Below are 72,089 nucleotides of genomic sequence, written 5' to 3'. Positions count from 1 at the left end.
CCTGTGAAAGACTTGATAGCCATAATCTGCAAATGTGTCATATGGTTACAGCGCAACAGAACAGTAACAGAATAAACCCAAATAAACCATAATTTACATAAATACTACTAGTTCAAACAAAGACATAACAACTAGTAAATTGTTTTAAAATACAAAACAAACCGAGGGTGTAGGAAATAGTACGCAAAAAGAACACCCGAAATAACAACTACTAATAATAACCATAAAAACCACCAACGAAAATCACCACCAACGCCTACTCGTCATCATCGTCATCGTGTCTCGTAAAGGACGGGCCTGCACCACCGTAACCAGGAGGGTTCCACGGTGGGAACTCTGGAGGGTTCTGGAAGTAGTTGGGATATGCATGGCGCATTTCCCCAAATAGGTATGAAAACCCGGCACTCACTCCCTGATACAAGCTCTCCTGGCTTTGCCTCAGCTGATCCTGACTGGTCCGCAGCTGATCCTGACTGGCCCGGATATGGTCCTGGCTGGTCCTGATCTGATCGATATACGTACCATGTTGTTCCTGCGTGACCCGCATTTGCTGGAACTGCTGATAAAAGTCCGGCCAATCCTGATGCTGGTAGAACTCGTGGTGCTGCGGCTGGTGTGGCGGTGTGTGTGGCTGATGCTGCTCGTGCATCTCTACATCTTCTTCCTCTTCCTCTGATGGGAGCGGAGGTAACGGGTCCCATACCTCGTTATTCAGCCCCCTCAACCTATCCCCGTGATCAGTCTCAATAATAACCCCCATCGCCTTCAGCGATCTGATGTCGACATGCACCCCCTCAGTAATCAGGGTGAGACTCTGAAGTACCTCATCAGTCATAAGATGCTCATTGTAAGCAATTTCGGTCACATACTGACCGCCATGTATTTTGACTGCTAGGAGTCCTCCCTGAACACTTCATAAAGTATTCAGCCATACGCGCCGCTAAGTTAATTGGCGCCTTCTCCACCAATGCGTAAAGAAAAATCAGATCTGGTGTTGGACAGTTACCAAGACTGTCCATGCGCCCGCATATAGTGTGGCTGAATACATGGTGCATCACTCGCACCAGAGGGTCTTTAAGTCGCGAAGCTTTTGACATTCTGGGGTTGTATGGATCCCCAACAGCATTTTCGGCCCAAAACTCATCCCTTGCTGCATCAGACGGGAAAGTGAACTGCTCTGTGAAGACACTGGCATCATCCATGTCTTCCCTAGTGTAAATACCGAGTCTCCTTCCCAGACGACCAACCGACCACCGGTGCCATCTACCACACAATCGGAAAGCTATCCGCTCCTTGTGGCGGAATTTGGGTCGTCGAGCAGCAACTGGCTTCTCGTAAGCATACGATGCAAAGAACTCGATGGTAAGCTCCAAGTAAACGGGTCGGTTGCAACCGACCAAATTTATTAATGGACGACTCATCATATTTTCCAAACGATCATATTGATTCAGTTCTTGCATCACTTCCCAATCAAGCCATCTTGGGACTCCGAATTGCCCCCTCCGGGACCATAATTCATCTCTTTTTGGGATGCACAAAGCTTCACGCTCGTTGTTAGGATCGAACTGTAGGAAGGGATGATCCATCTGTAATGGGGAACATTGTTAGAAAGACAGAAACAGGAAAAACTGGAATTGAAAACAGCCGAGCAGCAAATTATGAAGCTTCTGTCCAACTGATCTGGGCAACCGGCACGAGCGTGCTTCGATATGCACGGTCGTGCATATCCGCGAATTAACAGTCAAGCCCAGTGAATGTCGGACACGCACGACCGTTCCTTAAGTGGAACGACCGTGCAACATCGGACATAAGCTGATATCGTTGAACCACCCGGAGTCGCACGACCGTTCCCTACAAGGAACGAACGTGCCACAACAGACCTGCAGTTTTTCGGACCCCTGATCTAGTAACAGCCTGATTTTTCGCAAATTTCAACAAGTATTTGGGCTAACAGGGGTCGGAATCACAATTGGGTGTTCACGATACTTCGATTTAACAAAGGTTAGGGTTTCGATTTGTTTATGAAGAGAACCCTAATAAATCCCTTGTTGAATCGGAAGAAATCTACCTAGAAAGCAAGAAAACATGAAATCTAAAACTAGAGACGTACCGTGCGAAGTTGGGTGCGAGATCGTGCGATTTGGCGTAAAAACCGCTCTGGAACGGCTGCAGCTGCTAGGGTTCGCGAATGAGAGACTTGGCTGCAGTTGAGGGTTTATATATTGTGCAAAATGACAAAACTGCCCCCAGCCTGCCGCACGGTCGTTCGCTGATTGGCACGGTCGTGCGGAACCGGCGACTCTCATGTTCCTCGGTGATGCACCGAGGGTGCGACTCGCCGTGCCAGATCCTCGAAAACGCACGGTCGTGCGGATCCTGGCACGGGCGTGCATCAGCTGCAGATCAGAATTTTCTGCAGAATGCATTTTCAGCAACTGTTTTGGCCGTTTTTCGCCATTTTTTCGACACGCCAACTGTTCTAACAATATTGCAACATAGAACCTTCGCTCGGCACGAATAGAAACTGTACAAACTATCGGAAACTACCTAACTAACTTAAACTACGCTAAAACTAGAAAATAAATCCTAAATGACTAAACTACCCCTAAAGCGTAAAATACGCTCTTGCTGCATTTTTGATCCACGAGTCAGCAGCGTAGACTCTCTCCTCCCCACACTTATGATGTGTGCGAGGTTTGGAGTTCAATAACCTCCATCACCGACTCTGTCGGCCCGACAACGTATAACTTCAAGCGATGCCCATTTACTTTGAAAATAACGCCGTCCGCGTTCTCTATTGCAACAGTCCCATACGGAAATATCTCTTTAACCGTGTATGGGCCTGTCCAACGTGAATGGAGCTTTCCGGGAAATAAGCGCAACCGCGAGTTGTAAAGAAGGACAAGATCGCCCGCTTGGAATTCTTTGTGGTCCTTCAAGCGTTTATCATGCAATCTCTTCGTGCGCTCCTTGTATAACACGGAGTTCTCATAAGCGCATTGTCGCAACTCTTCCAACTCGTGAATCTGGAGGAACCGGGCTTCACCTCCGGCTTTTAAGTCCAGATTTGCGGTCTTTAGCGCCCACATCGCTTTGTGTTCCAGCTCAACCGGTAGATGGCATGCCTTTCCGTAAACAAGCCTAAAGGGAGTAGTCCCAATAGGCGTCTTGTAAGCCGTACGGAAGGCCCACAACGCTTCATCAAGCTTATCTGACCAATCCTTGCGGTTTGCACCTACTGACCGCTCAAGGATTCTTTTTAGCCCCCGGTTCGTGACTTCCACCTGCCCGCTTGTCTGTGGATGATAGGGCATGGATAGACGGTGATGCACACCGTAACGGGACAAAGCTCTCTCGAGCTGAGTATTGCAAAAATGCGTCCCTCTGTCACTGATAAGCGCTTTCGGAGCGCCGAACCGGGCAAATAAGCTTTTCAAAAATCTCACGACCACCCTGGCATCATTGGTGGGTAAGGCCTGTGCCTCCGCCCACTTCGATACATAGTCTACCGCGACCAGGATGTACTTATTACCTCGTGAGGGGGGAAAAGGTCCCATGAAGTCTATCCCCCAGATATCAAAGACTTCACAAACCTGAATCCAGGTCTGAGGCATTTCATCACGTGCCGATATATTTGTCGCTCTCTGGCAAGCATCGCACGCTCTAACCCAACTCTGCGCATCACGAAATATAGTCGGCCAATAAAACCCGGAGTCCAACACTTTCTTGGCGGTAAAGTTAGCTCCATGGTGGCCTCCGGTAGGTCCCTCGTGACAGTGGCGCAGAATATCGGTCGCCTCCTTCCCTGAAACACATCTCCTAATCACCTGATCAGCACCAACCCGAAACAAGTAAGGGTCATCCCAAATGTAGTGCTTGACATCCGAAAAGAATTTCCTCCTTTGCTGGTGAGTCAACCCTTTAATCAGAATCCCGCAAGCAAGGTAGTTCGCAATGTCAGCGAACCATGGCGACTCATCGCATATCTCGACACTCATCAAAGACTCGTGTGGGAAGTTGTCATTTATGGAATCCCAACGCGCGTCCACGATGTCTCCATGCTCTAACCGAGATAGATGGTCAGCCGCTACATTCAACGCACCCTTTTTATCTTGAATCTCAATATCAAACTCCTGCAGCAACAAGATCCACCTGATCAGACGTGGCTTAGCGTCCTGCTTGCTGAATAGATATCGGATGGCAGCGTGATCAGTATACACAACGGTTTTCGAAAGCACCAAGTACGATCTAAATTTGTCAAAAGCGAAGACGACCGCCAAGAGCTCTTTTTCAGTCGTTGTATAATGCTCTTGAGCGTCGTGAAGAGTTTTGCTCGCATAATAGATCGGGTGAAAGTGCTTTTCTCTCTTTTGACCGAGAACGGCCCCTATGGCGTAATCACTCGCGTCGCACATAATCTCAAACGGTAAACTCCAGTCCGGTGCAACTAAAATAGGGGCCTCAATCAACTTTTGCTTGAGAAGGTCAAAGGCTCTCAAGCAATCATCTCCGAATATGAACGGAGCGTCTTTCTCCAACAGACGGGTCATGGGTCTGGCGATTTTTGAAAAATCTTTAATGAATCGCCGATAGAACCCGGCATGACCGAGAAAGCTCCGTATCGCTCTAACAGAGGTGGGAGGCGGAAGTCGGGAAATGATATCCACTTTGGCTGGATCGACCTCCATACCAGCATGCGAAATCTTGTGCCCCAAAACTATGCCCTCCTTCACCATGAAGTGGCATTTCTCCCAGTTCAGGACCAGATTCGTCTCTTCGCACCTCTTCAACATTTTCCTCAAATTTTCCAAACAGTGATCGAAGGAATCCCCAAATACCGAAAAATCATCCATGAAAACCTCCATGGAATCCTCGATCATGTCATGGAAAATTGCAACCATGCATCTCTGGAAGGTCGCTGGTGCATTACATAACCCAAAAGGCATCCGTCGGTAGGCGAATGTGCCGAAGGGGCATGTAAAGGTAGTCTTCTCCTGATCCTCAGGAGCGATAGGAATCTGAAAGTACCCAGAGAATCCGTCAAGGAAACAGTAATACAACTTCCCCGACAGACGTTCCAACATCTGGTCGATGAATGGAAGCGGGAAGTGATCCTTGCGAGTAGCATCATTGAGCTTGCGGTAGTCAATGCAAACTCGCCACCCAGTGACGGTACGGGTAGGAATTAGCTCATTCCTATCATTCGAGACTACAGTCATACCACCTTTCTTAGGTACAACCTGCACCGGACTTACCCATACAGAGTCAGAAATAGGATAAATCATGCCGGCATCCAACAATTTAATCACCTCCTTCTTCACCACGTCCTGCATATTTGGATTTAAACGCCTCTGATGCTGTGCACATGGTTTGTACTCGTCTTCCATCAGAATCTTGTGAGTACAAAAAGAAGGATTGATGCCCTTGATATCCATGATTTTCCATGCAATGGCTCTCTTATGAAGTCTCAGAACCTCGAGAAGCCGAATTTTCTCATCCTTTTCCAACGATGCCGAAATTATGACCGGTAGGCGACGCTCCTCGTCTAGAAATGCGTACTCGAGATGTGGCGGGAGTTCCTTTAACTCCAAAGGCGTCGGATCATCAACCGAAGGCTCTGTTTCCACCTTTTTCACATGGTCAATTTCAAGAAATCTCTCCGGACTCTGGGAACCATCGTCACCAATCTGATAGACTGGCTGCTCGAAATCGTGGCCCTCCTGCGTAATGCCAATCAGGTCCCCACACGACAGACGTGTGTCCGAATCAATCTCATCAATAGTACCTTGAAAATGAGAGCAAACACATGCATCGACAATGTCGACGTAATAAAGCTTGTCATCGTGACATTGCGGATGCTGCATCGATCTTTTGATATCGAATGTCACGTGCTCATCATTCACTCGGAGCGTGATTTGGCCAGCTGCCACATCAACAATCGTCCTCGCTGTATTGAGGAAAGGACGTCCAAGTATCAAAGGTACCCTTGAATCTTCATCCATGTCAAGGATAACAAAGTCCACGGGGAAAACAAATTTATCGATTTTTACAAGCATGTTTTCCACAAATCCGCGCGGATACTTTATTGAGCGATCTGCCAACCGAATGCTCATCCTAGTGGGTGACGGCTCACCCAGATCCAGTTTAGTAAAAACCTTATATGGCATAAGGTTAATACTCGCTCCCAAGTCAGCCAACGCATGGCTAACAGACATGTTTCCAATCAAACACGGGAGCGTGAAACTACCAGGATCTCCCATCTTCGTGGGCAGACGGTTTTGCAGAACGGCGGAACAAGTCTCATTCATCACCACACACGATATATCCTCGAGCTTCTGTTTATTTGAGAGGATATCCTTAAGGAATTTCGCATACTTTGGCATCTGGGCCAAGGCTTCAACAAACGGTATATTGATGTGTAGTTGCTTAAACAACTCAAGGAACTTACCGTATTGTTCTTCATTCTTCTGCTTCTTCAGCCTGCCTGGATAAGGTACCGGAGGAGTGTAATCTTTGACCGGCTCCTGGACTTGTGCTGTACTTGCTGGGCGTAGCCTGGCTTGCACCTCGTCCGGTGTGTCAGTCGGGACCGCTTCAGTGATCGGTACTGAGTCCGATATGACGGGTCCGGTAGTTTTTCCACTCCTGGTCATCACAGCATTTACATCCCTCTGTCCGCCCGGGTTTGGTTCTGTATTACCCGGAAGACCGCCTGGGGGCCTTTTGGACATCATCTGTGCCAGCTGACCAACCTGATTCTCGATATTCTGAATCGAGGCCTTCTGACTCCTCATTTCTCCCTCGTTAGCCAGAAAACGATCCTCGCTTTGTTGGTATCGTTTTTCAGAGCTAGAGAGAAGCTGAGCCATCATATCCTCCAGCTTGGAACTAGACTGAGGGGCCTGCTGCTGGGAGCTACTCCCAGTGCCCTGATTCTGGTACGAATATGGACGCTGCTGGTAGGGTTGATTGTACTGCTGGTACTGCTGACCCTGCTGAGGCGCTGGAGCACGCTGAGTGAACCCCAATGGGTTCTGATTTCCTGCATTCGCTCGCCACCCAAAATTTGGGTGATTTCTCCATCCGGGATTATAGGTGTTGCTGTACGGGTTGTTCTGCGGCCTTACTTGATTACTCACAAAATCTACCTCTTCCTGGCCCTCATATACGACTCCCTGAAAACATGCCCCAGGCTCGTGTGACACTCCGCACTGGTCACATCCCGAGCCAGCATGCGCAATCATCTGGGACCTGTCGAATCTCGATGCAAGAGCCGAGATTTGTGCAGTAATGGCCGTGTAATCGTCTACAGCATGAACTCCTGAGCGAGATGATGATGATGATGCCCGACCTCTATCTCCATCCCGACGCGAGCTGGATTTCAACGCCGCTTTCTCGATAATATCATACGCTTCAGTCGGCGTCTTAGTTCCAAGATCGCCGCCCGCGTTCACGTCTAATCGCTCCTGCGTGTTATAGTTGAGCCCCTGATAGAACGTCAAAACCAGCTGTCGCTTGGAGAAGCCGTGATGTGGCACATCAATCAACAAATCCTTGAATCTCTCCCAAGCTGCATGCAACGACTCGCCCTCGTCTTGGCGAAAGGAAACAATCCGGTTCCGTAGTTTGTTCGTTTTCTCAGGTGGAAAATATTTCTGCATAAACTGCTCCGCCAACTGATTCCAGGTCCTGATGGACCCGGCAGGAAGTGACATAAGCCAAGCTCTAGCTTTGTCACGTAACAAAAACGGAAACAACCTCAACCGAATTGCATCCTCTGAAACACCAGTCATCCTAAATGTCGAACAAATAGCAAGAAAAGCAGCGATATGCCTCCCGGGATCCTCATGCTCACGTCCGTCGAACTGCACCGAATTCTGCAACATGTTAATAACACTAGATTTAATTTCAAAATTAGGTGCATCTATAGTGGGCTGAAGGATACTCGGCTCCAGGCCTGCCCTTCCGGGCTGATTTGTTTCATTCAATGGTCGGTCGTCGTCCGCCATGACGACTCTCTCCTCGTCCTCTAAGCTTTCGTCTTCAGAGATAATCACCGGCTCGTCAATTGCATTTGCAATGCGTTGTGCAACGACGAGTGACCTTTCGCGCAGCCTCCTACTTCTTCTAAGATTATGCGCTGGTTCGTCAGTCGGCTCAGCAATAGCGGGCGCGGGAGTTGAGGACATCAACCTGCAAACGAAAGACTGACACAATGAATATTTTATTAATAAAATAATGTTTTTTTTTTTTGTTTTGTTTTTTTTTTTTTTTTTTTTTTTTTTTTTTTGCTGAATAAAAGCAGAATATGTATAAATATAGGCTGTAAAATTTATAAAAATCCGAAAATGGGCCGAAATTTTTATAAAAATTAAAGCAATGGAAATAATCGAATCGGCTAGTTTAAAAACGATTTTAAGAGCCGAAAACTCAAAGAATAAATGAATCAATAAATCCGGATTTGAACAAATAAATAGAATAAAAATTTACAAATGTACAAAACAATCACAAAAATGAATAAATTCAATTAAAACAAGAAATATTAACAGATAAATCAACGAATAAATAATCACGAAAGTATACACAAATATTAACAAGTATATACACCGATAACACAATGACTCGGGTCGTTCCTAAAACTCGCCATTCCCCGGCAACGGCGCCAAAAACTTGGTACGTGCGTGACTATACATATTTTTACAATGAAATTACACACGAATTGGTTTTAAATTTATAAAAGTGATTATTACTTTTACATCAAAACACACACGAAAGAGGCAAGTGTACCCCGTCATATATGTAGTAAAGTATCGGTAAGAACCAAGTATCGATCCACGGAAATGGGCGGAGAAATAATACTAGACCTTTATCACTAAATTACCGGTAAAAACATAATTTGTTTTGGTTTTTTTAATTAAACTAAAGTAAGCATAAATAAATACTTATAAATCATAGTATATAAATAGCCTTGCTTAATACACAACCGCAGCATGTCAACTAAGTCAGTTTTGGCACTAGAAGCATTCGGTCAATTTTCCAATTTGAGACAATTAGTATCCCTTTCGGGAATCCTAACATGACAATCATTCGGAAAGTTAAAACGATAAACACACTTTAACCACCTAAAATTGTTCTTTAACGTGCGATTGATTAATGTCTACAAAAATCTCCTAAAAATAAGTTAGTCATCCGTTAGGAGTTTTCTAACCTCACTTAATCAAGGAAAGCAACACCGATAAACACAATGCAGCCACCGAGACAAGCATAAACTAGATTAAATCACAACCGAGTTCATTTTACAAATCTTACACATAAATTCACCAAGATAGCAATTTTGGCCGAAACTACTAACTAGGCTAACAAATCATGGCAAGAATCCGTAACAACACCATCTAACCCGTTAGAGTCCTTCCGTGAGGGCAAGCTCTCTTGATTAATAATAATTGCATTTTATTAAACCACTAACCCGTTAGAGTATCATGGTGCCTACATTTTAACCAAGTTAAACTAGTTAACCAAATTAAAAGTTTACTAATACATGATTAAATAAGCTTCATTTTGCAACTATTTTACCTAACCAAGCACCAATCATCCAACACAATTACTTATAATCAAGAAATCAATATCAATAACAAGGTTGCAAACTAATCATCAAAGATAGTCATAGAAAATACTTCAAAATGTCATTACAAACATAGATTAACATACTAATCAAGCAAGGGATTGTTGTGTTTTTGCCCAAAGGCTTACATTAATACATAATAATCAGTCTAAATGCTTGAAATATAACAAAATTATGGAAAGATTCGAGAAACCAAACCATAAACAAGCATAAGAATGAGAATCTGGATAGTAAATGAGCAAAACCGGGCAATGTGGCTTGAATCCGAGTGAAAGCAGCAGCCTTCGGAGCCTCAAAATCGCCTGCAGAGCTCCCAAAATGTCCAGAGTTACGTCTAAAATGGTGCTGTTCTGTTTAAATGCTTTTTCGAAGTCGCACGGCCGTTCTTCCGATCGCACGACCGTGCACTTTAAGCATTATTGGTGGTGGGCCACCATACTGCGTGACGTCACAGATCGTTGACTGGTCTTCGGTCACGCACGGTCGTTCTTGGCTTGGCACGACCGTTCTTTTCCGGCATTTGGCTTGCACGCCTTGACTTGTGGTCGTTCCACTCCGAGATGTTGTTTGATCTCGGATCCGCACGACCGTTCTCCATGAGGAACGACCGTGCATTTTCGGGTCTGCCTTCATTGCCTTGCACGGTGAGTTGCACGCCTGGTTCATCGCCGGGACTTTCTTGTTTGTCGGATATGCACGGTCGTGCATATGGCCGCATGACCGTGCCAAACGCCCAGGTCAGTCTTTTTCCACAGAATCTTCGCAGCTTCATCGTTTTGTCCGGAAAGTCCTCGTTTTTGGTATCATCTCGTCTGGTATGCTGTTTTAGGCCTGTAAACCAAAATGTAGATAATTAAGTATCCGAATGACGGTTTTACGGCCGAAAACGCATAAAATGGGGGTAAAACGGGGGACTAAAATATGTGTAAATTAGCGAATATCAATGAACGATTGTTAGCTGCACAGAAAGAAGCTGTGTTGGAAGCTAACTATCCAAGCGAAAAGCTAGGGGTAACTGAAGAGCAGTTATCTTATGGCAAGGACAGAATTCTAAGATTGAATGGGAGGATATGGGTTCCTGTTTATGGAGGTCTTCGTGACGTTATCTTCCAGGAAGCCCAAAGTTCCCGATATTCCGTTCATCCTGGTGCTGATAAGATGTACCAGGACTTGAAGGCAAATTTCTGGTGGATAGGCTTGAAGAAGTCTATAGCCACCTATGTAGCAAAGTGCTTGACTTGTGCACAAGTAAAGGCTGAACATCAAAAACCGTCAGGCTTGCTACAACAGCCTGAACTTCCTGAGTGGAAATGGGAAATGGTGACGATGGATTTCATCACCAAATTACCAAGGACAAAGAAGGGAAACGATACAATATGGGTGATAGTGGATAGACTGACTAAGTCAGCGCATTTCATACCCATAAAAGAGACTCATAGCTCCGATATATTAGCTCAATTGTTTGTAGACAAGATTGTAGCCCTTCATGGCGTGCCTGTGTCTATCATCTCTGATAGAGATACAAGATACAAGATACATGTCACACTTTTGGAAAAGCTTCCAGCAATCTTTGGGCACACGTTTGAATTTTAGTACGGCTTACCACCCTCAGACGGATGGACAGAGTGAGCGTACAATACAGACGTTGGAAAACATGCTCCGTGCATGTGCGATCGACTTAGGTGGTAGTTGGGATAACCACCTACCCTTGGTCGAATTCTCCTATAACAACAGCTACCATACAAGCATTAAGGCTGCACCTTTTGAAGCTTTATATGGTAGAAAATGTAGAACGCCCGTTTGTTGGGCAGAAGTTGGAGATGTCCAGATGACAGGACCTGATATAATATTCGAAACAACGGACAAGATTGTCCAAATTCGCGATCGATTGAAAGCTGCCCGAGATAGGCAGAAGAGCTACGCAGATTTGAAGCGTAAGCCTTTTAATTTCGAAGTAGGCGACAAAGTATTGCTAAAGGTATCACCCTGGAAAGGGGTGATGCGATTCGGTAAGAAAGGCAAACTAAGCCCGAGATATATTGGACCTTTCGAGGTAATCGAACGTGTCGGATCGGTTGCCTACAAATTAAACTTACCGGAAGAGCTCAGTGGTATCCACAATGTGTTCCACATCTGTAACCTGAAGAAGTGTTTCGCTGACGAATCACTGGTTATACCGCATACAGATGTACACATAGACGAGAGCTTAAAATTCGTTGAGAAACCTGTGTCGATCGAGGATCGACAGTGTAGGTCCCCTTGATGTCTTATGGATCTTCACAGAATCGTCTTTCCAATCAAGAGTGCGGAATCCTCTTGATCAGAATTAGCAGAAAACGTGTAGAAACAGAAAACAGTAAATCACTTTCAATCCGGATCTTTATTGATTATCTATCAAACTGATTACAATCAATCAAGATCCCTAACAACCCTAATTTCGTCCAAGACCTAGTCCCTCACGAAATTGCTCTCTCTAACACTGTTTTGGCTGATTAACTGATTTTTCTGAACCCTAAAGCCTAACCTTGTTTATATACCACAAGGTTTACAAGTGGGCTAGGGTTTCCTACATGGGCAAAGCCCAATTCGTTCCCCCTTGACCCAAATGGGTTTAGTTTAGCCCAAACTCTATAATCTCACTATTACAAAGCTAAACCCGCTAACTGTTTATCGTTAAACTAATTACAAGATATCCAAAGACCAAATCCAAGCTGTTGTCACAAACATGCACCAACAAACTCCCCCTTGACAATAGCTTCATAAAAACTTTGTCTTGAGTCAAAACTTTGTCTTCAGTCTTCTTGCAATCTTCATGTAGTCTTGCACTGTCTTTGGTCTTTGGATAGCTTCAGCTTCAATAGCCTCTGTCAGCAACAGACTCCCCCTAAGCTGATGCATCCAATCACCAAATCTTCAACACGATAGCACTTGAGTAAACTCCAGTTTAGCATTTGCACAGCAATCTTCAAACTCTTTAACTTTGTCTGCAATATAGAAAGGAGGTTCTACCATGCATCCAATCAAACTCTCATCTTCACACTTCACAGCAACTTCTCAGCAACAAACTGCTTCAATCTGTATACTATAAAACAAACATCTCGAGAAACCATAAGAATTTTTCAACATAAGTTAAATAAATTATTATTTTTCAAGAGATTAGTTAAACTGTATCACAGATTAAGCATTTTCAATTTCATCACCAACACGCAAAACTTTTGTCCAACACATAAGAACCTGTCTGGTGAAAATTTTGAACTCACTTTCTAACACCGTCTCCCCCTATCAGTAACAAGTCCTCCATGAATAACAGTTTTTCGTACGTTAAGAATTTTAAACAGAAAAAGACACTATTTTTGGATTTTTATAATTTCTGAAAGCAAGTAAATAACAAAAACAATAAACACTCTATTTTTGTGAGAATCATTGGTAAGAAGATCATATCAGCACAATCAAACTGTTTCACATAATTAGATAATTCTTTATTTAATTTTTCGTGAAAAAACAGTTCAAGACGATTACCAGTATGTTTGTCCTCTTAAACAAAATGCATGAACATTTCAAGTACCATTACCATATGATATGTTAAGGTAATTTTATTTTCTAAAATACGAGCGTGTCCCACTTTAGGATATACTCCCACGATCAAGGTATGCACAAAGGTTCATCGTAGTAGGTGAGTATACTGATGTCATACTTTAAGATATCCTTACTGTGTCTAGGTCTGCATATAATCTGTTTTATCATGTTTTGATTGCTTAACAATGAACACCCAAATAAATACTCATCAAATCCTGGAAATATAAACAACACACTCTATCATGCAAGTATCTTCCCTACCACATATTTCACAAGTCCAATCCAGAGTTCTGAAATCTTAACTGGGAATAGGTTGAGAAGAGAACAGAATAGATCTTTAGTAGAGATGGTATAATATACAGATCAAATGAGATTTTCTCAGTTTGATATAGGTTTCTTGGGTTTCTTTTGGGCACTTGAGGGCCTCTTTCGGGTGTATTAGATCTATAGCGCGACAACGAACAGCTAGGTCAGCATGTATCTGGATGCAGCAGAAGCTGTCGTTGCCTAGCACCTCCAGGTCAGCATATATCTGGATGCAGCAGAGGAGGTACACGACTTTTTTCAGAGAAGATTTCAGAATCAGATCAAAATTGTGTGTATCGGGAAATATACAGACATTCAAATAGAAATGAGCTAATTCCAAGTGACTATCTTTCCTGGGGTCATGTACAATTTTAGTTCTAACAGACAAACAGCCAAGATATCCCTAGTTGAAACAACAGTATAAAGACCCAAAACTTCAGATTTTGGCAATCTATCAACGCAAGAATTAAGGTCATTAAACCATACACCACTGATGTGTTCCCCACTCATATTCAGTTCATTTAAGTTTAGATCACATTGGTAAGTTGATTATTTCATGCTTTTGCCTACTGGTACATCATATGACGAAGCTGCTATCACACTTAAGCAATATATGATTCAATTTCAGTGTGACAGTCTAACTTGCCGATGTACTATCACTTCTTCTATTGCACACAATGAAATCTCATTTTTGATTTTCTATTTTTTTTTTGGAAAAAGCAGTAAACAATTTACAAAAATTCTTATGAAAAACCAGTTATTCAGGATTCCTCATCCCGTTGAGTTCGACTAAGTGTTCAAAGCGAGCCCTGTCAAATGCTTTAGTATAAAGATCTGCCAGGTTATCCTCTGCGTCGACTCAGCACTTTGAACTTCAATTTAAATCATTTAAAATATATACATATCAACAATCTCACATCCCCCGTCATGTGCCTGAAGCAGCCACTATCAACATAAGTTGATAATCCTCCTTAGCAGCTCCTGCACACACTAACTTAAAAATTAGTTAGATTGGGGGACCCAAGCCTTAATGGTCTTGGGTCGTCCAAATTCACCAACCACTGGAACATCCATCCAATATCCATTACTCCTAACTGGAGTCTTGGATCTTAGACCTGTTGGAATTTGATTTTGATTTCCACTAGGTCTTTGGTCCTGAGGGTTCCTATATACATTTGGACTATTTGACCTTTGGAAATTTTGATTTTGAAACCTTGAATGATTCCAAGAAGCATTATTGTTGTAATTTCTAAAGCCATTGTTATAAAAATTTCGACCACCATTATTTTGGTATCGATTTTGATATTGACCTTGACTTCTGAAATTATTTGAATTATAATTGTTCATTCTTGGTGAACTGCTTCTAGGTCTCTGATATCTGCCTGGTGGAGATCTAGGCTGAAATCTAGGTTGATTTCTTTGAAAACGTGGAACTTGTGGAGTTCCATTTTCAGCCTTATCTACACCAACAGTAACATTCTGTGGTTGCTTAGGAGCAGATTTCTTAGGAGAATTTGAACCTTTCTCCTCACTATCACCACTCTTCTCTGGTGATTTCCCTCTCTGTTTGTCACTCATTTGTGTTTCACTATTTTTGTTAGGACAGCAGCTAGCTACATGTCCCTTTATGTGACACCTGAAGCACGATCTCCTTTTCAAAGACTTCTTAGCAGGAGTCTCTGAGGTAGATCCTTTATCAGAAGGTGATGATCCCTTGGAAGAATTTTGTTCAGTTTGCTTAATTTTAGATTTTTCTATGCTCTTATCTTTTGCAAACTCTACATTTGATTCTTTTTCAATAACAGTGGTTTCATTTTTCATATCACTACCTTGAACAAAATTAATCTTTTTAACAAAAGTTTGATTTTTGCTCTTAGGAGGTGAATTTTTCTTTTTCAAAGATTCCCTGTTATTGTTCTTCCTAGCATCACCACTCTCAGACCCCTCACCTTGACTTGATGTAGATCCGAAACTACTTGGTGCAGTTGACATATGGGCTGCTAGCTCATCTTCATCAGGGAGGAAAGAATAGTCATGACTAAGAGGAGGTGGGACTTCATTATATCCCACACTAGTCTTGTCATTACTCTTCTTTAACCCACCCATCATGTGTTTCATAACAAAAGACGAATCTCTGAATTGACTTAATTTCTGTTCAAGTTCAATAATTTTGAGTTGTGCATCTGACAACTCTTTGCATTTTTCAGAATTCTCTTTTGTTTTCTCAGCCATCATTTCGTGATCTAAGTCTATTACTTGAAGTTTTTCGTTTAATTTGCATGTTAAAGCTTCGATTTCACTTTCATAGCCTTTAATCTTCTTCAAGTATAGAGATTCATTTCTTTTAGCAAAAAAATTTGACTCTTTTATGCTAGACATCTCACTCACTAGACTTTGGTTTTGTGCTGACAACCTGTCAACTTCACCCTGTAGTTCACGACACCTCAAACATACAGAATTAGATTGTACCTCTTTCTCATGAACTTCTGTGGTTTCATCAGCAACAACCTTTTCAGCTTCACTCTCCTTCTCTACTTCAGAATCCACTTTTGCTTCAGCATTCTCCACTTGAGATTCAGCATCACTCACAGTAGTTTCAGCCTCATCAACTGGCACTATTTCTGCCATGAATGCCTGAGTGACGCTCTCATTTCCCTGATATCGCTTTTGTAATGCATCCCACATATCCTTTGAATTTGTGTACTTTGTAAAGGTATGTTTGATGCTATCAGGTAAGGATGTCTTTATTGCAGCTAAAGCTCTCTTTTCAGCATTAACCATAAGTTTCTCAGATTCATCCATCTTATCATAAGAGATCACTTTCACTCTTCCTTCAACATGACGTGTAGGAGCAACATATCCATTTATCATACAAGTCCACATCCTTGCATCCTGAGATTTAATGAAGGATGTGAAGCTGTTTTTCCAAGTAAGATAGTTCTCCACCTTCATCATCTTAGGAGCATTCAAACTCTTCATGTTCGACATTTTAACCGTTGCAAACTGATAAAACCGTACAAAATTTTTCCGAAAACAATGGTTACCAAATTACACCGTTAGAATCGTCTCGAAAAGACGAGTCCAATGATATATAATGTCAAAAACCGAATTCGGGATTTTCCAGAGACTTTTTTTTTCCAAAAAATCCAAGGAATCTAACGGCGCAAACGGTTCTGTCAAACGAGCTACTGAACACTTTCTATTTGTAAAACACTGAAATTTTCCCGACGCTTGCCAACTAAAATTCCACCACTTAAATCCTCTCTTAATTTCGCTGGTTTTGATTTAATTTCGCTGGTTTTGACTTAATTTCGCTGATAAATCAGTTAAATTTGCTGGTCAATTTCGCTGGAATGTTAAAGTTGCTGGTCAAATTCGCTGTCAGTTCGCTCAGATTAATTTCGCCTGTAACCAGTTCGCTATTATAATGACTGGTAAAATCGCTGAAACCGTGATAATTTCACTGTGGAAAATTACACGATTACCAAAGTCGCCTTTGGATTTAAGTTCGCCGGTCACCGAGATATAGGGTCTCAAATTCGCTGATCAGTCAGCAAATTTGTTAAATTTGCTGATGTTGCAAATTCGCTGGGCTGCAGATTTGGAAATTCAATCTTCACAAAATTCAGCAGATTTTGTATCAATTTCCTGCAAAATCGAACAAGCAAATCAGCAGACTTTTGACACAAATTTAATGAATCTAATGAAGAAAACGAAGAACACGAAGAACAATCTTCGAATCCTCAAGCCTTTTTCAGCCAAAGTCCTTCAAACAGTCATTCAGAAACTATCCTGAAAACCTGCAAATCAGCAAACAAACAAACCAAAAGATCAAACAGCCAAAAAATTCGAAAATTTTATCAAACCAAACACACAAATTTCGAAAATTTTAAAAACCCTAATTTTCAGGTTTCAAAAAATCGAAAATTTTACTCCCTGATTCTGCAGCAACAATTCTGAACCGAGCAATTAAGAGCCTAATGCTCTGATACCAATTGTAGGTCCCCTTGATGTCTTATGGATCTTCACAGAATCGTCTTTCCAATCAAGAGTGCGGAATCCTCTTGATCAGAATTAGCAGAAAACGTGTAGAAACAGAAAACAGTAAATCACTTTCAATCCGGATCTTTATTGATTATCTATCAAACTGATTACAATCAATCAAGATCCCTAACAACCCTAATTTCGTCCAAGACCTAGTCCCTCACGAAATTGCTCTCTCTAACACTGTTTTGGCTGATTAACTGATTTTTCTGAACCCTAAAGCCTAACCTTGTTTATATACCACAAGGTTTACAAGTGGGCTAGGGTTTCCTACATGGGCAAAGCCCAATTCGTTCCCCCTTGACCCAAATGGGTTTAGTTTAGCCCAAACTCTATAATCTCACTATTACAAAGCTAAACCCGCTAATTTTTTATCGTTAAACTAATTACAAGATATCCAAAGACCAAATCCAAGCTGTTGTCACAAACATGCACCAACAGACAGGTCAAGAAACTTCGCAGGAAGTACATACCGATTGTGAAGGTGAAATGGGATGCCCGTAGAGGTCCCGAGTACACGTGGGAGGTAGAGTCCACGATGAAGGAGAAGTACCCTCATCTATTCCAATAAATCTCGAGGTCGAGATTTCTTTTAAGGGGGTGAGGATGTAACACCTCGAAATTTTTGCGTCCAATAATGTATTGACACGTGTCTTGAGTTTACACGTGGTGTTAAATACTGAATAAAGGACTAAAGTTGACAAACATTGAAAGTATGTAAATTCGAGGGTTAAAAATGTCAACAAGGGATAATTACACTGTACAGTAACCCTAAATAAGGCTCGTACCTTCAAACGGATAAATCATGGATCGTACGGAACGAAATACGGAAGAAAGTGAGAGATTACAAACTACAGGGGTTAATTGTGTCAACATGTTTAAGTTATACCTCTGAGTGACCCTTTAACATACCTGAGGCTTTGTAACAGTAAATTAAGCTCACTAGAATATACGATATAAATTTCGCGAAGTTCCGTTTTAAAACGAGAAAGTTATGATCAATTTCATAAGCGAGGGGTTAGAAGCATTAACAATGAAAGTTAAGGCTTTTCGGATAGTAATTAAACTAACCCGGGACTTAACGGCGCGGGTAAAGGTCACAAGGCCCTTATTCGTAAATAAACGAGGCCCAAAACGCAAAGTTACCCCTTCAAAACCGAAAGGCCAAGGCATTTATGACAAAAGATTTGAAAATCTAGAAAATCAGGTCTCAGGCGACCCGCATTAGAGAAACAAGGAAGCTCACGCGGGCCGCGAGCCTTATGCAGATTCGTTGCCTGACAAGAAGATTCAGGCGGCCCGCTTAAGGGAAGCCTGATCCTTAATACGGGCCGCGTCAGACCGCCAGATGCAGAAAACATGCACAGGTTCACTGTTTGCTGTTTTAACCGACCTTGGGTGCAATTATGGCAGCATGGGCGCCCCCTACACGTCCCCTAGCACTCAGGGACAGCTGCTGATCATCCATGAGCAATTATAGACTGAGTTGTGATGATCTTGTGCTCAAATTTTCACTATAAAAGGCCATGTAGTACACACATTTGAAACACACCTCAAACCTGCTTTCTTGATCACCTCTGGAGCTCAAGAGCATTCTTCTAACATCTCTGGTCGTGTACCAAGCTTCTGTAAGTTTGCCTAACCCTTTGTGGTTTAGTTTTTACATAGTTTTAGCTTAAAAGTCAATCCGTCGTAATTAACGATTGACTTAGCGATAAATCACAAATGGTCCAGTGGTTTGTCGAATCAAAGGTAGTTATATGTTGGTAATCATGTGGGCTTTAAACCCCAAAAAGGGCACCCTCTGATTCCCACTCTAACTAGTCCGATTGTCGAGTCAAACTTGCTTAGAAAAAGTCAACAGAATGCTATTTTGCGATTTTACGCATAATCAGTAATGTAGATAGCGTGCAACCTGTTTTAACACTCATATAACATGGTAATAAGTATATTAACTAGTCTAAGCTTGTTTGATCCGACCATTTTCTGTTTTGACCCGGTTCGGAACCGAAAGTCGCAAAACTTTGACTTTTTCTTTGACTTCAGTTCTGACCCGTTTTGGTATAATTTAGATATGCCTTAGGACTCTCTTAGGACCAGGTTACATGATGGTATGACCCTCTGTGACCGGTTCGTTGTTTGTCCGAGTCTTTAACGCATTTCCGTTAAATGCTTAAAAGTTGACCGTAACGCCCTTTTTACTTTAAAACGAGAATTTTGAATATGTGAAAGGACAATAACCTTAGTTACTGATTACTAAGCATGTCCCTAAAATTTCACGTCAATCCGAGGTCTAGAATAGGAGTTATGCCAAATAGCGCAATTACGGAAACGTTAGTAATTAAACGACGCATTTAGCATAAAGCCTATCTAAACCCAAATTTCGGCACCAAACCTTTTACACACTGATGTAAAATAATATTTTGTAATTTTTAAAAGATTTTTAATTATTTTTAGCCTGCTCATAACCTACGGTTATGGCATCGGTTCGGTAAATACCGAATATACCATTTTCGAGCATAACTTGAGTTCTACAAGGTATTTTGACCCGATTCCAGTTGCTACTGATTTTAAATAATAAATAGAGTATTTTGGACTTTATAAACTGTTCGGAAAACTCAGATTTCCTGTAGAACTCAGAAACCTCCTTTATAAACTTTAAAATGACCGAAATACCCCTACGGGGCATATAATGGATTTAAACTCGTTACGGGCATTATGGAAGGTATCCTAATGATACCACAACCTCTTTAAAGCATATTGACTTAGGAAACTTGTGTAGGACTCTTACGGTTACCCGTTACGCCTTTTGCGCGCACGGTTCGGTTTATGTAACTAGTTTACATAAACTAGCCGAAACGGGTCAAACTTTATTGTTTTGACCTCAAAATCCAGAGTGTGGTTATATTACCCATATAAAACAAGTCTTCAAACTTGTTGGGTCCAAACCACATTCCATTCCCGGTTTTCGCCTTTCACGCGATTAAACCGTAATTATCCTTTGAAACTAACCGGTCTAGGCTAAGGCTAAATTAAAGACCCGTTAGGATTCTAATAGGTTGTTTAAACCTTCGTTCCAGAATAGAAGACCAGTAAAAGAAACTTGCATTTGTTTATTAAGGATATTACTTGCTCAGGTAAATACTTTTAACTTATTTTCCGTTATACGGGCTTGGGTTGCGGTATTTAAAATAGGGCAATTGACCCCAACTCATTAGTAGTCGGGTGATTTCAATGTGACCCGTTTAAAAATTGGTTTTGTTGGCTTTACGCCTTTGGGAGCTTAATGACCATGTCCCGGATATCCTTGGCATCATTTTACGAAATGGCCATGACCTCAACACACGGGTGTAGGCGTACACCCGTCAATGTGTCTATATTATAAAGGTATAACCGTTGGTTTTCCCGCCACGGCTTTATGCTTTGTGGCGTGTCTATTAACCTTAAACCCGGCACGACCCGGGCGACCGAACGCATAGTAAACATGTAATTCTTTTACAAGATTTAATTATAAATTTTCCCAAGTTATAAAGAGTTTGTGCCTTGTGCATTCAAATCAATTTTATTAAACATTTTACAAAAGTGTCGGTTGAATGTATTTACCAGTGTAAACTGACGTATTTTCCCCAAAAGATTAATGCAGGTTCTACTCGTAATAGGCTGGCCACTTCTTAGCATCGTTAGAGTCTCGCAAGCTTTGGATGCCAATATCTGTTGAACAATTATTTTTTTTCTATCTTATTTTGATCCCCTGTGGATTATATTTCGACGATTGTGATACTTGGATATTACATTCAATAGTTGAAATATATTTATCTTTATGTTTCCGCTGTGCATTTATATATTGTGTGGTTTGACTATATTGTTGCCAACTACGTCACGGTAATCCCCCACCGGGCCCACCGGTGATACACGTGGAAATCGGGGTGTGACAGAGGTGAACTTGGACGACTAATTCAGCTTCTCGTGGTGTGACTGTATCGAGGGTTCGGGTTAGTATAATCTGCTCAACGAGACTCGCGGGTGGTGTGTCTGTATCTCGCAGGGAACCGTTGTTTTATTTTGTCATCAAACTGTCGGGTATTGTCGATCCTAATCAAGCTGATTGCCATCATTTGGTATCAGAGCTATGGATACCCGAAGCAATGCCGAATTGAAGAAGATTTTGGAAACTATAGAGGCTAATAAGAAGGTTACGGCACAACAGATGAAGGCGATGCAAGATCAGATTCACGAGTTGATTGTTTCTCAAAACCAGGGTGAAGGCTCACCTTCCAGTGGGTCGATTAACAAAGGGGGCCCGAGCGATTGGCATCCAAATGACATTAAGGTTGACATACCTGAGTATGACGGAAAGCTAGACCCAGATGAGTTTGTGGAATGGCTCCGAACTGTAGAACGGGTTTTTGATTACAAACAGACTACGGATGAAAACAAGGTTAAAATTGTTGCTCTTAAACTACGTAAGTATGCCTCAACATGGTGGTCCAAGTGTGATATACCTGAGGATGATCCCCAAACCCTAGTACGCTACTTAGGAGGTTTGGAACCACGAGTGGCTAATGTGGTGGAATTACATTCATATCAGACCCTAGCTGAACTCACATTGCTGGCCCACAAGGTTGACTCTCAGCAAAGGGTTAAAGGAAAACAGGAACTTGCTCGGCCCAATTATAAGCCTAACTCACAACAAAGACCCACTACCACACCCAAACCCATCACCCCTTTGAGCCCTAAAACACCTTCTACAATTACCCCAAACAACGAACCTCCCAAAGCTCCCCGGAGATGTTTCCGATGTCAAGGACTAGGGCACCTCGCATTCGAGTGTCCGAACAAACGAATCATCACTCTTACTGATTTCGAACTCGCTGGTGGGTATGATTTCGACAACGAACCTAGCCATGAGCACCAACTTAATGTTGAACCAGAAGAGGAGATAGTTGGTCCCGATGAGGGTGAAATACTGGTGGTATGATGATCCTTGAGCAGCGTGCCGGCTCAAGATGAGACCCTCCAACGCGAAGCCATTTTTCACACCCGGTGTACTATTGCCCAAAAGATTTGTACCGTGATAATTGACGGGGGAAGCTGCACTAATGTGGCATCCCAGACCATGGTTTCTAAGCTGAATCTTCCTACTGAACCACATCCGTCTCCCTACATGATTCACTGGCTTAATCAAGGTAAAGGCATACAAGTGTCTCACCGAGTTTTGTTGTCGTTAAGTATTGGTAAATCCTATACAGATGAATTTTGGTGTGACGTCATTCCTATGGACGCATGTCATGTGTTATTGAGGCGTCCCTGGCAATTCGACCGGCGAGTGATGCATGATGGATACCGGAATACATATTCGTTTGTTCACAAAAACCGAAAGATAGTCCTTACCCCTCTTTCACCATCTACACCATCCCTTAAATCAACCCCACCATTGAGCACATTATTAAAGTCTGAATAGCATGAATATCACCTTGTCAAGGAATTCATTCTGTTGGGGCTTGATGATGATGATGTTGAGTACAAACCAACCCAACACCCACTTATCCAGCCACTGTTAAAGTCCTATAACCTTGTTTTTCCAGCTGAAATCCCTTCTGGGTTACCCCCTATGCGCACCATCCAACATAAAATTGATTTAATCACGGGTTCCGCCCTGCCCAATAAGCCCGCCTATCGTACCAATCCACAAGAAACGGCCGAGATCAGAAAACAAGTTCATGGCTTGTTAGAGAAAGGGCTTATACGCGAGTCTCTCAGCCCATGTGCAGTCCAAACATTACTCGTGCCAAAGAAAAACGGAGAGTGGAGGATGTGTATGGATAGTAGATCAATCAACAAGATCACTATTAAATACCGTTTTCCTATTCCCCGACTAAATGATTTATTGGACGAGCTCCATGGTGCTACCGTATTTTCTAAAGTTGATTTGAGAAGTGGCTATCATCAAATTCGAATATACGAAGGAGATGAGTGGAAGACGGCTTTCAAAACAAAAGAAGGGTTATATGAGTGGCTTGTTATGCCATTCGGGTTATCGAATGCACCTAGCACTTTCATGCGATTGATGAATCAGGTTTTAAAGCCATTCTTGGGCAGGTTCATTGTTGTCAATTTTGATGGCATCCTTGTGTACAGCAAAACAGAATCTGATCACCAGTCCCATTTACAACAATTATTTGAAGTACTTGACAAGGAAAAGCTATATGGGAATTTGGAAAAAAAGTGATTTTTTTTGCTGATCAAGTAACCTTTCTTGGTTATCTCGTTTCTACACAGGGAATACAAGTGGATGAAAAGAAGATCCAAGCCATTCGAGACTGGCCGGTCCCACAATCCATACAACATGTGCGAAGTTTTCATGGGCTTGCGTCTTTCTATCGGCGGTTTATAAAGAACTTTAGCACTATTGTGGCCCCAATGACCGAGGTTACCAAACTCAAGCAGTTCGAATGGAACCCGCAAGCACAACTAGCCTTTGAAGAACTCAAAAAGCAATTATCTTCAACCCCGGTTTTGGCACTGCCATGTTTCAGTGAGGTATTTGAGGTTTAATGTGACGCGTCCGGAGTAGGAATCGGGGCTGTATTGTCACAATTAGGTCGTCCAATTGCCTATTTTAGTGAAAAACTCAATGATGCAAAACGGCGTTATTCGACGTATGATAAAGAGTTTTATGCCATCATTAGAGCTCTAGAACATTGGCAGCACTATCTCACATCGAAAGAGTTTATTTTACACTCCGACCATGAAGCTCTCAAGTATATTCAAGGCCAACATAAGTTGCAGCCAAGGCACGCTAAATGGGTGGAATTTTTACAAGCATTCAATTTCACTATCAAGCATAAGTCAGGAAAGTTAAATAAAGGAGCAGACGCATTATCCCGTAGGTATTCACTGATTACTTATCTCCAACCAAAAGTCATTGGGCTTGAACTTCTTAAACATGAATACTCGTCGGATCCTGACTTTGGAGAACTCTTTTCTAACTGTCTAAATCATGCTACGGGTTACTTTCATATCTTTGATGGTTTTCTGTTTAGACAACAACAGCTTTGTATCCCTCGCCACAGCATCAGATTCGTGTTAATCCAGGAGACTCACGAGGGAGGATTGGCCGGCCATCTGGGTATTGATAAAACTGTTCATCTGTTACGCGCTCATTTCTTTTGGCCCAAGCTCGCTCGTGATGTTGAACACTTTGTTCGACGTTGCCTACCATGTCATCGAGCAAAAAGCCATTCTTTTCCACACGGATTATACATGCCATTACCTGTACCGGTTGCCCCTTGGGAAGATGTCAGCCTTGATTTTATCATCGGTTTACCACGTACTCAACGTCAAAAGGATTCTATTATGGTGGTAGTTGACAGATTCTCAAAGATGGCCCATTTTATTGCATGCTATACTACGTACGATGCTGTCCAGGTGGCTACTCTTTATTTCAAGGAAATAGTCCGTCTCCACGGGGTGCCCAAGACAATAGTCAGCGATAGAGACGTTAAGTTTCTGAGTCATTTCTGGTTGACACTATGGCGGAAATTGGGTACTAAACTCAAGTTTAGTACTTCGAGCCATCCGCAAACTGACGGTCAAACGGAAGTCACCAACCTTACCCTCGGGTCACTCCTCCGATCACTCATTACGACCAACCTGAAACAGTGGGAAGACTTAATACCCCAGGCTGAATTTGCTTACAATAGGGCACCCAACAAAACAACTGGACTCAGCCCCTTCATGGTTGTATATGGTTTGAACCCCTCAACTCCGCTTGACCTTGCTGTCCTCAATACAACTTCAAAGTTTAGCAAGGAAGCCAATGATTTAGCAGCTGAAATTAAGACCATTCATCAGCAAGTTCATGACAGAATCACAAAGAACAACGAGCTCCTTAAATATCGTCGGGATAAAGGGCGCAAACACATCCTTTTTCAGCCAGGTGATTTAGTGTGGCTTCATTTGCGTAAGGAATGTTTTCCTTCCAAGCGTCGCTCTAAATTGAGTCCTCGATCTGATGGTCCGTTCAAGATCCTAGCTAAAGTGAATGATAATGCTTACAAGATTGATCTTCCGGGTAATGTTGCGACCACATTTAATGTAGCAGACTTACAACCTTACTTTGATCCTGAAGAACCTCTTCCAAGTTTGAGGACAAACTTTTTCGACGGAGGAGAGGATGATAGGCAAGTCCAAGAGTACCAGACAAGTAACCCAGATCCAAGCCCAATGCCCCTGGGCCCGGTTCAGAATGAGCAGAAGTGGGTCAGCCTGGTCCAACTGGATTCCACCAAGACATGACTGCATAGTGTTTTAGTTCCCCACGTTTTTATTTCACAGTACAAGTTATTTCTTTTCTTTTCCACTTATTTTATTTTATTTTGATTAAGTCAAGGCAGTTGTTTAATTCCAAAAGTGTAGGAAACGTGGGTGGTAGTTTCTTTTCTCTCTTTTGTTTATGTACTGCAGTTATCAATGAAAAGAAACAGACTTGAATTTTTTGAAAACTTATTCTCTGCAGTTAGAGGGTATTTTGTGTCCATTGCTATCCTAAATTTTTGGCAAGTTTTAGGAGGTGAACTTGGACGACTAATTCAGCTTCTCGTGGTGTGACTGTATCGAGGGTTCGAGTTAGTATAATCTGCTCAACGAGACTCGCGGGTGGTGTGTCTGTATCTCGCAGGGAACCGTTGTTTTATTTTGTCATCAAACTGTTGGGTATTGTGGATCCTAATCAAGCTGATTGCCATCATATACTATTCAACACTATTGTATTGCTAAAAAAATCGTGTTTCTGAGCCTCCAATTTAGATTTGGTCAACATGTAAATCATGAATGTTCACATGTACAAAACATAAGTATTTTTAGAGGTCGTTAGTTTGTTAATAATAATTTGTGAAGGTGATTAATTATCTATGTGGTGTAATCATGTTAGCAATTAGTGAAATTTTTTAGTTTCTCTCGGTTCCTTCACAATATTTGACTATTGATAGTTTGATTACCAACTCCTTATCACCTTAAACATAGGGCTGTAAACGAACCGAACGTTCAGCGAACAGTTCGTGAACTGTTTGGCGGGAAGTTCGTTTATGTTCGTTCGTTTAATAAGCGAACGGACATGAACAAAAAATTTCGTTCGATTAGCTAAATGAATGAACATGAACTGAGGTCTCGTTCATTCGATTATGTTCGTGAACGTTCGGTAAGGTGTTTGTGAACCTGTTTGTAAACATTCGTTGATTTGCGTTCGTTTATGTTCGTATGTTTGTGTTTTACTTAAAGATCTTTGTACTTTCTTATATTTATTTGTACTATTTATATTATTAAACTTTTATTTATTTTATTTCTCTAACAATTAAACTAAGAAACTCACTTTCACCTTGTTTATGTATCATTTCCCTTTCATTTCTCATTATTTACATCCACGAATACGATCGACCTCCGTTCTACAATAAGGGATTCAAGTTCGAGTTCTACTCTCTGGGCCATCTATCTTTATCCTTCGTTGCGTTCGCCAAATTTATTTGTGTTCGTGAACCGTTCGCGAACACGCTCATTTCCTTAATGAACGGACACGAACATAAAATCTCGTTCGGTAAGTGTTCATGAACCGTTCGTGAACACATTTATTTCCTTAACGAACGAACACGAACAAGGCCTTGTTCGTGTTCGTTCGGTTCGTTTACAACCCTACTTAAACATATTTGCACCCATAATTTTTAAGGCTATGAATCTATTTACTATCTTTAATCATCACATATATCATACTTATATAAATTAATTAAACACAATCATGGCCTTTTATGTAATAACTTCATATTAACCAAACAAAACAAATATAATATTAGATCAGGGCCGACCCGTTAGATTACCAATTTAGGCACGGGCCTAGGGGTACCAAAAATCAAGGGCCTCCAATTTTTAGTAAAGTTTTATATATAGTATATGTATCGGACCCATATAAAATTGCACAGATAAAAATTGTTTAGGAAAAAGGACCCACATTAAAGACCCAGTTTCGAAATTAAACCACAGACATAACTACAGTCTATAGCAACCATCGACCACTCGACCTCATCAGAATTCAGCGAATTAGCACCTAGAATCCCTAAAATTGAGCCGCAGTCATCGTTCCCACTTCCCATCGCAACCCACTATTTTGATTTTCTAGGTTATCAACTATAACTAACGGTAATCACTCATGGGGTCGGGTCCGCCAGGTTTGGAGGAGAATTTATGGGCAAAATTAGGTCTAGTTACTCAACATAGGTTAACTTTAACGGCTAAATTTTCTATTAATCTCTGTATGTTATGCAAAAGGGCCTCCACTTCGTAGTCCGCTTAGGGTCTATAAAAACATTGAACGGGCCTGTATTAGATATACCCGTTCTCATTCTCTATTCTAATTATGAAAAATTATAATATTTGATATTATTATTTTATCTCCGAATATAAAGTGCTTATACATAATCACCTCCTACAATTAGAAAGTGAAATAAAAAATTAAACATTATAAACAAGTTAATCGGCTAATATTAATTGGTCATGAGTATTAACCGGTGTTGTTTTCCCAAATCAAACATAACCTTTGCTTAGTCCCGCACAAAAGGATCTAAATTTAGAAACCAAATTGGGTATTTAAACAACTCCCTTTCATTCATTTTTCATTGCCCCCACAATCACATCTGACATCTTCTTATCACCTTTCAATAAAATTATATATTCTATAAATCAACATCCTTTTCAATCCTCGGTGGGCATTATGGTAATTTTTCACTCTCGCTCTCTCATATGCATGTGCATCTAAGATTTCTTTTACTAGTCTCACCTTTTAAAAATGTTCGGTATCAATGTCACTTGAATATCAGATATGTGTATAACACATAAAAAATGTGATACTACTTGTATCACCTTTTAAAAATATTCGGTATCAATGTCACTCGAATGTCAGATATACATATAACACATAAAAATAAGTATCAGATACTATATAACATAAAAAAGTTATTAGTATCACATGAAATTGGTGCTATCTATGTAGATTTGCCCATGCATGTGTAGTCTTTTACCATATCAAAGTGGGTAGTGTTATATCAAACATGATGTTTGATGTGCTTTTATATGTAACACACTAAGTGGATCTAATGATGTATATTAACAATATTTATTGAAATTGTGAAGGCAAACGCGGCATCTGGTATGGCTGTAAACAACGAGTGCAAGATGAAGTTCTTGGAGTTGAAAGCAAAGAGAAACTACCGATTCATAGTTTTCAAGATCGAAGACAAGACACAACAAGTTGTCATCGAGAAGTTAGGCCAACCAAACGAAAGCTATGCGGATTTTCAGAAAAACTTGCCCGCCAATGAGTGTCGCTATGCCGTCTATGACTTAGATTTCACCACCGTCGAGAACTGCCAAAAAAGCAAAATTTTCTTTTTTGCATGGTAAGCACACAACACTTGTTTTGGTCACCAATAGAGTATTCTGACATAACATGTTATTGACAAAAGAACTTGCAAATTTGAAAACAACTCATAATGTATGTTTGTACATTGGATCGCGCATAAACAACATTATCAATGTTTTTACTATGGTTTCTATACGTTTATATGATCTTTGGCTTCATGTGACCATACAACATAAACAAGATCTGAAAAGAAATGTTACATGTTTGTAATTCAGGTGTCCTGATTCATCACGGGTGAGAAGTAAGATGATATATGCGAGCTCAAAGGAGACGTTCAAGAGAGAGCTAGAAGGGATCCAACTGGAACTCCAAGCAACAGACGTTGGCGAGATGAGTCTTGACATCGTCAAATCCAGGGCCTTGTAACGTTTGTTGAGTTGCAAAAAATGTAAAATGTTCAAAAATAAATAAATAATACATTGTGGGGGCAATTAATAATCTATGTTCATGTCAAGATGAACACTAATTCACATGTATATGTACACACATGTGAATTCATATATCCAATAAACTACGAATATATAACATGATAGATGACAAAATTATAATATTCGCGCTGTCGCGTATCACCCGATACAAAAACAAAAAAAAAAGATATACACATTATATGAAACTATTATATATAATATCAGAATGACACTAGTGAATTTCCTTCAACCAAATGGTAAGGGTTCAAACCCATTTTGGGTAATTAGATAGATTTTAGATGGTGTGGCATATTACACTATAATAAATGGTTTGGGGTGATAATTGTCAATTGTAACTCTTGAAGGGACTATTTTGCAAAAATTCAACTAACATTCAATTAGTTAGTTTGTTATTACTTATTAGCATATATTAATACTTTGTTTAGCAATGATATTTAAAAACACAAAATCTTTATTTTTGTATTCATTTCTTGTAATACCTAAAAATCTATTCTTCTTGATCAATGGTTATACACATAATAATCATAGCTGCCTTGAATAATGAATACATTTATTTTAACACCAATAAACACTTTTTTTTTTAAATTTAGGGTGTTACATCTTTCTTGAAATAAACCCAATTTATACTTGTGTAGACCACCTCAAAGAACCTCTCTTCATAGCACTCCCAACCTACACATAATGAATACCACACTTGATCTTGGTTAAAAGTCTCACACACATCAACCCATCTTACACCAGAAGAATGAGCAAACAAACTATACAAGAACCGAACGGAAACATGCGAGACCATTATTCAACTCTATTGGCACATGTTAGGATCGCTGATTTCATCTCTTCTTTCCCCATCGATGTCTCAACGATCACCTGTCGCAAAACAACAAACATGCATCGTTTGTCATACTTTTAGTGGTAAATAATTTTATAGTACGACAAGCAACTTAATTTATTTATAATCGTGAAAACCCATCACTAAAAAACTTGTGGGCCCCACCAGTACACTGCTAATCAATGAGACAGGTAAAATGTAACATGTGATCGCTACTAAAGGAATAAGAAACGTTACAAGCAACTTATTTATACCTCTTGTACTTTGTTTCCGGCCCGAGCAAGCAATTTATACTCGTTGTCAACCACGGATGCCATATAAACCTACACGTAATTCATAGAACGTCGTTTTTAATTTGAAATCCTGATGTTTTAGGATCGTTAAGTGCACACACGATACGAAGAACATAATATAAGGAAGCTGATTGCGAGAAAACTACCTGAAATGTCGGGGCCAGACCCGGGCTCAAGAAAAACCCGCCTTTCTTTACCCGGTCAACTCCTTGGTACTGCTGCAGTTCTTTCACAAGTGATTCAACCTCAGACCACTGTACAGTTTTATATGCAGGATTCATCAAAAATGATCCATTGTAATATGAACGTGCTTTGTGTGTACGTGTGTGACTTCAGTGTGTGTGAAGAGTGAAAGATCGAAAAGATGTAAAGCAAAAAACCTCCTCGTCGGGTTGGGCTGCTTCTAATCTACCATCCAAGTTAGCTTGATCACCGACAACAGCCTCTAAAGTCTCGATCAACGGATCTGGCTGCCACAACATGACGATTATCGGAGTTTTAAGATTATCTTAAGTTCTAGATATTTGTCCAATCCAAGAAATACAGATGACAGATGACAGATTACCGTAATATCCTTTAACGATAGGAATATACGTTCAAGTGAAAAATCTAATTGATGAACCTTTGCTTCGACAACCTATGAACAAAATATTATTATTATTATTATTAATATAAAGAAATTCAATATGAAAATGGTATTTAACAATAAAACGCTCAAGGTACCTGTCCGATTTTAAAATGAGATATGATGTCCAAAGTATCATCCCACGACACCTCGGTTTGGTGAATCAATGCAGGTACTCCTTCAACCTACATCATTACATAATAAAAAAATTTGAGTCGCAAAACCAAGTGAAAAGACAAGTTTACCCTCATCTAAACGATGTTTCTTTTGGCGAAAAAATTAAGAATGAGGGGTGCAAATGAGATATATTGGTAGTAGAACAAAACTGTAATACCTCAACGAAAATACCGTAATACGTAATCTTTTTTATGCAACACTTCACGACATCTCCGACATTAAGCTTTGCCTGCACAAGTAGAAAATACGAGCTTAAATCACTTAATATATTGTCATTTAAAGAGATAATTCAAGAATATAAAAGAATCTTACCATGAGATTTTTCTTTCTCTCAATCGATTCATCCTTCTCTTTCGGTTTTCCAGAAAATATTAATCTGTTCGTCTCTTTATCCGCTAAGACCACGTTCACTTTTACTTTCTGCAACGAGAATACAATGATAAATTAATAATCAAATAATCAGATGTTTGAATGTTTGAAAAGTTCATATGATTAAACGAATCAATAGATAATTCAAACCTGACCAACAAAGGATGATAAGTATTTGAGTTTTTCTTGGTCATAAATTGCAAGAAGGTCCTCAAGTTTCATATCAGGCGATATTTCACCCTCGATCTTTTTAACATCTACGGTTGACTTAGGAGTTGACTTGCTTGTTGCATCATAGCCTCCGATAACACCGAGACTTTGCCTGTACATAGCGGGATCCAACCCTTTCTTTCTCAACCAAGACTCGAATGCTAAATACTTCCACTTGGTGGCAAGATTTCGGTAAGGCAAAAACCCGATTAAAGAACCAAAAGACGCCTATACAACAAGGGCATAAAGGTAAAATCACCAAAAGGGTAAATCGGTAAATCCCCAACATAAAAAGATAAACTTTCTTATCAGCACTTACGACAAATCCTCGAGTGCTAGAGTTTATGAGTTCCACTTCTTCCCTTCCTTCTGCCTTCATCAAATCTTGCGCTCGTTTCCAGTCGGCATCTTCACGGCCCTGTAGAGCGAAATATTTGTCACAACTAACCTAAGCAGTCAATAGCGGTGGGATAGCGGTTATCGGGCCTTTCAAAAAAATAGGTATCAAATTGGTAAAATTACAGATATCCCACTGCGATAACCTATATCTCAAATATCAGTCATTGACCGCTGTTTGATTTTCGACTGCTATAACTGCATAGCAACTAACAGAGAACAGAGGGTAATATTGTCATTTGACCATGGCAGAATATCAGTCATGTACCTTTAAAAGTGGTGTTGTAGGTAACGTTTCACTGTCACGCATTGGACTCGTTGGTACTGTATTCGTTGGGCTTGAAACCGGTTTCTCGATCTTTGATGCATCTTTGACGGGTTGATCTAATCTATTATAAGTTTATAACACATCAACAATAAGATAACATAGTATGATAAACGACCAAGAAGTCAAACAAAAGAAATGTTGACTTGTTCATAAAGCGATCGATGTGCGTTTATATCACAACTTATTACTACAAAACAATGAAAAATCATGTGGAATAGTTTAAAGTACCTTTTAGGTGGCCCTCTCAAGGCGGCTGCTATATCGGGAACCGAAACTGTCTCGGCGAACCCTGTTTCGGTTTGCTCAGAAGGCTGAGATCCTTAAGAAAGAACATAGGGTGGCGAATTAATGGCTTATGCATGAAAATAAAATAGTGTTCTAAATTGTCATGTGATATGGGAATACTTGTTTCGGACAATATTCAATGCGAAAAAAATATATATTATAAATACCAAAGGTGGCAAGATTGGGGGGGAGGGGGGGGTGTCATACACGTTGGGTAACGGGTCAAAAAATTTAGCACAGGTCAAACCAAGCCGAAAACATTTGTCTGTATTTTACATCTTATTATGAACAAGTAGTGTGTTAGTTATGATAGCAAAATAACATAATAAGACACTAATAATCTAAATCATTGAATAAAAACGATTTAAGAGATTGTATGCATTAAAAAAATACTATTTGGGTGGCTTTCAACCCGTTTGACACACGTCTTGATATGAATGCATTACCAGTTGAATTATTATCCTCCTTTTCTATCTCGAAGGCTAAATCGACTCTTCTTGAACTGTTCTTCACTTCATCAATCTCAGCACTTGATTCATTCTGATCTCTAAAATCTTGATTCACCTCGATCCCGGGCTGCGAAACATCTGTTTGGCTTTCACTTTGACTATCATTATCCACAACTTCTGTTTCGTCTTTTTGCAAAGATGGTGCGATCTCGGGCTTTTGCAGGAGTGAAGCATCTGTTTGGATTTCACTTTGACTTTGACTTTTACTTCCATTATCCACAACTTCGGTTTCTTCTTGTTGCAAAGATGGTGCGATCTCAGGCTTTTGCAGGAGTGAAGCATCTGTTTGAATTTCACTTTGACTTTGACTTTGACTTTGACTTTCACTCTCATCATCCACAACTTCTGTTTCTTCCTTTTGCACATACGGTGCAGGCTTCCTCACCATCGTCATATCCGTAAGCCTGTCTTCTTCCTCTTCTTTATTAACTTTATACGCGAAATTCGGTCTAGGTATCATCGTGGTCAAACCATCATCATCGTTAAAAGTAGTCGGTTTCCGTAATTCGACATTTGGGACGACACTTGGCACAGGATTACTGGGAGCCTTTGCTAAGGGTTGACTTGGTCTTTTTACTTCGGGTACTACCGGTTTATCATTTGTTTCAAATTTGACTCCTTTTTTGGGTACGGGTCGGGTCAAATTTAGCCCGTCGGATGATTCATTTTTTTCGAATTTGACCCTGTTCTTGGGTACCGGCCGGGTCAAATTTAGTCCGTCAAGTGAATCATTTGGTTTTTTCCTAACATCGGATACATCAAATGGGAGCTCCTCTATGTCGTTAAAAGCTTTAAGACCTTTCTTGTTGTATAACTTCTCGATTTCTAAAGAAGACATTTCTGGAAATGTCTTTCTACCGAGTATCTGCCACAAAGCATTAAAATATGCAAGTCACTGTTAATATCTCAACATACGGTTAAAACATCAAAAAATCAAATGTCTATCTAGTAATGTTAAATACAGTTTGTTTACGTTTTACAAGTTATTGACTTTTTGAATTATCCCGTATGGCTTCTTCGTATACTAATCATCATTCTTGCAAAAATGCACCAGAAATGGACCCGAAAGAAGATATCATTATCGGCTGCTGTTGGCGTGTAAAGTTTTATTCATTCTCAGTTTTGTAAGAAGGGTTTGTATGTAACAGAAAGACGGGTATGATGGTTTTAAGGTTGAAACAACAATAACTCCTTTTTATCATTTGGTATATCGGTTTACAAATAATGTCGCTTAGGTCATAGCATGTAGCATTCAAACGGTCCGTTTTCCTCAACATAAAAAATGAAGAAATGGACGAAAATGTGGTTTAATTCCTAGATCAAATTAGCATGACACGCATGTATTTTTCGTGCAAGTTTTCGATATACTCTCGGTGCACTATCTTTGATCCTAAGTATCATCCCAAACAATACCTAAATCAAATTGACCTTAAGATTCCACTTCTTCTTTCTAGGATTCAACAAAAAGATAATAAAAAAAAACTAATAACTCAAGATGTTATCTTTTTATCTTATCTTTATCAGAATCAGCCATACCAATATCACAATTCCAACAACACCCAAATCAAACTGACCTTACAATATTACTTATGCTTTCAAAATTCAACAATAATGTCAACAAACCAATCACTTAAACTTCAAAATCATCCTAAAAATGTAAACTTTGAACCACACCCATATCAAATTCACCTTCAAGAATCACACAACTGTCAAAAGACTTCATCTTTTTAACAAGTATCTGTACATATTTCATAATATAATAAAAAATATTAACAAACCAATCAATTAAACTTCAGAATCATCCTAAAAATGTAAACTTTGAACCACACCCATATCAAATTCACCTTCAAGAATCTCATAACTCCATTCAAGAATCAAACAATTGTCAAAAAAGACTTCATCTTTCTAACAAGTATCTGTTTATATATCATAATTCAACGAAAATATTAACAAACCAAGCACTTAAACTTCAATATCATCCTAAAAATTTAAACTTTAAACAACACCCATATCAAATTTACCTTCAAGAATCTCATAACTCCATCCAAGAACCAAACAATTGTCAAAAAGACTTCATCTTTCTAACAAGTATCTGTTCATATATCATAATTCAACTAAAATATTAACAAACCAAGCACTTAAACTTCAATATCATCCTAAAAACGTAAACTTTGAACCACACCCATATCAAATTCACCTTCAAGAATCTCATAATTGCTTTCAAGAATTCCACAATTGTCAAAAATACCTCATCTTTTCACCATGTTATCTATTCATCTTTTAAACACAAAACAACTACAAAGCAAAAAAACAAACCTTTGCAAGGGTAAGTTTAGGGTCTTCACCAATCAACCTACCAAACTTAATCTCCATTTGGTCATAACTGTCAAAACTAGCATCATCTTTAGCAGCAAAGGCTGCAAATTTCCTGTGTCTTTTGTGGTTAAAAGGAAGATTCTTATAAATTTTGGGATTTTTATAACATGGGATAGAGAATCTGAACTTTGAAGTGTTTGTGGTGGCAGTGGTGGTGGTGGTTAGAGTGAGAGACTCCATGTTTCAAGAAAAGGGTAACACACTCATCAGTTGTAACCGATAAAGTGGTTGAAGATCAGAGTGTGTGTGAGAGGTCTATCCGTTTCTCTGTTATGGGTGTTTCTTGGTTATTAGTGGTGGTGATGGGGATGGTGAAGTTTGAACTTTGGGAAAGACTAAAAGGGCTGGATTTGTAATAATGAAAAGTTAAAAGCTTGATTTTTAAATTTGTTTGGATTAAAATATATATTTTTTTAAATTAAGATCACAATTTAGTTGCAACTTTTAATCCCTCCAATTTATAATTTCATAAACTTACATAATAATTAATAATTAATTAACTAGTAAATTTTTTCCTCGCACGTTGCGGCGGGTATTCAGTTAGTATCTTGGTTAGATTCATTACACTATCGGTACTCCGTATTTCAACCGAACAAAACCCCGAAAAAGTAAAGTTATGATATGATCAAATGATATCGACATGTGTTTTTATATTTGTCCAAAACCATAAAAACGAATATCATTAACGATTCTGATAGTACTGATACTTGTACCGAGGTTGTTCATTTGAAATCGACAGGGCTCGATGTTGCTAAGATGACATCAGTTTTGTTTGTTACGGTATCGATACATCACCGACACTCGCTATAGCTTAAAATATATAAAATATACTCTATATTACAATCGAAGTTGTTCTGGCGGTATTGGTTTGATTACTCACAGTAAAGAACAGCAAAATTATTTATACTTGACCCGTTCGATTTTGAAAAAAAAAAGGTTTTATTGAAACACAGATAAAAATAAGCATGTCAAAAATGTATATTCGGAATTTTATAAAACATCACAAAATATAAAATAAATAACCTAACATTATCTAATTCAAAAACGGATTTAAAAATATCAAAGTTAATGAGACTTGTTATATATATTGTATAAAAGTGACATACTTTCATATCCACTCCTAATTCTCCGTCCCTAATCTCTTTTCAATTTCATATCTTATACCATGGACTTTTCGCTTCCAAACTTTTATTTGAATCTTGGATTCCGAACAATCAATGCAATGAAAACACTCTGTTTTATTTAAACTCGAGTCATGTTCATGTCACTGAAACTTTCAGACCTCACAAAATACTGAGAAACATCCACAAAGTACTAAATGAATGTTGTTCAAGATGTCGCTTTAATGTCATCATGGTGTATTGCTAGTAAAAATAATATATGTGGCAAAAACCAGAAATCTACAGCATTGTAGGCATAAGTAAAGAAGTTGTATGACAAAGCTCAAGTAGAAAATCTAGAAAATCTTGGCAAGAGGAATGTAGAACAAATGAAAGGTCGTAATAAAGGGCTTAAGGAAAGTGTCCAAAAGTAGGTTGGTGCTTCTGAGGAAGCATATCGCTGCATAAAAAACGGAATGAGCCATAAAGATGTTGAGGGAGGGTATGAAGCTCATCAAACTAAAATTCAGGAGCATGAAGTTAAAAGCAAGTTCGCTGACTGTGTTGTTTTTAATGAAGTTATATGTAAACAACCGAAGTGGGAGTTACAGATAGATCGTGGCACGACACGTTCTCGTCCTTAATGTAAAGCGGGGGATGAAGAAAGTGGTGATATTAGAAAAAGATCAAGGACTAGTAAAGAAGGGGACTACTCCAACCCAGAAATGCCAAATAGTGGTGGTTCAACAATTCAACGTCCAATACGTAGAGATGCGGCTAAAAAGGGAAAAAGTAAGGTTTCTGATGGAGTTGATGAACAACTCTATGCATTTACGCTTACCAGATACACTAAGAATGAACTCTTTAAAAGAAAACTCGACACAGAGCAAGAAAAACAACATCTAGAGCAAGAAAACAACGTCAAAAGGAAGAAAGAGACACGAAGAAAATTCAACTTCTTCATCTTAACACAATGTTACGAAATGAACATTTGTCGCCTCATGAAGAAGACATGTAAACCTTTCTAATGTCGAAGTTTTATGGAAAATGAATCTAGTTCCATATTTCATGTGTGTGAAAGATTAGCTATTAAGTGTTTTATCTTTAGATTGTTGTTAATGCATTTGTAATATATTTGATTATCATGTTATGTATTTCATGTACGTGTAAGATATAATAATAATCTAATATTATCTGCTCATTTTAACATATCTTCGATTTCCACTTTCCAACTTTTCATTGGTTACTTAGATCTTATTTAGATAAGTTAATTTAACATTATCCAATCAGTTTAACATTATCTTCAGTTTTCTATTTGTCAACTTTTCATTGGGTGCTTAGATATTATTTGGATGAGAAATATTAACATTATCCGGTGTTAATAATTATCATTTTCTTATATAAATAGAGTATAATGTGAGATATTTCCATTAGCCGATGCACGTGATGAATATTTGAGAATGAGTGAAACTGTAACAAGGGACTCTCTTATAAAGTTTGTAGTTTCATGCTTTAGTCAAAAGTACCTTACAAGGCCAAATGATGATGATTTAGCAAGACTACTTCATGTTGGAATAGAACGTGGATTCCCATGAATGGTAGGCAACATTGACTATATGCCCTGGGAATGGAAAAAGTGTTCCAACCCTTGGGCTGGGCAATTTGTAGATGCAAGCTGGAAACCAAAAATTATATTAGAAGTCATAGCATCATATGACTTATAGATATGATACACATTCTTCGGAACACTAGGTATGTGCAACAACATCAATGTCCTCCAATGATCTCATATTTTTGATGATGTATTGCCAGGTCGAGCACCAAATGTGAGTTACGTCGTGAAAGGTCAGGAATATAATAAGATATATTATCTCACTGATGGAAAATATCCTTCATGGGATGCCTATTCTCCACAACTTCAGAAACATAAATTATTTGCTGAACATCAAGAGACCGTTAGAAAAGATGTTGAACGAGCATATGGAGTAATACAAGCTCGGGTTGCATTTCTTCTACACCCATATTATAACGCGTAACGTTTTGATACTCTTATTACCTTAGCAAGTCTTATCGTACTTCCTATCCATTTATGCTTGTACACTCGAGACGACCGATCATAATGAAAATGAGACTATTTTAAATCATAATTGGGTTAAACTATGTGCAACAATTACTCTATGTGATGCTTTTTATAGGTGAACGATGTATTTATCCTAGATTCTTGACACTTATTATCCTTTGATACTTAATGAACTAGAAACTATTTTAACACAAACTTGAAACATGGAATTACTCTTGTTATTTATGCTATTTGAACGTCTAAATGTAATGATACTATATGTAATGGCTACTCACAATAATACGCAATGCAACACTTAACCTCGCTCGTAAACGAACCAGAGTTGGAAAACGAACTGGCCGTCCGAATGGCCATCCGCTCGGAGACCATCCGTCCGGATGACCATTCGGACACTGCCACTCGCCACCACCTTAATTCTTCGCCATCCGAACACAACCATTCGAATAGGCTTGTCGCTGTCACCTATAAATAGTAGGCTTGAACCTTCAGTTTCACATTTCACCTCTCCCATTCGCTCTCAAGTTCCAGACGTGATTCAATGCTATTTTGTAAGCTTTTTCACCCAAATCTTCTTCAATCTTCATCCCTATACACTTCTACTCCATCTTCTTCATCAAAATCACACACACACCTTAACTTTTTCTCAAAAACACTGATTTGAGACCTTCTGAAGGTGGTTTTCACTCGTTTTGCTTAGGCAAACTGTTGTGGAGCACAAATAAATCGAGATTGGTCTAAGATCTAATGGATTTTCATACTTTTTCACTAGCTATGAAAGATTTCAACATTTTTCTCCTGGTTTTGACCTTTTCTTCAGTTTTTTATACAAGTTTTTTATACAAAACACTGGTGAAATCGGACTCAAACAGACTCTCGACTCATTCCTTAGTCGAGAGTCGGCTTGAAAACTGATTTACACCAAAGAGATGGACCGATTAACGGGTCAAATATGAATGTTCATCAGTAACAGCGCGTTGTCTGAAAGGGCTGAGCCCATCCGGCTGAATAAACTGGGTTTGGTATATTCCGTTGTTTGACACATCATCACCCCGTCTCCGTTAACTTGAAACCTTTACTTAGAAAATTTTACTAAACTCCGAACACCGACCATCTACTCGAATGGCCATCCATCCGGATGACCATCTGTCCGGATGATCTGACCATGATAATAATCATTGTTTAATTTTGTTAGAACACTTTGATCAAAACTTCGAGAATTTTAACAGTTCACAAACAACCACAGACTAACCGATTGACCATATGTCCGAATGACCATCCGTCCGGATGATCATTCGACCAGGATGACCCATCCGCTCGAATAGTTTGTCGATCACTTAACTTGTTTTTTGCACTATTCGACACTCTGTTCCCGACTGGGTCAGCACTTAGAGGACTTATATGCTGTTCTCGCACGCAGGTTGATCCAGCGGTCCCTTCGATCCAACCAGACTGTGTTTATGTTCTAAGCACTCACTGTGAGTGTACTCGATCCCTTTTTGTTTTAAACACTTTGGGATGCAACATGTATTCTATATAAACGCACGACACTTGAAACTTGTTTATAAACATACTCTATCCGCTGTGAAACATGAAAACATGATGCTTGTGATACTTGTGAGTCTTTTATGTTACGTGAACGTTGAATCTTGTGTTTAGCCTACCTTGACAATTCTAGCGTTATAGGGGTAACACACCGCCCTTGAGTCTTGGGGTATTGTCGAGTCAAACATTTTAACCTCCCGCTGCTCTTTTGGGACAGGCACAATTAACGCGTTGGAAACTTGGGTTAACATATTGGTTACATTAGCTTAGCATGTTTGAAACTTTTAATATGTTATTCATGTTGGATAAGAGGAATTCACATTTTAATCTATTTATACTATGTATAAAACTTGTACACTCGCCAACAATTTTTGTTGATTTTATTTTAATACATGTTGCAGGTTGATAGTCGTAGTGAATCAAGAATCAAGCTAGGGTGACTTTAGATACACACCTTAGAAAAACAATATTTTGGACAATGTTTGAATTTTGTGATGTTTGATACAAATTTTGACAATGTTTTGGGTTGTTTGACGATATAGTTATCATTATGAAATTTTGATTAATCTATATTAAAACAAGTACCGTTATGATGCTTTGAGCGATTTGTTCGTCCCGCCCTGATGTTTCCGCCATCAGTTGGGGTGGGACACATATCTTGTGTGGGACAAGGATGGGGAAAATTATGATTGCATGTATAATATGATCTTTGCAGATGAACGAGACATGTACATTTAATATTAGGGTAAATTACAAAAATCTTCCTTTATGTTGACATCAAATTGTAAACTATGTCCTTTATCTTCAATAAGTGCAAAAATGTACTCGATGTTTACAAACCCTTGCACAATATGTCCTTTAGTGTCACACCCCAACCGATGGCGGAATCATCGGGGCATGGCACTGAGCGAAACAGACTGTCCAGAAGTTTCCATAACAATTATCATACTATTCAATTTTAAATTAATACGTCCCATACCGTATCTCAAATAGCAATTAAATTATTACAGACAAAAATCCAGGCAAATATTCTGTTCCGACAACTCAGATTTCTAAATACAGCAATTGTTTATCTGCTTCTAGAGACCCATAATTTGACCACTACAGACAACTATTTGTTGGGCTCTAGAGCTTTATTCTAGCCTCGCTTTCCTAGCAGGTAAGCATCTTAAACACATGTCACATACGTTAAAATAAAGTCAATACATAAAATGTAAAGGTGAGCATACAAGTTTGATATAGCATATAGAGTTCGAAATAGTTTACGCATAACCAGCACGTACACAGCGGAAAATGAAGCATGTTAATTATCGACATGGATCTATCGATACCAATGACTACAGGTTGACTGCCCGAGGCAGTTCGCAATACATGATTACCACCGTAATCCATGCAAGTAATTGTCCTTAACAACCCCCGTGTGAACGGGTGCTGAGTCCAAACTATAGTACTATCGTCGTTAAGGCAGGTAGACAGCATTCCACGTGTAAACATAACAACAAGCATTCATTTAGTCACGTAATACATGCGGTAACGGTTAGCGTTTAAAGTAGTTGCGTAGTGTGTTCAAATGTGATTTAGAATAAGTAACGTATGCAACACCCAAAAGTGCTAAAGCAAAAAGGGTTCGAGTATACTCACAGCGGTTGATGGATTGAAGGGAGCACTTGAGAGTAGGGTTAGCCTGAATAGTTTGATAGCATAACGATAAGCAACACGTACAACGGAAACAAGTGTTGGAGGGTCGGACAGCTGGTCGATCGGACCGATCGGACGGCTGACCGTTCGGTTGACTGTTCGTTCGGACAGCTGTCCGGTCGGTCGGTAGGCCGATCGGATGGCTGTTCGAGTGGATTGTTCCTTCCTTTGAGTAAGATGTGTTTGTGTATGATGGTTTGACTTTTGAAGTTTTTGTTGCAGTATTTGAAAACATTGAAGTATCTTTACCTTTCAGGTCATTCGATCGGCCAACAACCCGATCAGTTAGGTGCCTTAGTAAAGTAAGTTCTCAGCAGGGTGTCACCTGATCGGACGGCTGTTCGATCGGGTGGCAGTCCAAATGCGTTGAACATGTTGAAAATCGATTAAGTGTTGAAGCATAGTATCTCATGATCCGAAGAGTAATCCAATCGGACGGTAGTCCGATCGAACAACAGTTCGTTCAATACTAGACCTCAAAATAGATTAGATGTGGGACCATGTGGTAGCCGATCGGCTAGCCGGTCGATCGGCTGACTGTCCGATCGGCTGGCTGGCCGTTCGGACAGCAGTCCGATCGGTCAGCATCCTGACCTGGTCGGCCAGTTCGTCTAACACTTGGCTGTTCTGATTTGTCTGTCGTTTTATTGAGGTATTTTGAGAACGAGTTGAACAATAGAAAACTCGTCTTTACTTGGTTCTCCTGATCGGACAGGAATCACCCAACCCGGTCAGTGAACTGTTTGGGACAGTTGTTTAACGTTGATGTCACACCCCAACCAATGGCGGAAACATCAGATATAATGCGTTTGTGAGTTGTTTAAAGTTCGTCCTAGGTCATTATTGGTCTGCAAAACACTGAATTTCTCCTGGCACGTTTTACGAAAGTTTGGTAACATGGTGAAAACACTTATGTATAGGAAGTACCAGCGGCGTATCCACCATATTTTGACCACATTACGTTCGTTTCGTATTCGGTGTCATGTTACGTTCCGTGTCTTACCATACACAATAGTACACTCTATGGTTTTCACACGCCTATCACTATAATCCAGTGTGCACCCACGATTATTTTGATCGTCGCATGATCCGCATAGCTTGTAATAGTTGTGTATGAATCAGGGTATACATAATTTAAAGAAAATGTAAGAATGTGTACGTATGAGAATATAGTAGAAAAGCAAGTCTATGCTTAAGTATGTATGGGACCCACGCAAGCGAATCCTTTGGATTACGCTCGCGTACGGGTGCGAATGTATGAATTATGAGTATGAACGAAAGTATAAGCATAAGTATAAGTTCAAGTATGAATACGCGTGTATGTATGAGCATAACCATAAAACGTATAAGTAGTATGTATATAAGTATAAGCATAAAATGTATGAGTGTGAATGTAGGCACAATTAATAAAACTATGTATATAGTGTATGCTGAAGTATAACGAATTCGAGCATATACAATGATAGAGATTTTGAAAATGTAAAGCGAATGATGTGAGCGAACTCATCGCGAGGTGATGATTAAAACGTGTATGATGATTTACATGTATAGTTGTTTGAGTTTATCGAATCAAAATAGATTGATAGGTGGCATTTCGTAAGGTTTTGAGGTTCGAGTAATAAAACGTTTTAAGACATGATTAAAAATCTCGTGTATATGATTTATGTGAAATATGTAATAGAATAAAGAATACGTTTGATAAAATAATAAATTTAAAAAAAATCGCATAAGTAGGGATTTGATTAATAATAAACAATTTAGGTATAAAATACGATCGAGTTTGCATAATAAGACATTTTTAAAAGAACGTTTTGGTAACGATCACCTAGGTAAGGGAATCACCCCTAACTCGTTGGTGAGGTCGTTTTAAGGAAAAGGGGAGTGGAGTTAATCGTCGAGGTAAGGAAATCACTCCTATTTTGATGATATGTCCCCACTTGTCGTTACAAGGAGTATGAATTTAAATTATATGAAATCATGCATATGTATAAATGTATGGAAAAAAATTCAATATGTTGTGTGTGTGAAAAGAGAATATCGAAAGTAAATTCGAATTCAAAAGATATCATCGTATAAAACAAATAGTAGAACACATGGTTGATTAAAATTTAGGATGGTTCCAAAACGGAACTTTGACTAACCAAAGTGGTCGAAAAGTCTTTCGAGTTTGAGGAGCATGCTTTGGCCTAATAGGTGAAATACTCTCGCCGACAAATCGGTTAACGGTATTTACCCTTCCGGTTACTACATGTCACAAATCGATCGAAATCTCGAGACTTGGCGAGATTTATGAAAAAAAAATCGAGGAGTGGAACTAGTCGACAAGGTGCGGGTTTCACCCCTAACTTGATGATGATGATGCTATGAAATGAAGTAGCGATGATACCTAGATACACATATAGACGTTTAGGTTTAAATGTTGTATCTAGGCATCATCGCTACTTCATTTCATAGCATCATCATCATCAACCTGTAACATGTTAAAATAAAATTCAATGCAAAAGCAAAGGCGAGTACACAAGGTTTAAATAGTATAGCATAAGTATAAAGCATTTTACTCGAATCCACATGGCAATTTGTATACAAGGTAACTAGCATGCATAACATTACGTCTAAACCCAAAGTGTCCACTAGTATTTAGCATCCCTCGCCACAAAAGTGACGAGACCGTATAGTATATTGACTTAACATACCCCCGTCGGGTGGTGTGCTACTCCTATAGCGCTATAATTGTTAAGCGAGGGTATAACACAGTAATGGCATAAAGCATGTATTATCTAGCATAACAAGTAGCATGTATATCGGATTGAGTTCGCAAAGTAAGTTTAAGTGTGTGTAAGTGTAATTGTTGTATGGTAACATGTTACAACCCAAAAGTGGTTTAAAATGTAAATGGGTCGAGTGTACTCACAAAGTTTGCATATACTTTCCGATTATCCAATTGTTGACGAGTAGAGATTTAGAGTCCAAATGTATAAGGGTTAAAGTTCAAGTATGCTTTAAGTCGAGATTCGGAATAAAACAACATGAAAGTATTATATCAACATAATCATCTTCAACACATAACACTTGTATGACACTTGGTAACCACGATGGTTATAATAATGTTTTCATGAGTTGAACACTCATAAGAATCATAACAAGGTTTAGGTCTTTAGATGACTGCCTACTACTTTGACAAATGAACATGAATTCAACATCAAAGGTTCGATTGTACATAGATATTATTTAGGTTAGGTATTATATATTAAAAAGTCCTTAGTACAAGTATTTCAAGCATGAGGTAGAAGATTTAATCTTCATTTAGGTACCTCAAATGTGTCATAGAAGTCATGTAGGAGGTAGGAAGAACAAGCTCCCATTTAGGCACCTCTTATGTGTTCACCACTACACTTGATGTAAAAACAAACAAGGAGGGTCTTGAACATTATTAAGATAAGAATAAGAACAATTATACTATGAGAAATCATCAAGTCATGTGGGGATTCTATGTTGGACAACCCAAGTTGTTCCATAATCACTCCTTTATCAAGCTTGAAGCTTGAACATGACTTGTGGGTCAAAACCCCTAAACAAAACATAAAGTATTTGAGGATTATCCTCTGATTTTGTATGTCTCAACCTTGTTTTTAAGCCTAACTAACCATAGGAGTGGTTATAAGCATAAGGACATAGGTTTGAGTGAGTTAAACTCATGTCTAAACAAAGATTAACGAAAATAAACTTAAACAGTGGACTTTGAAGCCTTTTTGCCAGAGTTCCAGGGACTTGTTTGCTGTGAAACACCCCTAGAATCGAAGCCAAGGTCAAGCCAAGCATTCTGGAAAAAGAATGGACCAAAACGGATAAGAAATGAAGAAGTTATGCCCATTTTCGTAAAGCTCGATGAATCTACTCGAACACTGAATTTCAGCTACGTTTTAGGTGATTTGAGAGTGTTTTAGATGAGTTTGTAAAGTGTTTAGAGCTTAGATTAGTGTGGTATTTATAGGGGAAGGGTTAGGTTAGTTGTTAGGTGATTATTAAATGTCAAAACTTGGTTTAAAATCAAAAAAACATAAAATTCGCGCTCAAAACAGCAGTCTGGTCAATTTGTTGCGCGCTGGGCTAGTCTGGCGGGTGTTTAAAAGATTATTGGTGCGGGTTTTGTTCAATAAGTTGGTTGTAGCATAGCGGTTATATGCGTGCAAGGTGGGGCTGTTGGCCCGGGTTCGAGTCCCGTCCAACCCCTTTTATTTTTTTATTTAATTTCCCTTTCTTTCTTATAAAACCTCATAGTTTCAGCTATTTACTTAACAGCTCCTGGTCTTAAATAAGGTTTATGTTATGTTATTAAAAGAGAAGCTAGTGTTATAACTAACTAAGTTATACCATTTAAAGGAGCCTAACTCTATAATTAACTAAGTTAGTCCACTAACTTCAATATTTAACGAGATTAACTAGATTTCATAAAAATAAGCTTTTTAAATAGTAAAAATTTATTAATTTATTTAATTTAAACTAAATAAATTTAAATAACCATATTTATGAACGCAATAAATAAATAAAAGAACCTTTAACGATTATTCTTTTCACGAGGCTTTCGAATACTATTATTTTAAGATCTTAACTAGTTTAACGAGTATTGAGTGTCGAAAAATAAAGAGTCGAGAACCCATGAACCATATTTCATCCAAAAGGTGCATAATTCACAAGTTTCATGTATTTGCAAGATTGACACGAAGTTTCCAAGAATTACGAATATGCATCGAATGTTTCACGAAATTAAATGTATGAGCATGTACAAAGTATCTACAACATGAATTTAACAAAATACGAGTTTTATTTATGATCCAAGTCTCGGATTTTACAACGATTTCAACGAGAGAACAATTATAAGAACACAAGATTTCCAAAAATAGAATTTCAAGCAAGGGTTACCAAATACAGAAAGTATGAAAACGCAGGGCGTTATAGTTGAACCTGAAATCGGTGAACCTCGTGGATAGAATCCGAATCTTGAAACACACAACTACTAGGATGATTAATAAGTCGGCACAAGCTCCGTTTCTATCGGTTTTGAAGGCATTTGAGTGTAAAGGAGTTGAAAGAAAGTTGGAAAACCATCCTTCAATCCTTCTCACCGTGTATATGTTTAGATCTATAACAGATCTTTGTTTGTTTATGTGGAAATCGGCTAGATCCAAGTTATTCTTGGTGGATTGAGGCCAAAACATGAAGTTCTTCAAGAACACCATGATGACATCATCCTAGAACACTTGAATCTTGATGATTTCACGGTTAAAAGTTAAGATTTGAAAGATAGAAAGGTGTAGGAGTGCGTGTAGATCAAGAAAGTACAAGATTTAGGATGAAATCTTACCGGAATCGAGAGGAATATGAAAAAAGAATGAGTTGAGCGTGCTGGTCGGACAGAGGTTTCCAAAAGTGGAAAGGATGACAATGACAGGGGTATTTATAGGATGCCAAAAGGGGAAAGAGCTGGCCGATCGGCCAGGCAGCTCGATCGGACAGCTTGTCCAATCGGACAGCAGTCCGATCGGCTGGCTGTTTGATCGGCTGGTAGCCTGATCGTTCAGCTGCCTGTTTTGAGCGTTCGGTGCGGCGATTTTTGATATTTCGATTTCGATTGAGGACGATGTGAGTACGATACTAATCAAATTACTCTTAATCCCAACTATTATATCTAACATACAAGCATCTATATCTTGCACTATCTCTTCTCCACCAATTATCAAGATTCGATTTCGATTGAGTCGATTGAGTTTCGAGTTTCGATTCGATTGATTACCACACCTAACATAAAGTAAACATGCACAAGTAACACATAAGGCACACGCACACGTATAATAACACCAAAGTTGCATAATTCGAGTTTCGAGTTCGATGATGATTTGATTAATTCGATTATTGATTAATTGACTTTATCGCATTGTTACTTCCTATTATTCACAGTCGTAGAGCGTTTCGCAGCGATAAACATTCGATTGCTTCGATTTTAATAATTACTCCACAAAATACAACCAACGTAAACAAAAAAATAGACTAACTACAGTCAAAGAAGTCAAAATAGTAGTTGAACAAGGAGTAACAGATCGCAATTAGCGATCTTTTCCTCCTTTGACTTTAATCTTGACTTTGACTTTGACTTTTGAAAACACGAGGTGTTACAGCCTCCCCTTGTTTAGGGAATTTCGTCCCGAAATTAGGATGAAAGCTGCACAACACCGTGATTCACTTTTGAAACTTTCTCTCTCTAGACTTTCACTTAAACAACTGCGGGTATTTCGCCTTCATGTCGCTTTCGAGTTCCCAAGTGAACTTTGCGCCTCGTTTGCCTTCCCATCGGACTTTAACAATAGGAATGTGCGAGCGCCTGAGTTGCTTGGTTTGGCGGTCCATGATTTCGACAGGCTTCTTCACGAAGTGTAGCGTTTCGTTTATTTGAAGGTCATCAAGAGGTACAATTAAATCATGCTCAGCCAGGCACTTCCGGAGGTTTGACACATGGAAAGTTGGGTGGATGTTACTAAGTTCCTCCGGTAGTCCGAGTCTGTAGGCGACTTTTCCGATCCTTTCTAGAATCTTAAAAGGTCCAACATATCGAGGCGCTAGTTTCCCTTTCTTGCCGAATCTGACCACACCTTTCCAAGGTCATACCTTTAGGAGTATGTAGTGGCCAACGTCAAATTCAAGGGGCTTGCGTCTTCTATCGGCGTAACTTTTCTGTCTACTTCGAGCTTTCAACAAGTTGTCTCGAATTTGGAGGACCTTGTCAGTCGTTTCTTGCAGTAAATCGGGACCGGTTAGTTGCGAATGACCGATCTCGTGCCACACAATAGGCGATCGACATCTTCTTCCATATAAAGCCTTGAATGGTGCCATCTGTATGCTGGTATGATAACTGTTGTTGTACGAGAATTCGACTAGCGTTAGGTATTTATCCCAATTACCACCGAAGTCTATGACACGCGAACGTAGCATGTCTTCAAGAGTACGGATCGTTCTTTCAGTCTGTCCGTTGGTTTGAGGATGGAATGCGGTACTTAAGTTAAGCGACGTACCAAGGGCTGCTTGAAACGTTTCCCACAATCGTGAGGTAAACCGAGCATCACGGTCAGATATGATGTCGCGAGGTGTACCATGGTTACAAATGATCTCGTCGGTGTAGATTTGGGCTAATCGTTCTACCTTGTAGTCTTCCCGTATTGGAAAAAAAGTGGGCGGATTTGGTCAAACGATCAACGACAACCCAAATGCTGTCGTGACCTGATGACGTGGGCGGTAGTTTTGTTATGAAGTCCATAGCTATACTCTCCCACTTCCATATAGGGATGGGCGGTTGTTCGAGTAAGCCAGAAGGTCTTTGATGTTCAACTTTGACTCTTGCATAAGTCAGACATCTTCCGACATAGAGAGTGATATCCCTTTTCATGCCCGGCCACCAGTACTTGTAGCGAAGGTCCTGGTACATTTTATCGGCACTGGGATGAATAGAATATCGGGATTTGTGGGCTTCATCCATTAGAATCTTTCGCAATTCGGTCCGCTTAGGGATCCAAATTCGATCTAGAAAATAGAAGATCCCATTCGATTTGCTTACGAGCTGAGCTCCATCGTGACAGATTCTCTCTTTCTTCAAGGTGCGTTCATTAAAACAAGCATGTTGGGCTTCGCGGATGAGGGTTTCGAGATCGTGTTGGGCTTGGGTATTGCGAATACTGAGCAAATAACTCCGTCTGCTGAGCGCGTCGGCAACAACATTTACCTTGCCTGGGTGATACCGAATCTCACAGTCGTAATCGTTAAGAAGTTCTACCCATCGGCGTTGACGCATGTTAAGTTCTCTCTGATCAAATATGTGTTGTAAACTCCTGTGATCGGTGAAGATCGTACACTTGGTACCATACAGGTAGTGTCGCCAAATCTTTAACGCCAAAAAAACTGCGCCTAGCTCGAGATCATGGGTTGTATAGTTCTTCTCGTGGATTTTGAGCTGACGAGATGCGTAAGCTATAACCATGTCCCGCTGCATAAGAACGCAACCAAGACCAAGGTTGGAAGCATCACAATAGACAATGAAGTCGTTGTTTCCGTTGGGCAATGTGAGAACAGGAGCATTGCAAAGCATATGCTTGAGGGTCTGGAAGGCAGACTCTTGTTCGGTTCCCCAAACAAAAGACTTGTCTTTATGAGTAAGAGCGGTAAGAGGCACAACGATTTTAGAGAATCCTTCGATAAATCGTCAATAGTAGCCTGCTAATCCGAGAAAAGAACGGACTTCAGACGGGTTCTTAGGCGTAATCCAACTCTTAACTGCTTCAATCTTTGCGGGATCGACATGTATACCTTAACTATTAACGATGTAACCCAGAAACTGAACCTCCTCCAGCCAGAATTCGCACTTGGAGAACTTGGCATAGAGTTGATTCCCCTGGAGTAGCTCGAGAACTAAACGTAGATGTTGCGCGTGTTCGGCTTTCGACTTGGAATAGATCAAGACATCGTCGATGAACACGATGACGAAACGGTCTAGAAATGGCTTACATACACGATTCATCAGATCCATGAAAACCGCGAGTGCGTTGGTTAAGCCAAAAGGCATAACAACGAACTCATAGTGGTCGTATCGAGTGCGAAAAGCGGTTTTAGGTATATCTTCCTCTTGAATGAGTAGTTGATGATAGCCTGAGCGTAGATCAATCTTCAAGAAATACGTAGCACCTTGCAGTTGATCAAACAAATCATCGATACGAGGCAGAGGATAGCGGTTCTTGATGGTCAACTTATTCAATTCCCGATAGTCGATGCACATCCTGAACGACCCATCCTTCTTTTTAACGAAAAGGACTGGCGCGCCCTAAGGAGAGGTGCACGGGCGAATAAAACCTTTTTCAAGCAATTCCTGGAGTTGGTTCGAGAGTTCCCGCATTTCGGATGGCGCGAGCCGATAAGGAGCTTTGGAAACAGGGTTAGCTACAGGAATGAGGTCGATACGAAAGTCGATATCACGACTCGGCGGAAGTCCTGGAAGATCATTAGGGAACACCTGAGTAAATTCATGGACTATAGGAACGTCTTTAACTTCGGTGTTCCTTTTCTTTTCCTTCTCCGCTACTACAATGTTGGCCAACAAAGCTCTTTATTCCTTGCGGAGATACTTGCTAGCTTGGACACATGACATGAGCCTGAGACCTTTCGAAGCAGTTTCACCGTACACACATAATAGATCACCGTTTGCGAGCGAGAATCGAATCATTTTATCGAAGCACACAACTTCGGCATGGTTTTCGCGAAGAAAGTCCATGCCTACTATGATGTCAAAACTTCCGAGTTGCATCGGAATGAGGTCGATTGGGAAAATGTGATTGTTGAGCTCGAGGGTACAATCATGGAGAGCAGAGTTAACGGCGATAGTTCTTCTAGTAGCGACTTCAACTTCGAATGGCGAGGGGAGATAAGAGCGCTTACGACTAAGGAGCTTCTCGAATTCAAACGACACAAAGCAGTTATCAGCTCCAGTATCAAACAAACACGATGCATAAATACCATTCACAAGGAACGTACCATTAACCACGTTGTTGTCAGCCTGGCCTTGACAAGCATTGATGTTGAAGGTTCTGCCGTGTGCTGCTTGTTGCTGCTGCTGCTGGGGTTCTTGTTTCACAACCCTGTTTGGGCACATGTTTGCGAAGTGGTTAGGATCACCACATGCAAAGTAGACTCGAGCATTAATCGCGGGTGCCTGAGCTGCGTGCTGGCCTTGCGGGGCTGGGAGTAGAGCTTGATGAGCAGTGGCAGGAGCTGCGGTGTTACGGGGACTATAGCGACAATTGGCAGTGAAATGACCGTACAGATTGCAATGAGCGCAGAAACGACAGGCGAGTCCCACCGGGTGATGATATGAGCATGTCGGGCAGAGCTGGTGGGGACCTGTGTATGCACGCATTGCTGGCGGTGCATGAGTAACTGATGTTGGTCGATGATGAGACTGTTGCTGAGCCAGTACGGCTTGCAGAGGAGCAGCAGTGGTAGTGACAACACAGTTCTTGTTGCTGGAGCTGTTGTTGTTGTGCTTCTTCTTGCGGCGTGATGACTTGTAGGGTTGAGCAGTGGCGGTGTCGGCGGTCGGTGCAGTGGTGGCTTGATGCAGAGACTTGGAGGGCTTATCCCAGAAACCAGATTTCACCCACTTGTCGTTGATCTCGGCGGCAAGCAAGTAAGTCTCTTCAATTGACGAGGTCTTCGCGGCGTGAACAAAATAGGCAATGCAATCCGGTAGAGCTCGAATGTACTTCTTGATTGCCATGTCTGGCGTCTTGACTTGATCGGGACAGATGATGCTGAGCTGCTTAAAGCGAGCAGTCAGGGCAGCGTTGTCTCCATCCTTCTACTTAATGTTCCAAAACTGGTCCTCCAGCTTTTGGCGTTGATGGGGAGGGCAAAATTCGTCCATCATAATGGCTTTCAGCTCTTCCCAAGTCAGCTCATAAGCTGCATCATTCCCGGGTTTGTTTCGTTCGGCCGTCCACCAGTCTAAAGCTCAAGACTGGAAGACACCGGTTGCGTTTAGGGTACGGAGATTTTCTTGATAGCCGCTTTGGCGCAGAGTGACTTCGACGGAATAGAACCAATTAAACATAGCTGTAGGGCCATCTTCTCCGGTAATTCCTTTGGTCCGCATGCCTTGAACTGTTTGAAGCTGAAAACAGTCTTCGTAGCGTCTTTAGGAGCTTCGGTTCTTGACTCCTCAGATGATTTGCTGACGTTCTCATAGACATCGCTCACAGGTTTTGCTACTTGTTTGGCGATGATAGCAGCAAGACGTTTGTCTCTCTTGGCGAGAAAGTAGGTATCGGGATCCAGATGACATTGTCTGCAACGGACATCGCCACAGGACTCAACACATCATAATCGAATCTCACCTCACACGTCTAGTTCTAACTAAAGCTCAGGAACACAATAAGGCATGTACCACATAAACACATAGGCACGAAATCACAGAAGCACATAAACACGTAGGGCACAGAATCACAGAAGTAGTTAAGCACATACGCATTTAATCACAGAGGTAGATCTAAACACATTGTTCTCCTAGAAGCACGCAGAAAACCTAGGAATATCCTGACTACCTCTATTTTTCAAAAGCCCTAGATCGTTCGAGAATGGCTATCGCGATCTACATAGCGTATAGTATAGCGTAACGTTGTTTATATCATAGCGACTTGTCAGCATTTTGAGATAGAAGTGAAGCGCGAGTCGTGCGTACCGATCAAAGGGAAAGCAAAAACTGAATAATTCTTCAAAAATTTAAAGCATATAAATAGGTAAATACATTTAAAACACATAAAATTGACGAATTATCAGAGTCAGCAATTGCGGGCTCAGAATCGAAACACGTAAAAATCGAGAAATAGATTGTCTGCGGCTAGATAGACATCGACTAACCAAAGCGATTCGACTATTCTCAAAGACTTGTCATCACATACCGACCTTCAGAATCGGCCTCTGCCTCGATTCTTGGGCATTCGGCACGCATTCCTTTAGTCATACTGTGAGTTCAGGTCGTTGGAGTCCGTCGAGGCTTTGGTGAGATAGATAAAAGCCGGAACAAGTTGTCAAGGTTAGGGTTTCACCCCTGGCTAAGCAACTTATTCCCTGTTTTTAGTAAAATGGTGGAGATTATTCATCAAAATATGGATTTCACTCCTGATTTGGTATAATTCTCCCCGTTAAACAAGCGTTCGTTATTGAAAAAGAATAATGAAGAGATCATTGATAAGTTGATAAAAACAGCATTGATCAAGCAATTTAGCAATTTAGTTGAGAGTTTGCGGTTTTCACACCTAATCTCGACTAAGTCGCCTTCTCATTATTGAAAATTCGAGTGCGGTGATAGTGTAGCAAGAACGAGTATGGCGAGATACATGGCATTTAAGCTTGGTCTGTTGGTTTCTAACCATAGTCTAGGTCTCTAAGAATCCGAATCTTGAACCGCACAACTACTAGGATGATTAGTAAGTCGGCACAAGCACCGTTTCTATCGGTTTTGAAGGCACTGAGTGTAAAAGAGTTGAAAGAAAGTTGGAAAACCATCCTTCAATCCTTCTCACCGTGTATATGTTTAGATCTATAACAGATCTTTGTTTGTTTATGTGGAAATCGGCTAGATCCAAGTTATTCTTGGTGGATTGAGGCCAAAACATGAAGTTCTTCAAGAACACCATGATGACATCATCCTAGAACACTTGAATCTCGATGATTTCACGATTAAAAGTTAAGATTTGAAAGATAGAAAGGTGTAGGAGTGCGTGTAGATCAAGAAAGTACAAGATTTAGGATGGAATCTTACTGGAATCGAGAGGAATCTGAGAAAAGAATTGGTTGAGCGTGCTGGTCGGACGGAGGTTTCTAAAAATGGAAAGGATGACAATGACAGGGGTATTTATAGGATGCCAAAAGGGGAAAGGGCTGGCCGATCGGCCAGGCAGCTCGATCGAACAACCTGTCCGATCGGATAGCAGTCCGATCGACTGGCTGTTCGATCGGCTGGTAGCCTAATCGTTCAGCTGCCTGTTTTGAGCGTTCGTTGCGACGATTTTTGATTCGATTGAGGACGATGCGAGTACGATAGAGTTTCCTATTCAAATTACTTTTAATCCCAACTACTATATCTAACATACAAGCATCTATATCTTGCACTATCTCTTCTCCACCAATTATCATGATTCGATTTCGATTGAGTTGATTGAGTTTCGAGTTTCGATTCGATTGATTACCACACCTAACATAAAGTAAACATGCACAAGTAACACATAAGGCACACGCACATGTATAATAACACCAAAGTTGCATAATTCGAGTTTCGAGTTCGATGATGATTTGATTAATTCGATTATTGATTAATTGACTTTATCGCATTGTTACTTCCTATTATTCACAGTCGTAGAGCGTTTCGCAACGATAAACATTCGATTGCTTCGATTTTAATAATTACTCCACATAATACAACCAACGTAAACAGAAAATAGACTAACTACAGTCAAAGAAGTCAAAATAGTAGTTGAACAAGGAGTGACATATCGCAATTAGCGATCTTTTCCTCTTTTGACTTTAATCTTGACTTTGACTTTGACTTTTGAAAACATGGGGTGTTACATTTAGCCATAGCTCAGTTAGTTTTCATGGTTAAACCTGACCAAGTGGACCCCACATGAGGGTGTTTTGGTCATTTTACTCTATACTTAAATAAATAAAACCCACCCACACCACCTATCATTTTCTCTCTAAACATACACACACACACACACACACACACACACACTTTACTAACTCTTTCTCTCTTTCTCCACCACCACTCAACTACCACTACAACAACCACCAACCGTCTAACCCAGCCACCACCACGAATTTCTGACCGTTGCACCATACCTTATTTCAGATCTTCGATAAACTCTCCCAAAAAATAACGGTTGAATGTGAAATTTCTTGTTAACCTCATTTACGCAAATTATACTTTATCTATTTGAGGTTCACTTTCCTTTTCCAAGATTTCAAAACCCAATTTCATCATATAGGTTGTTGGGTGTTGCAAATCACCAGATATTTTCAGCTAAAAATTATTTAAATTAGGGTTTTTGAAAGAGAATTTTCATAAAATATGGCTGGAGAAGGAGTTGTGATAGGCTGCCATAACGATGATCAGTGGAACGTTGGCAGTGATGGCATTGATGGCGTGATGGCAGTGGTGGTGCAGCGATGGCTGTGTGATGGCAGTGATGGTGTGATGGCAGTGGTGGTGTTATGGCGGTGGTGGTGATGTGATGGAGGTGCCGCACCATATTTTTTGTAGAGAGAGAGATAAAGAGAGACAGACAAACAGTTTGTAGAGAGAAAGTGAGAGAGAGACTTTGGAGAGAGAGAGTGTGTATGTGTGTGTATTTTTAGAGAGAGAAATGGTAGGTGGGTGGATGAGTTTTATTTATGTTTATTTATTTAAGTATTGAAGAGGTATGGTCCAAAATCAATGCACACATGTCACGGGGACCACACCACTTTTCCAACATGGCGTCTGCATCACCCAGGTGCTACTAGAAGGTTCTGGAATCTTCTAAAAGGAATCACATGGTAGCAAAGAAGATGCTCCTGGCGATAAAAAGGACAATACGCGGCACCAACGGATGGACGCCAACCACGAAAGCAAGATCTCTGGAAGACAGGCTGACAGCCAGTACTAGCAGGTGCCCAGCTGGAATGAGTAAGCACGTGCCACGTCACCCACGAGACTGGCAATGGCAAAGGGGACAGAAAGGATATTCTCCCTGGTCGGACAGCTGGTAGGCCTCCTCATTCTCCTTCATTCTCTGGCTATTAATAGAGGACTCCACCTCCAGGTTTAAGGATCCGCTTTCTCACTCTTTTACTCTTAACACACACTTATTCCTCAGAATAGTACTGATTGTCACACTGGAGGGTGGTCATAAGAAGAACCCCCTTATTCTCCTCCTTGTGGCGAGTCACCGGTGTTCTGTTTTGCAGGAGATTCGGCTTAATGGCGAGTGGAGGAAGAGATTGAACCTTACTTCACAAGACGAGCAGCCGGGATAACCTAATGTTAACCAGTGTTTCATCATTGGTGCCCACCCCATTTTTTACAACCATTTTCATCTCTTTTCTTTCTGAAAACACTCATCAATGGTTGAACCAAACCCTTCTTTCCAGATCGACGGGGAAAGCTCTCTGTTTGGCCCGGCAACGGACAACGCGCACGTCCAAAGCCACCAAAGGGACGAGCCCGTCGGTGAAGAGTTCACAAGCGCTGGAGTCACAAACATCTTTAGAAGTGCCACCTGGGTAAACCAACAGACGACTCCCGACACAAAACACAAGCCATGGGGCTGGTCCATCGGCACCGGCACAAGCAAACGTTTATGCGCTGTTAGGGCTACTAGAAGGTGAAACTCTCACCTCCTGGTATACAAAGTCTCAAGCAACGTTGAACTTGATCTATGTGCAGCTGAGCGCACAACAGGCGTTGATCCAAGCGTAAGTACAACCACCTTCTTTCGTGACTCATGTTCCTTGTTAGGTGAGCAATCAGACTCCGCACCATGCGCACGCACGGAACCAACAACACGAAAGGTCATCAACGATAAGAAGGCAGAGCGCACATCACACGTGCGACACCTATGGAGAGACAGAGAGCAATTATGACGAGCACACTCATCAATAGAGGAAGCCTCCATTGAGCAGCCGGATAGGGCCGCACAACATAATCAAAGAATGGGAACACAACACCGAAGATGAGGACTCAACATACCAACAAGAAGAAACCTCCGTTTTCAACAGGCTTCCACCAAATCATGAATCATACAGGCCCCGTGCGCGCGCAGGGTATAATCCAGCAACAGAACATGATTTCACCCTAAGTTACCGTCCAGAGGGCGTAGCTGAGATATCGAAGTTCACCAAAGAAATCATCATGGCTCCATTAGAAAAAACAAAGCTGCCACACAATGTGGATAAATACAACGGTCTCACAGACCCATATGACCATCTCCAAGTATTCACATGCGCGGGAGTTGTGGAAGGATGGTCACTACCAGTATGGTGTCATCTATTTATTCAAACCTTCGTGAGAGCAACACGCATGGTTCGATAGTTTACCAGCTGGAAAGATCAAGTCTTGGATGGACTTCCAAGAGAAATTCCTATCACACTTCAGTCAACAACGAAGGTATACCAGAGACCCAGCAGATGTCTTGAACATCTGGCGCAAGGAAAATGAAGGTAACGAAGACTTTATCACCAGGTACAACAAAGAATGCCTGGAAATTTAGAATGTTGGAGACGAAATCATGAGCGCCATCAAATGCGATGATCTGATACAAAGGGTGAAAGGAAGAGATGGAGGCCCAAAAGACCGTGAAACCTTCATCGAAGTAGCAAAAATCATTGCGACAGACAGAGAAGCGGCTGACCGGCGATGAAAGCCGTTAGCATAACCATAGCCAGCAACACGCAAATGACAGGCGTAACAAAAAGGGCGAGGCCCACCATGGAAAGCGTCTGGCTATAGCGAGAAAAGTCAACCTGTGGAAGATGCACGCACGACCATCAATTAGACCGGTTGTCGAAAGGAAGTCAAACGAGAAAACAAAGAGAAATAGTGGACACCACTTACCAAGACTCCTTCCGAGGTGCTAACCACTGAGAATCACTAGTTCAAAGCTCCTCTACAGATGCGCAACAAAAGGGGGCAAGGCCCAAACCTTTTTTCGAATATCATAAAGACACAGGGCACCTGATAGATGATTGTATTAGTTTGAGGCAAGAGATAGAGCGAGCCCTGAAAAGTGGCAAATTGACACACTTGGTCAAGAACGGCAAAAAAGACACGCACCAAATACACATGCGAGATGAAGGGCCAGATAACAAGAAAATTCGAAGGTTAGAGACGCACATGGTGTAAGGCAGCCCAAGGAGATCGAAAAAGAACTACAACAAGCGCATCCAAGATGATTCATGGCGCGAAAGGCAAGTGGTTTTTCCTATTGTTAGGGGAGGACCATGAGAAAGGAGACTAATTGTAATCTCAGGTGTACTTGGTCACTACCAGACAGATTACATCTTCATCGATCCCGGGAGCACAACAGATATCATTTATGAGCAATGCTTCAACCAACTGGACCCAGAGGACAAGGCACATCTAGAACCGGTAGACTACATCCTTACCGGATTCTACAATGAGGTTGTCTTTCCTTTAGGCCAAATATCATTCCTAGTGCTGATGTCTAATGGGAGAAATTCTCGAACAGAAAAAGTCATGTTCATGGTCCTGCCAGAAAACTCTCGACATGGCATCCTCTTGGGAAGAGAATCCCAAGGAGATATTAGGATGATCTACTCAGGCCCCCATTCAGTGGTTGGATTCCCAACAAAAACATGGGTAGCCGTCATTTACGCGAGCAAAGAGGTGCTCATGACCGATGAGGCGTGCTCGTCAAAAACGAGCAAACCAACTCCGTGCATAGAAGCAGAAAAGTGGGTCCTCAACAGAAAATATCCAGAACAGACGGTCACGCTAGGCCCAATGATTTTAGAAAACACTCGCACGTTCCTCAAACAATTATTGTTTAGAAACATGGACATTTTTTTCCTGGACACCAACATATATGGTGGGTGTTCCACAGCATGTTGTAGAGCACCGGTTGAGCGTCTCCGAAAACGCCAAACTAGTTGTGCAGACGAAGCACAATCTTGGCCCAGAAAAAAATGAAGCCATGAAAGAGCAAGTGATAGAACTGCTTAACGCATGAATCATACGCGAAGTGCGCTACCAGACCTAGGTCTCGAGCCTAGTAATAGTGCCAAAAGGAAACGGCAGATGGTGGATGTGTGTTAATTATAAAGATCTCAACAAAGCGTGCCCAAGGGATTGCTATTCCTCGCCAGAGATCGACAAGAAAATTGATTCTTTAGCATCTTTCTGATGGAAATGTTTTCTGGATTGTCACAAGGGGTACCATCAAGTTCAGATGGCGATACATGACGAAGATAAAACCGCATTCCGCATGCCGATGGGCTTATATTGCTACACCAAGATGTTGTTTGGTCTACGCCATGCAGGAGCCACATATCAAAGGCTGGTGAATGAAACATTCGAGGACGATATCGGCAAGCATTTCGAAGCATACATGGATGACTTAGTAATCATGAGCAGAGAGGACGACCAGATATTACAGAACATAGAGAAAACCTTCGATACGCTTCGCGGTCTCAACATTAAGCTGAACTCAGCGAAATGTTTTTTTGGAATGGAGGAAGGGAAGTTTTTGGGTTTCATCGTCATAAGGGATGGGTTTAAAGTAAACCCAGAAAAAGTATAGGCAATTGAGCGGATGCCTTCCCCATTAACGATTAAAGAAATGCAAGTTTTGGCAGGGCGTTTAGCTGCGCTAAACCGCTTCCTCGTCAATCGTATTGCCAAGTCATTCCCATTCATTAAAACTTTACATAATTATGTCAAGAAGAACAAATTTCTGTGGACTCTAGAGGCGGAGGTTGCTTTCAAAGAAATGAAGGAATGCCATATACGTCTTCCAACTCTCACAGCTCCAACAAAAGACGAACCATTGGTCATGTATCTGTCAGCTTCAGAAAAGGTAGTGGGAGCAGTCCTATTGGTCGACCGGTAGGCTGTACAGACACCAGTGTATTACGTCATCAAGTATATAGGGTAAAATTACCAAAATACCCTCATGTGGGTCCATTTGGTCAAATTTAACCATTAGAACTAACTGAGTTATGGCTAAAGGACATAATGTGCAAGGGTTTGCAAACATCGAGTACATTTTTTTGTACTTTTTGAAGATAAAGGACATAGTTTGCAATCTGGTGTCAACGTAAAGGACAATTTTTGCAATTTACTCTTAATATTATGATCCATCTAAATTTCTAAATGACATGGCTACAAACCGACAACAAACAAGCTCTACTGAAGATGATGGGCAATCTTCTAAACGAATTGCAAACCTATTGGTTATATGACCAATAGGGCACAACTTCACAACAGAGAAGCTTATAACACTCTAAAAACAATTTGATTGAGCATACGTGGCACAAATTTTCCCTTGATGAATAATTATATAGTTCGTATCTTATGTACATCTAATTTTACATTCAATGTTACGATTGTAACTTGATTTATCTATTTAATTAAGTATTTTGATGAATGTAAATTTTGTTATTTTGATCAATTTTTATATTTAAAATAATATAGTTTAGAAAATAAACATTTTTATTACTTATAATAAATTTTATAGAATGAATTAAAATCTAAATCATATTATTTAGTAAAACATAGTATATGTGTGTGAAAGGTTGGAATAGGTTGGGTTGTGTAGGTGGAAGAGAGAGAAATTAGTTTTTTATTAGAGATTGGGTTGGGTTGGGTTGGGTTATGAATGTGGATAACTTAACTGAATTTGGAATCTGATGTGACGCTAAGGTGACAGTTTGTAGAAATCCACCGTTGTAGATGCTTTAGGACAAAGCTAAGACACATATATGCATTCCCTTAAAGTTCTTAACCTTAACCCTACATAGCCAAAAACTCCTTTCATGGACCAGGTCCTCAGAGATGTGCAATCTAGCAAATCTTGCCTAATGCACCCATCCCAAACAATTTTGGTCTCCCTCTAGACCCTTTCCCTCTACAATGAAGGTTTCCATTGCTCTAATTGGCGTCGGCGTCTACTTCCTCTTCACAAGCCCAAACCATGTCAATCTCGCCTTTTTTATCTTATCTGATATACTAGCCACTACTAGCAGTTCCTTAAAACCAAAATTAGAATTGAACTTCCAAATCAACTGAGTCGGCGTTGCTCTTAGGCTATATGTTGTGGTTTAACTAAAAAATGCATAACATCCTGCCATATCTAATGTTTGAAAAGTGTGTATATTAATTTGAAACAAGTTTTAAAAATGGAATCGCTAACTAAACCACACACAATCGACAAGTGCAACCGTCGCAGTGTAGTATATATGGCAAGACCGGATATCACTCCGTGGACACTATGAGCAAACCCTCGATACTGAACCTTTATCAAAAACCTAGTTAATTTAAATGATGAGTTTTATGATTTTCTAAAAACCTAATTATAGTGATTTGACCCAGACCACTCAGCAAAACAAACTGGACACAACAAGCAAGCAGACAAACTCGAAGAATGGGATCTAAGATCAGATATCAAAGAACTACCTAGGTGTCAAATCCCTAGACTAATGCAATGATATCCTGACTACCGTTATAGATTTAATACCCCAATCTACCCGATAAACCTTGATGTCGGGTCAAAACAAGTATACTTTATAGTGATTAGCGTCGGTTTTTAGCATGTTAAACATATTTAAATCATATATATTTATTAAGTGTTGGTTTTGTGGTTAACAGGTGTTAACGAAGGTTAAACGAAGGAAAACGAGCTTGAAAATGGGATCGACAAGACAATACAAGACATGTAATGGAAGAATTCAAACCCGATACCGTAGGCGACACGCGCAAGACCAGGGTCCATGTCCGCAACATGCCTAAGCAACTAAGACATGTTGGTCAAGAAAAGAAAGTCGGTTCAATGGATGACCCCCGCGTGGCTTGTGGCTGGTCCGCGACGCGCGGAGGACCTGAGGATAGGGAAACTTATTTAATCGTTCAAGTTAGGTGATTTGGGGGGCAAATTCATAATTCTAATATCACAACCATCAACCATAAACCCTAGGACGGAATTTCAGTATCATTCTTCATCTTCAAGCCAATCAAGCATGTCCAAGCAACTCAGGATGACAACTGAAGTTACGAAGACTAGCATGAGCGGCTAAGTCTCTCGGTGACTTCCGCCCGGATGAACGATTATTCGGTTTGACATATTTATCCATTTTTTTTCTGATTTGTATAACTAGGATAACTTGACTATTTGTGTTGGTTTCTTGATAAACGTTGATCGTGTTTAAATTACTTGCCGTTTATTAAGCGTATTGACAACTTTCTCGCGTTGTTAGCGGGTTGGTAGATTGGTGGGTAATTGATACAATTAAACGGGTTGTTAAGTTGAATGGTGAATCTTAAAAACTATCCTTAACAATTAATCAAAATCATTAATTACAAGGCCAAGTCTATGTGGTGTTTTGAATCAGTAAACAGATTTTTATGTTAAAACGAGTATTCAGGATTCCGGGTGGCGGTTACTTCTTCTTAATTTGATAAAACTTTTCGTGACAAATCGTTTTTTCTTTGCAATCGAACAAACAAACCCCCAATTAGATAGTCTAGTTTTTAATTAATTCCTTAAACATTGACCACAGATTCCCCGTGGATACGATACCCTACTTACGCTATCTACTTAGTTTAATTAAGTTTTTGCATGACTATTACGACAGTCATCAAACCTCCTGTTAGAGATGATAAACCGTGCAAGAAGGTGGGCAAACTGCGAAGTGCTATGATGGATCGACTCGACCTATCGATACCAAATCCCATAAATATTAGATGTGTGACAACTAAGGTGTCAAAATCCCAATTTGTGAAGCAGATAAAACCTCGAAAACCGAAATCCTAGGAAACCTTAGACGCGAAGAAATAGACTGATCTGAGCTATCGGTCACCCAATCTACCCAACAACGGCTAGCTAATAACCTAGCAAACCTAATCCTCCTCTTGAATCACTAGGTAAGGATGTATGTTTTAGTTAATTGATTTTAACTTTTTGATTAACTTGAATTATTTCTAAGACAAGATCTAAACCGAAAACCCTAGAATTAACGATTTAAACAGACCCCTAGATCTAGGTGATATCTCTATGTGCCTAAACCAATGAAATCAACAACCAAAAATCAACACAACCAACTTTAACATGCAATATCAAGAACAGATTCAAAGCAAAATCATGTAAATCTCATAAAACAATCAGAATTGAGTAAAAACATCATCACATATCGTCTAGATCATCAAACCTTAAGTAGTTTAAGTGTTCAGGTACTCATATTTTTCTATAACAAAGCATAAACACAACTGAATTCGAAGCAAAACATGTTTCTAAAGTGAAATATACGAAAGAACAACGTAATATCGAACCCGTGATGCTCAAAACTCGATCCCAGAGCTTCCTTGACCTCTAATATGCTCTAAGAACTCCTAAAATCGTCCACAAAGTGCTATGGAACGGCTGGGTTGCGAGTTGTATCAAACCCTACATTTTGATTTATAATTTTTCACAAAAACAATGTCCTTGCGGACCATAAGACTTAGGTTCTTGCGGTCCGCAAGACACCCGGGTGGTTTTTATTTTTTTTATTCGTTGAAACTTCTTACGGACCGTAAGACCTAGGGTCTTGCAGTCCGCAAGGCCTCCCAAAAGTGCATAATTCTCCTTTCTTCTTGATTTTTCAGTGTACCACTTCACGGTCTCGTATCTTATTTCAGATATCTTCGTTTTCTTCGAAAAATTTACTGGTTTTTCACAGTTTCCTGCAAATTCACATGTTAGTCGGATCAGTATCATAAACCCGGAGAAATCACATACGAAGAACTCAAAATATAGGGAACTTGATAGTAAAAAAATGTATAATTCTAAGCATATCAATATCACTGCCACGTAGGCAATAGACCTTAACTAATCCACCCTTTAACTATCACGTCGTGGTGTAACTAACCATTTTTATTAAAAAAACATTTGTATTAAAAAAATAAAAACTAAATTAAAATAAAAGTGGGTTAGGTGCAATTTTTTTATTGAGTCTGGAAATTAATTGGGTTGGTGAAGTGGATGGTGAGGGCGTTAAGGGGTTAACGCCCAAAGATAATGGTTTGGCGGTGGTATTTTGGTTAAAATGGTGGTAAGTTGGCAGGGCGCCACCCCACAGCATACTGTTCTATCAAGGCATTTACTGTTTAAAATTTGTACTTATAATGTCCATGTTTTCCAACTTTCTTTGTAATGCCTCATGGCTCATAAGTCTATCTTTCGCAAAGAGCAACACTTCAACTATATATGAGAAAACTTTCAGCTTATTACTTTACAAACCTAGCAAGACCACTGGTCCTTGCACCGGCACTATAACAACGACGATGTTGTCATGTTAAATGTGTGGTTTGAACTTGAACCCGAACACTTTAAAGCTTGAGAATAGAGTGACATTGTCTATCGGATCATAATACACAGCAGAAAACATGTTACCTAGATCTTGATTACCATCCATGTGTTGACCATTTTGATTGATCACATTCATCGTTTCGGAGTTATTTATGCACGGATCGATTGAAATAAATTATACTTGGTTATGTCGATCTGCAAACACATTTTTGTTTATTTTCATAATTGTTTATAACTAAAGAACTGTTATAAATCAGATATACAAACCACCCCCCATAACCGTTTTGGCAGTTATAATATAGATGTCCATTTGACAGTTACTTGAGAGACTCATTTGTATATTTGTATCAAAACGTGTGAAAGGATATAAAAGTTCTGCAGAATACAACTTCATTGTTTTCTTATCACGTTATCAGCACGATCGCACTATTCATCAAGGAATTTTCCGGCTTGGATCCAGATAATTATTATTCATCAAATCCGGGTACACTATCAATTTTTCTGCAATTTCCTTTTGAACTTTAGAACCAACTAGGACTGCCCTGTTTTGTGAATTAGGAGTATAAACGAAATAACTATTTTTGTTTCACAAAGAACTGCCCTCATCAAAGAATGAAACCCAAACAAAAAACAGTTTAAAATTTCCGGCAATCCAGAAACGTGAATCGAATACACAGTATCTAGTATCACTAATCTTTGAGAGAATCAAACCAAAACAGTACAAACAAACAAATAAACCACTCCAACCGGAAAAATGAACGACGAACCATTTTGTTTCACCGGTCACGGTTCCTACCGTCATGCATAAAATCTCTTAACCGAAAACCTTCCTCCGGCGATTCAACCTGTCCGGTACATTCAACCGTCAGCGAAGACGCGGTTCCTCCGATCTCCGGCTGCTTAACCGTCGCCGGAGATGACGTTTTTTTTTGGAAGATCCGGTGGGTCAGAACGGTTTACCGGCGGTTGCGGTTCCTCTGATCTCCGGTTGCCTAACCGTCACCGAAGATGATATATCACAATATACAGCTTAACCGTCTCCGGCGGTTGTGGTTCCTCCGATGATGTTTCCCATCTCTGGCGGTTGCGACGTTTTTTTTAGTACGGCTGCAAAATTGAAAATTGTTGATATATCATGTTAATGATATATTATGATGGATGGAATGGAATACAGAATAGGTAAAGTGTGCAACTCTTCAACTATATATAATTACTAGGTTATCACCCGTGAATACTCACGGATTAGATATTTAAATTTTATAAATCACAAATGTTTATATAACATCTCAAGTGAGCTCCATGCTACCATTTTTTTAATTTTGCATCTTCTATCAAATATTAGCTAAATGGAAGAAACACGTTCATAAATGGTATGCCACACTTCAAGTGGAAGAAACATGTTCGTAAATGGTAGAATAACATGGCATAGCACAGAAAGGTTTTTTTTTTTCTTTAGAAAAAGGCAAGGTAAATATATTAAAACCAAAGAAATTCTGGAGAGATGATTAGATGAACCCATTGCAACAAAGGAGGAGACAACAAACCCCACACTAATGTAACAGGAAAAAAACACGACTCAACTAACAAAATTACACCATCTCCATAAGAAAAGCAGCTCTTTGACCTTGTCTACCAGCTGGAGTAATGAAGTCGCCCTGCCGTTAACATTTTTTTTTGTTCTTGGCCATCCAAGCTCTCCACATAGCCGCAAACATCGCTGCTGTCAACACCTTTTTACACTTCTGATTTGTACTCCAGTTGACCAGTTATTTACCTCGTGAAGCCAATCAACTACTCCTTCCCCGGCTAACAAAACCAGGAGCCGCACCCAATTGAAAATCTGCATACATATTTCTTTCACCAAGTAACTTACATCTTTACCAATTAAACCATATATAGGTCGAAAAATGGCCAGGTCTCGTAGGTTGAGTGCATGTTTGTATAAGCTTTTCTATTTCTCGTTATTGCCTTTTTAATCTCCTTATCTCCTTTTTGAAAAAGTTACAACCAAATGACTTTTTCATTTCTCATTTTCAATGCCTAAAAAGCTCATTTTCACCTTATTACCTAAACACTATTTCACAAAAACTTATTTTCAAAAAAGTCAATAAGTCATAAGGAGGTAAAATAAACTAATCCAAACATGACCTAAATAATGGGTCAAAACAGGTTGGGTTGGGCTAACCCAAATCACTTTGTATATCATTCCTTTTTTAACGAAATTTGAATGAAACTTAATGACCAACGAAATTTTATTATGTGCACCATACTATTATTATATATAATACATGACGTATTAAAAAGATGCAATAAAATGAAATGAAAAGGAAAAGAAGCACCACTTTAGTAAAATGAGAATACATTGCAAAGAACTACTTTTGAATATGATGCTTTTTTATAATATCTATAAAAGCCAAAAAAAAAGCCATCTTATTTTACCAAAACTAAAAACCAAGTGCGTTTTTCCTATATTCAATATAATGTGATATACTAAAAAGCAAAAGAGTAACTAAAAACTTACAGCAATAGATAAATAGATAAATGAACTATTAAGGATCATATATTAAGTGTATAATCGAAACAAAATAAAATACAAACAAAGTGTCATGTTACATAAACAAAGTGTCAAAATTTAACATCAAAAGTTAGAAGCCAATCACAATGCCAATCATTATAAGAAGTCATATAAGATATTTAAATAAATACACTTGCAATCATGTCAACAAAAGCATCATGCTTTGTTCCATAAATTTTTGATTTGCTTGTTTCCACCCTCATGCCTTTCTTTGCATACTTTGCCATCTTCTTCATTAAACTGAAAACCATGAATCATTATATTTTAGAAATGAGAAAATAAAAGGACTTTTTGACAGAGTTGTTTCCAGTTGCATGTCTAATTTGTTTCTCAAGAATTGAAAACCTCATACCTTATACATTTGTTTAATTATTTCAATAAAGTTTCCTATAAAGTTTTTATCCCCACACCACAAAATCCCAAAGACAGTGTTAACGAAAAGACACATAAGAAATGATCATCAAGCGCCTACATGGCCAAATACAAATGCCACATAGCCCAAATCCATCTCATTTATATATATATAGGTTATCACCCGTGAATACTCACGGGTCGGGCATTTAAATTTTATTAAACACAATTGTATGTATACTTTATAAAATGAAAAATGTGTGACGAATAAGATACATTAATTAAACATTAACAACGTCTGAAAAACAATAAGTCAACTTTCTAGATCTTCTATTAGTCCATCTTGGGTCTTATAAATGAATTTCGTGCATCTGATCTAAATTATGACCGAACCTATTAACCAATTAAATACACAGTACAAAAACTCCAATATTGGACAGGCCATCCCACAACACATACATAATTGATATATTCATGCATGTGTAGATATGTATCTACATATACATACTGAGAAAATTAGTAAAAATAGGCTTTAGAATAAAACAATCAACCAATCATACTTATATTTTTTGTTTAATAAATGGAAAAAGAAAAAAACCGAATATGCATGATATAATTTTTCTAAAAACAAAAGCTAAAGCTATTGTAATTTCATTTTCTACCATTTGTTGCTCATCTCTGGAATAATAAAGTAAAAGAGCTATAACACTACAAAACTCAAAGTCAACCTTATGTTCTCGCCTAAAAAAGTTAGTAGCATCTCTAATCTCTATTATTCGGGTAGGATTTAGTACTTCAGTACTCCAAACATTTATGCTTGCGATCGATATCTTCAATCCTGAATCAAAGTTATTTACCAACAATATTAGTCAAATAATACAACTGAATCAAAGTTATTTACCAACAATATTAGTCAAATAATACACTTTTGGAGATAACCCAAACCCAAACATTTGAAGCCCATTAATGTTATGCTGAGGCTCTAAAGCCTCATGAGCAAACTTTGCAATATCTTGATTAAGCATCTACAACACCAGTTTTAAACACAATATTTCTGACCAGGTACCCAACCCTATAGTGTTTTCTTCGTAGATATTAATGATAAGAATAAAAACATTAACTTTTTGCCATTTTCTTCGTAATAAGTTACATCTAACCCTCCCCTTTTATGAAACATGGCTACTGTAGAGACATTAATAAAATAAAAATTAATCCAGTTTTGGGTAATCCCAACCACATACCCGATTAAAGCCAGTTTGTCTCATACCCGACCCATACCCGTCATCGTATCTATCACCGTATGTATCTTGTTTCATCCTTCGATCCATACGAATCATAAATAGTACACAAATTAAAAAGAAAACAGGGAAATAAGGGTTTGAAGCAAAGAATTAGGCATAATCAATAGCTGATAAAAAAACATGAAAAGAATTGCTTGGTTTCTTGAATCTCGATTACAGGAAATGCCTAATCCATGAAGAAGAGAATGGTAAATCTACATTTTACAAAGCTCAAAAAACGAATCACAGAAAAGTAAGTTACCTTAATGAGAATTAAGGTGCAAGATTGTGGTGGTGTCTTGTGTTACATGGCTGTATAAGAAATCAAGCCCCATCATTTCAGCAACGCCAACAAACTATCCACTCCCGTTCACCTACATAATCACAAACCAAATCATTCATATTAAAGTACTTATGTCCATTTTGACCCGTTAACTTTTGAACCGATTTGAGTATGTTCTATTTCTATCTTTCCCAAGTCAAAAGGGTTGAGAGGGTCAAACAGGTCAGATTCACCTAAAGTGTATTTTTAATGCATATGTAAACCTCCTAAACTATTTTATTCAAAAGATTTAGAACATTGATTAGATTATTAGTGAGATAAGGTAACTTTTGTAGTCATTTGTAACCTTATATATTTATGCAAAATTCTAAAAATTCGGACAAAGAAGTAGTTCAACCAAATCCATTTTAGCCCGGTATTAACCCATAAACTTACCATCACCAAGAGAACATGAGTATATCCAACTCATAACCCTCCACTGGTATAGTTAGTTGAACCTCATACAGGTCATCACTTGCTGTTTGTCCTGTAATATGCAAAGGATTTCAAATATTCCACTTAAACGGGTGAAGTTGGTCATACGGATAAAAAGTCGCCAAAAGTGATATTATCTTTGAACCGTTCAAAATCAAAATCAAAATCAATATCCAAAAGTGATATTATATTGGAACCATTCAAAACTAATAAAGCTACAACCACCAATGTAAAGCAAATTAACTTGTCTCTAAGTGTGTGATCTAGGCTCTAACTCTAAATTCTTAATCCTCCATTCAAACTACCGGAGGAACAACTGTACCCCCCCCCAAGCGGTCCTATCCCACCTAAATTATTATTCCTAACCCAATCTGAAAGCCCGACCACAACACCATTCCTTGTCATTGACTGATTAGGTTGTATATATCCGAAAAGGCAAGGTTTTTTAATAGTCTCAACCTTTTGTCATTGTATTTAAGCAAAGTCATTTTTATTGTGTAGATTGTAGAATACTCAGTTTTTTAGCAATTTCATATGCATTTCATGCTTATTCATGTGATAGTAGACCTGGTCATTGTTGCTCAAGCCATTAATTTATGATGAGAGTATTCAAAGAAATTAGTTTTGTGAACTCATAATCAATTTTGAATTGGACATTTTGAAGAGAAGTACCTTTAAAAAATTATGTTAACAAACCATATAGAAAGAACACATACCTGATTACGCAGAGGAGAATAAAAACAAACTGAGTTGGATAACTCTCTACTCGTCACAACATCATAAGTAGCAGATGCGGTAGAACCATTTGAGCCAAAAGTGGAACCAAAAATCGGGCCTTTTCTCATAAGCAGATCCTATAAAAATTGAGTCGATACGTTGATTCATTGGTAAACGCACAAAATTTAGCAAGCACATAACCTTCTACTTGAAACCAAGAGTCTTCATCCTATTGAACTGACAGAAAAAGGAAAATCATAAATAGGCTAAAACTAAATATGTTATAAGAGAAGTATCTTAACTTCTGTTACAACAAACAGAGTTGGTTAAAGTTTCAACTTTTTTTGTCAGGTGCTTTAGATTGATACGATAGACCTACAAAACTAAGAATGCAAATAAATAACATGAATGACCCCATATACTTCTTGGAACTGAATTATGCAAGAACTTTGCTACTTCTAACCCACCATATACTTTTGTTTACCTATATCACTGCATCATTAGCATCTTTACAGGTTCAGCAGAGAAAGTAAACGACAAACTAAAATTTTATATTTGCATCACAGAAAGAAAGAGGGAACAGAGAAATAGGGGTTTGAAGCAAAGAATTAGGCATAATCAACAACTGATAAAAAAACATGAAAAGAATTGATTGGTTTCTTGAATCTCGGTTATAGGAAATGCCTAATCCATGAAGAAGGGAATGGTAAATCTACAGTTTACAAAGCTCAAAAAACGAATCAGAGAAAGTAAGTTACCTTAATGAGAATTAAGGTGCAAGATTGTGGTGGTGGCTTGTGTTACATGGCTGTATTAGAAATCAAGCCCCATCATTTCAGCAACGCCAACAAACTATCCACTCCCGTTTACCTAAATAATCACAAACCAAATCATTCATATTAATGTACTTATGGCAATCTTGACCCGTTTACTTTTGAACTGATTCGAGTATGTTCTATTTCTATCTTTATCAGGTCAAAAGGGTTGAAAGGGTCAAACAGGTCAGATTCACCTAAATTATGGAACTGTCACACACATATGATATTAAAATTTATGAATTTCTCCAAAAGCTATAAACAGTAGACCGTTTGGCCGAATGGTATAAGCCTATAAGGTGCCAGATTTAGGTTTAGGCGCTGGTTTGAAAGCGTGTGGGTTTAAATCCCAGAGCTGTCAATGTTTTTTCTTAATCTATCTTTCATTTATTGTTAACTTATTGTACTGTCCCATTTATATTCTAAAGTAGTTTCTTCAAATATTATAACCATGTGACAGTTTGGCCGAGTGGTCCAAAGCGCCAGAATTAAGCTCTGGTCCGAAAGGGGGTGGGTTCAAATCCCACAGTGGTCATGTTTTTATATTAATCTATCATTTTCAAAAATTAATGATGAATCCTAATTCTATACAACTAATCAACAATTATCTAATCTGTATTAAGTAGAAGTAGACAGAAAAACAATTGATTCCCAACTATTATTCAACAAAATTTAAGTTCATTCA

At 39.5% G+C, this 72,089-nt stretch overlaps 2 protein-coding genes and 1 long non-coding RNA gene across 13 annotated transcripts in view; 1 reads left to right on the top strand and 2 right to left on the bottom strand.

Annotated features, from left to right (window-relative positions):
• The first annotated feature begins 28,220 nt into the window (after nucleotides 1–28,220).
• Nucleotides 28,221–29,446, top strand: LOC110922366 (actin-depolymerizing factor). The gene is made up of 3 exons (XM_022166688.2): nucleotides 28,221–28,310; nucleotides 28,727–28,992; nucleotides 29,231–29,446. Exons 1-3 carry the CDS (start codon nucleotides 28,308–28,310, stop codon nucleotides 29,379–29,381), a joined length of 420 nt encoding a protein of 139 aa, XP_022022380.1. The 5' UTR covers nucleotides 28,221–28,307; the 3' UTR covers nucleotides 29,382–29,446.
• A 507-nt stretch (nucleotides 29,447–29,953) lies between these two features.
• Nucleotides 29,954–36,150, bottom strand: LOC110922351. Its single transcript, XM_022166675.2, has 14 exons — nucleotides 35,781–36,150; nucleotides 33,402–34,329; nucleotides 32,899–32,989; nucleotides 32,611–32,731; nucleotides 32,266–32,364; nucleotides 31,887–32,174; nucleotides 31,680–31,787; nucleotides 31,525–31,596; nucleotides 31,289–31,375; nucleotides 31,131–31,202; nucleotides 30,946–31,035; nucleotides 30,712–30,819; nucleotides 30,527–30,595; nucleotides 29,954–30,310 (listed from the first exon to the last, which is right to left on the bottom strand). Exons 1-14 carry the CDS (start codon nucleotides 36,018–36,020, stop codon nucleotides 30,236–30,238), a joined length of 2,448 nt encoding a protein of 815 aa, XP_022022367.1. The 5' UTR covers nucleotides 36,021–36,150; the 3' UTR covers nucleotides 29,954–30,235.
• A 32,272-nt stretch (nucleotides 36,151–68,422) lies between these two features.
• LOC110922306 overlaps nucleotides 68,423–72,089 on the bottom strand; it is a 6,517-nt gene continuing 2,850 nt past the window's right edge. For 9 of the 11 annotated variants that reach the window (XR_004879875.1, XR_004879876.1, XR_004879863.1 and 6 more), the window contains 5 exons: nucleotides 71,348–71,459; nucleotides 70,589–70,826; nucleotides 69,834–69,924; nucleotides 69,378–69,489; nucleotides 68,423–68,673 (listed from right to left, as the gene is read on the bottom strand). This is a non-coding gene — a long non-coding RNA (uncharacterized LOC110922306). Of the gene's footprint in view, nucleotides 68,674–69,076; nucleotides 69,153–69,377; nucleotides 69,490–69,833; nucleotides 69,925–70,588; nucleotides 70,827–71,347; nucleotides 71,460–72,089 lie in introns of all 11 variants that reach the window. The other 2 variants (XR_004879865.1, XR_004879877.1) reach the window with 2 other exon arrangements.

Source organism: Helianthus annuus, chromosome 2, assembly GCF_002127325.2.
Source record: "Helianthus annuus cultivar XRQ/B chromosome 2, HanXRQr2.0-SUNRISE, whole genome shotgun sequence".
NCBI classification, from domain to species: domain Eukaryota; kingdom Viridiplantae; phylum Streptophyta; class Magnoliopsida; order Asterales; family Asteraceae; genus Helianthus; species Helianthus annuus.
This window is presented reverse-complemented; position numbering and strand designations above follow the sequence as displayed.

Coding starts and splice junctions, on each gene's coding strand:
- LOC110922366 (XM_022166688.2), top strand. Junction 28,993..29,230: donor AAAATTTTCTTTTTTGCATG/GTAAGCACACAA, acceptor TTTGTAATTCAG/GTGTCCTGATTCATCACGGG.
- LOC110922351 (XM_022166675.2), bottom strand. CDS start 36,020: ATGGAGTCTCTCACTCTAACCACCACCACCACTGCCACCACAAACACT. Junction 32,732..32,898: donor TTGAGAGGGCCACCTAAAAG/GTACTTTAAACT, acceptor AACTTATAATAG/ATTAGATCAACCCGTCAAAG. Junction 30,596..30,711: donor GTCTGGCCCCGACATTTCAG/GTAGTTTTCTCG, acceptor AATTACGTGTAG/GTTTATATGGCATCCGTGGT.